The sequence below is a fragment of the Pleurodeles waltl genome, chromosome 3_1, assembly GCF_031143425.1.
Source record: "Pleurodeles waltl isolate 20211129_DDA chromosome 3_1, aPleWal1.hap1.20221129, whole genome shotgun sequence".
Taxonomy (NCBI): domain Eukaryota; kingdom Metazoa; phylum Chordata; class Amphibia; order Caudata; family Salamandridae; genus Pleurodeles; species Pleurodeles waltl.
This window is the reverse complement of record NC_090440.1, coordinates 753,696,641-753,768,729: the sequence shown is the minus strand read 5'-3', so window position 1 is coordinate 753,768,729 and position 72,089 is coordinate 753,696,641.

Here is a 72,089-nt window from a genome sequence, read left to right as displayed (position 1 = left end):
AACTATTACATACCCCACCCTACCTCATGCTATCCCATACCCCCACCCTCACCCTCACCCCATTACTCCAACACCTCACATATGTCCCACTGTCAAGGGAAGCTCATCCAGACATAAGCACCACACATCCCACAGGCACTCACACAAGCATCATACCCATGTAGACATACCAACATCCACTGCCTCCACTGTGTCCCCCTCCTCCATGGCTCCCTCCTCCCTCCCTGTCTCGTCTCCACTCACACCTGCATGCACGACATCTTCAGCCACTACCTCCATCACCAGCACGCCCATCACCACACACCGCTCATGTGCACTCACCACCCCAATACCATTCACACATCCCCTGTGTCCTCTCCAAGTGTGTCTGTGAGCCCTCCTCCCAAAGTACACAAACACAGTCACACACCCACCCAACAGCAATCCACCTCACAACAGCCTCCAGCCCATGCACCTTCACCCAAAGTCAGCAAACGTACACCTCCTACATCCACTACCTCTTCCTCCACTTCCAAACCCCATCCATCTACCCGTCCCAGTGTGTCTAAAAAGCTTTTCCTATCAAATGTTGACCTCTTCCCTACACCTCCTGTCCGTCCGTCCCCTAGGGCCCACCTTTCCAGGTCCCAACCCAGCACCTCAGCCACCACATAACCGGGCACAGTGGAGCCAGCAATAGCGGGATTTTGGAGTGTGTCAAGCAACAGGGCTGCCAGTGTCCCAAGGATCGAGGGCAAGGACATTCGGCCACCTCCAAAACTGAAAAAGTTGCCCACATCCCGGAGAGAGAAGGCAAAAACACCTGCCACCAAGGGCTCAGGCAAAACAAAAGTGGAAAGTGGAAAGACAGCTGCGCCACCATCCAAGGTGGGGAAGGGCCAGAAAATCAAAGGCAGGTCCACGTCGACGCCAACCTGCACGGCGGACAAGACCGCCACCAGCACCGCCATCTGCACCGCTGCCACATACACCGCCGCCAGCACCGCAGACACTGAGCCCGCCACCAGATCCGCAGACACTGAGCCCGCCACCAGCACTGCAGTCAGTGAGCCCGCCACCAGCACCGCCACCACAAAGACCGTCACCAGCACCGCTGCCACAAAGACCGCCACCAGCACAGCCGCCACAAAGACGGCCACCAGCACCATTTCCACAGAGCCCACCGCCAGCACCGTTTCCACAAAGCCTGCGGCCAGAACTGATGCCACAGAGCCTGCCGCAAGCACCGATGCCACAGAGTCCGCCACAAGCACCGCCGCTACTGACACCGCCTCCAGCACCGCCAGAGGCCCCGCGACATCCTGAGCCAGTGGCAGCACCACAGACATGGCTGCCATCCCCAGTGGTCAGTCGTACGAGGCTGGTGGCCAGTTACAGGAGCCTGGCCAGCTTGCAAGTTGCACCACCATCAGTGGAGTGTCACATCCACTACCTCAGTCCTTGGCAGGATTAAGTACTCTGGGCACAAAGCCCCCTCCAGAACCAGTGGAGATTCACATCCACTACCTCAGTCCTTGTCAGGATGAAGCACTCTGGGCACAAAGCCCCCTCCACAACCAGTGGAGATTCACATCCACTACCTCAGTCCTTGGCAGGATGAAGCCACTCTGGGCACAAAGCCCCCTCCACAACCAGTGGAGAAAGGCATCCACTTGAGAGACTGTGGCTCTGCACTCCCCAGGAGAAAGCAGTGGGCAACCCACCCACTGGAGAGACTTGAGAGACTGTGGCTTTGCACTCCCCAGGATAAAGCAGTGGGCAACCTACCCACTGAAAAGACTTGAGAGACTGTGGCTTTGCACTCCCCAGGATGAAGCAGTGGGCAAACCACCCACTGAAAAGACTTAAGAGACTGTAGCTTTGCACTCCCCAGGATACATCAATGGGCATGGAGCCCCCTCGTGGAGCTGGCGTTGTGCACTCATCTGGCTGAGGAACACCCCCTTCCCTTCCCCCTGAGGTGCCTGTTTCATTTCGATCTGATGCCCCAGCAGTGTTCTCTCCGTTTGGAGTCTGGTATTGAGTGTGGGTCTTGCCCATGCATTTTGGGCCCAGTGGTCCACGGACTATAAATGGTGCACTATCTGGACTTGTATAGAAGGTGTACATAATTGTTTATACTGTATTTAAAGTGTTGGCTAATGGATTTTTATTGATTACAATCGTTACAATCATTTCCTTTTGTCATTGCGTTCTTCCAGGGGGGTATGGGGGGTGTAAATCTAATGTTGCAGCATGTATTGGTGTGTGTGTTGTTGTGTGTGAGGGTGGGGGTGTTGTGTGTTGCGTGTGTGTCACTCTCTTTTCCCTCCCCCCTCTCCTGTGTTGTAGGTGCAGTACTCACCGTGGTTGTCACCGTGGTCGTTCGTGCTCCTGGTAGAGGAGCAGGAATACTATCACAGGAAGGATTTGGAGTTCTGGCTCCATGGCGTCCTGGTTCCTCGTGGGTTGTGTAGAGGTGAGTGTTTTCCCTTCCAAGTCCAGTTTCCGCTGTGTTTTTGTTTGCATTGGTTCCACCCAGGAAAAGGTGGCGGATTGGCCTCTCATAATAGTGTGGGCAGTATATTGTCTTCCGTCTGTCTGTTGGCGGTGACCGACATGCTGTTTGTTTGTCCCACTGTGGCGGTCGGAGTGTTAAAGTGGCTGTCAATGATGGCGGTTTCCGCCATGGTTGTGATTCCATTTTATTTACCGCCGGCCTCTTGTCGGTCTTACTGCCACTTTAACACCGACCACCAGGGTTGTAATGTGGGCCATTGTGTCCTCTACAATAGATATAGTACAGAGTGCTGTGCTGTGTCTGCAACATGGACAAAGTCACTACGATCCATTATGCCGTTAGGTTGGACATTACAAACACTGAAGGCAGGTCGCGTCCCCTGACAACATGTGAGCGCCAAGGAGATTTTTTCAACATTTAATTTAACGTGACAGAAACAAATGATGGCTTAAAAGGAAGCAATATATATCATGTTAAGAATAGAGAAATTAGAAATGTTGCCTTTTACTCTGGCTGAGGTACCATCTGCTGAATGGTTAATACATGGGGTTATCAATCTGCCTATTTCAACACTTAAATTTACATCTTGCTTGAAACACATTCCAGTAGGCAGATATGAAAGGCTGGGAGATAATTACATACATAAGGTGTGGGAGCTTCCCTTTTCATACAAATGTTTCAGTGGCATGAAAGAGGTCTTTCTAAGAGGCAGCGAATGCAAGACTTCTGTGAGTCATTCGATGGTTTGTAAACAGCTGTCCTTGCATAGGGCATGTAATGCCTCCGCTACAAATTTAGCTTGTCATCTAAAGGGAGTCCCGGTATCCTTAATTATCCCTGCGTTCCAGGTGCTCTCCAATGGCAGCTATGTGCTCCTTAACAGTGAGAGCTGTTGCGAAATGTGGGCCGGAATGCCTTATGTCATTTCCATCTCCAAAATTGCTAAAGTTTGCGGGAATGTCCTTTCCCCCCACCGCACAATTCAAAGGAGTAACAGACAGTAAAGGCCAGGTCAGGCCAGCATTAAATCAAATCAGATAAGCTTTATTCGACAGAAGTTTGCCTTAAAAGCATACATACAGAAAACAAAATCAATACAATAACTACAAACCAAACATATAAGTAAATCATTAAGATTCAGGTAGAATGGATGGTGTTGAGACCAAATAAAACTGTAAAATACAGGGTTTTGTAATTAAAAAACTGTGCAAAAAATATTAAAGAAGTTAGGGGACCTGTGGGCCTATATCCATGGTGGAACACCATGGAATAAGCCCACAGGTGCCCTCCACAGGCCCCAGGGACACCCCCACTCACACCAGAGGGACAGCAGAGTAAGGGGGACCCCATCCTAGATAAGTATCGGTAAGTAAAGGTAAGTATTTTATTTTATTTTTTAAAGTGCCATTTTGGGCCCTGAAATGGGAACCCCTACATGGCACTGAGTGCAATGGCCATGCCCATGGGACCCTGGTCCCCTGTGCTGGCCATTGGGGTGGTGGGCACGACTCCTGTCTTTTCTAATGGTATGGTTAGTTTTGCATCAGAAAATGACTTTAGGCAGGTTAGAGTAATTCATTTTGACTCTAACATGCCTAACGTCATTTTTTGGAGCAAAACCCCCTTCTTCCAAACCGCCAGCCCCACCTGACTAATGTCATTTTTTTTTTATGCTAGCCTACCCTTTGCACCAGCTTGCACCATTCCATATGTATGGTTCCCGGCTGATGCACAGGAATGGTGCAAGCCGGTGCTAATCTTTTGGTGCAAAACTGCATTAGTGCAGTTTTGCACCAAAAAGTATAAATCAGGGCCATAATTCATCTAGATGTGACAAGCAGTCTTTCTTTAGGTTTTTCCTAGTGACAGCTCTGGTTTATAGTAGTAGTCTGGGTGTCCTAAATCACTCATTAATTTTTTTACGTAGCCAAACCATTTTACTTTTCCTACACTAGAGGACCTGAGGCAATCCGGAATAATTTCTTGGTTCAGCTTTGTGTATTCTGAAGACCATATTTTGTGCCATAGCAAGATGAGTTGGGTGTTGACTAGGTCTAAAATTAGGGGGACCCCTAATTCTGAGTGGCATACGTGTGATGGACTACTCTTTGGGGGAGAAAGAAGATACTTCAGGAAGGCATTCTCTATCAACAGTAGGGAGACATTGTTTGCATGCCCATAAAGGCCAGCCTCGTACATGGCTGTTGACATACATTTGGCCTTATACACTGTTAGTATCTCCCTTGGGGGTTTCTTACCAACCTTGCAAATAGAAAGTGCGTAAGGCTGCAATAGTTTTCTGGAAGTGTAGTGCTCTGGTTCTGGTTCTAATTGCCACTTGCCACATCCCTTTTACGTCAAACATGATCCCCAGGTAGGAAAAGGAAGTAACATAATCTATTCTGGTGTCTTTTATCATGAGACTGGGAGTTTTCGGTAACACTTTCCCACACTTCATAGCAAATGTCTTGCTTTTGTTTATTAGTAGCCCCAGTTCCTCCATATAGGACACAAAACATCTTAGTAACTGTTACAGTGCAAGAGGGGTTTGGGCCATTAGGACCGCATCAACACAATACAAAAGGGTGGGGACGGGCCAGGAACCTATTTGGGGTAGGTTGTTACAGTTGGCAGATAATTCATTACCCAGACTATTAATGTATAGTTAGAAGAGGAAGGGTGCCAGAACACAGCCCTGCCTTACACCCCTCTCAATTCCAAATTGCATCCATGATATGTTTCCCTGAGAAATTGTATTATCGGTAGTTCCACACCCATGTTCCCCATGATAGTCCACAATTTGCCATGAATTACGCATTTAAAGGCAGCAGTTAAATCAACAAAAAGTAGGTACAATCTCCCTTGTTTGATGGTGGTGTATTTCTCGATAAACATGCTTAGGTTTAGCCTCTGTTCCACAGTGCCTACTCCCTCCCGGAACCCGTACTGTAAATCCAATAAAACATCCCTTGTCATGGGCCCATTCCTGCAGTCTGTTCAAGATAACGCGGCCTGCCACTTTTAGCATCGTGTCTAGGAGAGAGATAGGACAGTAGCAAGTTGGACTATGTCTATCTCCCTTTTTGAAGATAGGGTCTATAATTGATTCCCTCCAGGATTTCAATAGGCCAGCTTGACCACATGCATTCCGGACTTGAGTAAGCAGTGGCCCCCATAGGGTCATGTTGGCTTTAAACAGATCTATAGGGATGAAGTCCAGGCCCGGTGCCTTGCCGGCTTTGCTAGCATTCAAGGCAGCCATGATCTCATCCAAGGTGAATGCCAGCTTGATAGGGAAGGTAACAGGGAGGGAAAGATCACTACCGGACACAGCATCTACTGTCAGCCTGACCTGTTAGTAGGATTGTAATAAATATTAGAAAAGTGACTAATCCAGTCTCCCTCACTTATGGCTATTTCAAGGCAAGGACCGGTATCAGGCTGGAGGTAGGGTGAATTAATTGCCAGCCAAAAAGCTGCAGCGTCTTTTCTCATGCTTGCTTCATGCAGTTTCTCCCATAGATCTTCTTTTAAAGCTGTTTTCCTCTGTGTTAAAACACGCTTGTAGTGTTTCCTAGCCGCCCTGACTTTATTTGCACAGCGTGGTCGTTTTTGTAGTGCTAGTTTAAGCGTTCTATGGGCCTTGGTACAATGTTCATCAAACCACCCTCTTGTCCTGTTGTTGCTGCTGTCCCTACCTGTAATTACTAGTCCCTCCTTAACGTACCCACCAATCTTTTGGAAACTCTCAATGATATCCTCACGGTCAGATCCCAGGTCTAGACAGCTTTCAAAAGCCTGTGTACAACCACAGATCTACTTTTTTAGAAACTCTTGGGGATCGATCTTTGACCAGCACAAGGTGTACCCGTTGAGCCTGTTAATGTCCATAGCTCCCTCCGTAAAATAGTTAGGGAGTGGCGCTTGGGATAAAAAAAATCTCTTGGATGCCATGTCAGGTCTATGCTCAGGGGGAAATGGTCACTGCATGCAGTTGTGTGGGTAATGAAATTTCCAATTTCCAACCAATTTGTGACCAATATGTAATCTATTTCTGAGTTTTTCCCATGCTCATTGAACGTAGTTGTGAATGGGATTGGCGGGCAGCAACTATCATTACAGAAAGCAATGTCAAAATTGAATATAAGATCATTCAGTTGTTCCCCACAGGTAGAGTGTGGAAAGTGTGAGTGCCCAGCATTCCCCCTTTCACTTAAACCGCAGGCCATTTCTGAAGCCCTAGTGCAAACCTCCATATTGAAATCCCCCCCCCCCATAAAAATACCAAATCCTGGATTTTTTTTATTCCTGAGAGCTTCAATGATCCTTTTTAGTAGAGTCAAGACACTTTTTAACTCAGCTTTCAGGATGTTGTCATAGAAGTTAATTAAGGCCAGCTCCTGTTTTGCGAACATTTCAACAACAGAAATGTGATGGTAGGGTTGTGGAGCCAGCATAGTTACACTGGCTGCTCTCAGGGTGTTTGAAACGTAAGTAGAGACCCCCCCTTTGCGTCCCAGAAATGGATGGTTCCGCCGGGGTATGATAGGTTCTGAAACCATTTAGGTGGATTGGGTTTACTGCCCATGTTTCTCGTACATAGACTACGGTGAAGCTATTAACAAACTCACACCAGTCTGCTATAACAACCTTAGATAGTAAACCTGCCATGTTCCAGAATGTTATCCTTGTGTTCCCCTCAGAAGGGGTACATTCAGAATTAACCAAGTGGTCCTGAATCAGTGGATTGGGTATGTCTGGGATGAGGGGAAGGGTGTTTTTAGAGTCAGCAGTAGGAGATGCAGTCGAACCAGGAGTAGTTATGTCACATGGAAGGGGTAGTAGGTCAGCAGGGATGTCAGGTTGTGCACTGAGTCAATCAATCTTATCTAGATTAGAAGAACTGCCTGCTAAAAGGTTGGTGAACCCAGTCCTGTCAAGCAGAGGGGTACTGGGATACTTAAATTGAATGTGTGAGTACCCTGGGGTGCTTGTCCTTGCAACAAAGGCCACCAAATTATCAACCAAGCTCCTATCCCTAAGTGTCAGCTCAAGAGTGTGAAGACAGGTAACCGGATCTGGCCTTCTAACTGCATCAATCATGTCCTCACTTATTATGGTGTAACAGCTCCTCACATGATGGATCCAGTGGATAGCCTTGTTTCTCACAGAATCACCCTGTTCCCTGTGGGCTGGCAGGCGTAGTTTGGGGACATTAACCATTAGGAAAAATGTTGTTAAAATTAGCCTGATTGGGAGCTGGCTGTCCAATGTAATTTGGAACTTTATTTTTCATTAATCTAGGCAATTGATGATGAAGGCTTGGTTTGTCACCCCTATTTAGGTGTTTGTAAGTCAGGCTTGGCTAGAATTCATGATCCCATCGGCCGATGTAGGGTCACCAGAGCCAGGCATCATTTTTATATCAACGGAGCACAATTGCAAGTCTTGTTACCGGTGTTCGAGGGCCATTTGGTCAGAAATGTTAAGGACCCTGGGGGATTCATCATGGTGCTACCGTTATGATCCCTACTGGGTGTCACGTCTACAGATGTTAGCTGTTTGACCGTTATAATTAGGATTTAACCATGGATTTGAACTCAGATCCCTCACCTTGTAGGTCAATTATACATGAGATGTACTGAGCGTTAGGCAGGTCTGGGCTTGTGTCTGTTGCACCTATGTCTGCTGTCCCACCCATTGAAATACTTGTATCAGGATTGTCATGTGATATATCAATTAAAGGAGTGAAGCGGTTGGTGCAATGAAGGGCCTCACTTACGGAAGGTGTAGGCGCATTTGCTGGTGACAATGGTGTATGAATATTAGCCTTACTCGCTTTGCCCTGCCATGTAGGAGTTGAAAAAGGGGCTCTACATTTTTTTAACATCTCTGGGATTTTTCTGCGGCCCTCCCTTGGTCTTACAGAGGAACCATCAATCTGAATACATTTAAGGGCTCTGTCCTGGGAGGCGGTCAAAATATCCTCACAGTCTACTAGGAGGTTGTCTATCCTATCCATTACACAGTTACTAGGTGCATGCTTCTGCCATTTATGTTTTTCTACTGTGTGCCACCCCAACCCCCCCTCGTTCACTTTCCTTTTGCCCATCGCAGTACTTACACCAGAGAATGATCCTTTAGGATAGAATAAGACAATATGGCCATAACCAGAGTCTATAAAAATGCAAAAGCACTTACAAAGTCTGCTTGAAAAGTAATTGGCAGGTGAGTGACCCAGCCCGGCCTCTGACGGGCATGGACGGGCCTGGTCTTGGCCCGTGCATCCCATGCTGCGGTATTCCCCCGCGTGCTATATAGCGCTCCTTGGTCTAGTCAATTGGGTGCAGGTGCAGGTGTAGAGGGAAATGGCTGCCTCCTGGGGCCACAAAGCAGTCTGGGATATGTAGTCCCACTTGGAAGTCTCTAGCGCGCCCCGTACTGCGGTGTGCCCCATGCGCTATTTAGCGCTCGTTGGTCTGGTCAAGTGGGTGCAGGTGCAGAGGAAAATGGCCGCCTCCTGGGGCCACAAAGCAGTCTGAGATAAGTAGTCCCACTTGGAAGTCTCTAGTGCATCCCACGCTGCAGTGAGCCCCCATGCGCCATATAGCGCTCTAGTATGGTCAGGTGGGTGCAGGTGCAGAGGGAAATGGCCTCCTCCTGGGGACACAAAGCAGTCTGGCATATGTGGTCCCACTTGGAAATCTCCAGTGCGTCCTGCGCTGCGGTGTGCCCCCACGTGCTATATAGCGCTCGTTGGATTGGTCAAGTGGGTGCAGGTACAGAGGGAAATGGCCGCATCCTGGGGCCACAAAGCAGTCTGGGATATGTAGTCCCACTTGGAAGTCTCTAGTACGTCCAGTATTACTCAACGGACCTAACCTAACAGGTAAAATTGTATGGGATAGAGTGCCATCAAGCCAATTATTGTGGTCTTGATAAGATGAAGGTATTTCTAAATATGAATATGCATAAGCTCTGTATTGTGCTGGTGGATTTACAGATGTGTAGTTTTGAAATATATTTGTGTTCCCATCTACTGCTGGAAAGGTGACCCAAGAATAAAAAAAATCTGTCTGTAGGCTGCATGAGCTTCTACAACAAATGTAACTGGACCTCCATGGGCGGTTAGGCCATTTGCCAATATATGTGCAGTAAGGGGACCTCTCATATTTACTGATATTGCCATCCATTGAGGGTTCGCCTATTGCTAGTTTTACGTGCTCAGAGATAAGGTTATCAACTGGGGATTAATCCTTTTCTGGTTCAATCTTGAAAAACCTACAGCTCATTAGGTGCTGCTCTGCTGATGTTTTCGATGAGGGTTCATTATCAGACATGCATGTTGAGGGTGCGTTTGTTGCAGGAGGCTGTCTATGAAATACCCCTTGAGGATGCCGCAACTATATAGAATGCTGCTGCCTCAGCTGAAGCTCAGGCTCTGGAACATGAGTGCTCTGTGGTCTTCCTTGGACATGACTTGGATATTTTACCACCTGCCGAAGTGGACCGTTTCCTGGCTTCCATTGTCCTGGATATAATTGGCAATTTCCAAAATGACTCTGACTTTTGAAATTTGGTTCCATGCACCATGTGGTGGTATTTGAAATTGTCCTTTCCTACAGCTTGTGTTTCCTGAACTTGTCACGATTGACACCTTAAGTTGATGCTTTAGTTTAGGGTTTGTATGCCTCATTTTCACATTAGCTATGAACCACCTTTGACCGGCAACAGGAGGGTGTTGTATAGCTATTTTAGCCATGTTCTAAACATGTTGTTTTTAACTAACTAGGCCTGCCGCTGTGTGCTTTAACCCATTCGCTGCCAGGCCTTTTCCCCCTCCTGTGGCAGGCCTTTTTTTGGCTATTTGGGGCAGTTCGCGCTTAGGCCCTCATAACTTTTTGCCCACATAAGCTAGCAAAGCCAAATTTGCGTCCTTTTTTTCCAACATCCTAGGGATTCTAGAGGCACCCAGACTTTGCGGGTTCCCCTGAAGGAGGCCAAGAAATGAGCAAAAATACAGTGAAAATTTAGTTTTTTTCAAACAAATGGGAAAAAGTGGCTGCAGAAGTAGGCTTGTGGTTTTTTCCCTGAAAATGGCATCAACAAAAGGTTTGTGGTGCTAAAATCGTCAGCTTCCCAACTTTCAGGAACAGGCAGACTTGAATCAATTTTTCAACACAAATTTTGCATTTTACTGGGACATACCCCATTGTTACAATTGTTTGTGCTTTTAGCCTCCTTCCAGTCAGTGACAGAAATTGGTGTGAAACCAATGCTGGATCCCAGAAACCTAAACATTTCTGAAAAGTAGACAAAAATCTGAATTCAGCAAGGGGTAATTTGTGTAGATCCTAACAGGGTTTCCTACAGAAAATATCAACTGAAAAAGAAAGATATTGAAATTGAGGTAAACAAACAGCAATTTTTCTCTACGTTTTACTCTGTAACTTTTTCCTGCAATGTCAGATTTTTGAAAGCAATATACCGTTATGTCTGCTGGACTCTTCTGGTTGCGGGGATATATAGGGCTTGTAGGTTCATCAAGAATCCTAGGTACCCAGAGCCAATAAATGAGCTGCACCCTGCAGTGCATTTTCATTCTATACCGGGTATACAGCAATTCATTTGCTGAAATATAAAGGGTGAAAAATAGCTATCAGGAAATCCGTTGTATTTCCAAAATGGGCACAAGATAAGGTGTTGAGGAGCAGTGGTTATTTGCACATCTCTGAATTCCGGGGTTACCATACTAGCATGTGAATTACAGGGCATTTCTCAAATAGACGTCTTTTTTACACACTCTTTTATATTTGGAAGTAAAAAATGTAGAGAAAGACAAGAGGCAAGAACACTTGGTTTGCTATTCTATGTTCCCCCAAGTCTCCCGATAAAAATGATACCTCACTTGTGTGGGTAGGCATAGCGCCCGCGACAGGAAATGCCCCAAAACACAATGTGGACACATCACATTTTTTTAAAGAAAACAGAGGTGTTTTTTGCAAAGTGCCTACCTGTAGATTTTGGCCTCTAGCTCAGCCGGCACCTAGGGAAACCTACCAAACCTGTGCATTTTTTAAAACTAGAGACCTAGGGAAATCAAGATGGGGTGACTTGTGGGGCTCTGACCAGGTTCTGTTACCCAGAATCCTTTGCAAACCTCAAAATTTGGCGAAAAAAACACGTTTTCCTCACATTTCGGTGACAGAAAGTTCTGGAATCTGAAAGGAGCCACAAATTTCCTTCTACCCAGCACTCTCCCAAGTCTCCCGATAAAAATGATACCTCACTTGTGTGGGTAGGCCTAGCGCCCGTGACAGGAAATGGCCCAAAACACAACGTGGACACATCACATTTTTTTAAAGAAAACAGAGGTGTCTTTTGCAAAGTGCCTACCTGTAGATTTTGGCCTCTAGCTCAGCAGGCACCTAGGGAAACCTACCAAACCTGTGCATTTTTTAAAACTAGAGACCGAGGGGAATCAAAGATGGGGTGACTTGTGGGGCTCTGACCAGGTTCTGTTACCCAGAATCCTTTGCAAACCTCAAAATTTGGCTAAAAAAACACATTTTCCTCACATTTCGGTGACAGAAAGTTCTGGAATCTAAGAGGAGCCACGAATTTCCTTCCACCCTGCGTTCCCCCAAGTCTCCCGATAAAAATGATACCTCACTTGTGTGGGTAGGCCTAGCGCCCGTGACAGGAAATGCCCCAAAACACAAGGTGGACACATCACATTTTTTGACAGAAAATAGAGGTGTTTTTTGCAAAGTGCCTACCTGTAGATTTTGGCCTCTAGCTCAGCCGGCACCTAGGGAAACCTACCAAACCTGTGCATTTTTAAAAACTAGAGACCGAGGGGAATCCAAGATGGGGTGACTTGTGGGGCTCTGACCAGGTTCTGTTAACCAGAATCCTTTGCAAACCTCAAAATTTGGCTAAAAAAACAAATTTTCCTCACATTTCGGTGACGGAAAGTTCTGGAATATGAGAGGAGCCACAAATTTCCTTCCACCCAGTGTTCCCCCAAGTCTCCCGATAAAAATTATACCTCACTTGTGTGGGTAGGCCTAGTGCCCGTGACAGGAAATGCCCCAAAACACAACGTGGACACATCACATTTTTTCACAGAAAACAGAGGTGTTTTTTGCAAAGTGCCTACCAGTAGATTTTGGCCTCTTGCTCAGCCGGCACCTAGGGAAACCTACCAAACCTGTGCATTTGTGAAAACTAGAGATCTAGGGGAATCCAAGATGGGGTGACTTGTGGGGCTCTGACCAGGTTCTGTTACCCAGAATCCTTTGCAAACCTCAAAATGTGGCTAAAAAAACAAATTTTCCTCACATTTCGGTGACAGAAAGTTCTGGAATCTGAGAGGAGATACAAATTTCCTTCCACCCAGTGTTCCCCCAAGTCTCCCGATAAAAATGATACCTCACTTATGTGGGTAGGCCTAGCGCCCGCAAAAGAAAATGGCCCAAAACACAACGTGGACACATCACATTTTTTCACAGAAAACAGGTGTTTTTTGCAAAGTGCCTACCTGTGGATTTTGGCCTCTAGCTCAGCCGGCCCCAGGGGGGGCAGAAATGGCCTAGAGGTTTCTGTCCACCCTAGGGGCAGAAATGGCCTTAAAATAAATTTGCCCCCCCCCCGGGAGCGACCCTTGCATGACATTGGCGCAAAAAAAAATCCCCGGTGCCTAGTGGTTTCTGCCCCCTTGGGGGCAGATTGACCTAAAATCGGTTGATCATCCCCTAAGGGGGGCAGAAATGGTCTTAATACAATTTGCCCCCAAGGGGAGCGACCCTTGCCTAATGGGTCGCTCCCCTTCTCTAAAAAAACAAACAAAATTGTATTTTATTTTTTAAATAAATTGCCCTGGCGCCTAGAGTTTTCTGCCCCCCCCCCCCAGGGGCAGAAATGGCCTCCCCCGGGAGCAACCCATGTCTACGGGGTCGCTACCCCTACGTGACATTGGCACAAAAAAAAATCCCTGGTGCCTAGTGGTTTCTGCCCCCCTTGAGGGCAGATTGGCGTAGCAAAAATCGTCCGATCTGCCCCCAAAGGGGGCAGAAATGGCCAAAATACAATTTTCCCATTCAGGGGAACGACCCTTGTTCAAGGGGTCGCTCCCCATCTGTTAAAAAAAAAAAAAAAAAAAAAAAAATCCCCGGTGCCTAGTGGTTTCTGCCCCCCTTGGGGGCAGATCGGCCTAATCAAAATAGGCTGATCTGCCCCCCAGGGGGGCAGAAAGGGCCTAAAATTAATTTTCCCCCCAGGGGAGCGACCCTTGTCTAAGGGATCGCTCCACTTGTGTGAAATTCACGTAAAAAAAAAAAACTCCCTGGTGTCTAGTGGTTTCTGTCCACCTTGGGGGCAGATTGGCCTCATAAAAATAGGCCAATCTGCCCCCAAGGGGGGACGAAATGGCCTAAATATAATTTGCCCCCTGGGGAAGCGACCCTTGCCTAAGGGGTCGCTCCCCACCTCCAAAAAAACAGAACAAAACAAAAAGGAAAAAAAAAAAGGATCCTTGGTGCCTAGAGGTTTCTGCCCCCGGGGGGGGGCAGAAAAGGCCTTCCAAAAAAATCCCCCCCCTGAAAGCGACCCTTGCCCAAGGGGTCGCTCACTCATGCCACTTTAAAAAAAAGAAGAAAATCCCTGGTGTCTAGTGGGCGTTTCAAAAGCCGGATTGCTTTGCAATCCGGCTTTTGAAACGCTCAGAGAGACTTCAAAGGGAAGGAAATTCCTTTCCTTCCCTTTGAAGCCTCCCTGGGCCTCCCCCACATGATCGAAAGAGAAATGCTTTGCATTTCTCTTTCGATCACTCTGGAAGCTGAGCTTCCAGCGCGATGGGAGGAGGCCCTCTGTGATTCTCAGCGTGCGATGTGTGCTGACGTCACAGGGGTGGTGGGGGGGTCGGGTGGAAGGGGAAGGGCTTCCCCTTCCATCCCTGCCTTGGGGGGTGGGTGGGGAGCACATGGGGGAAGCGCTAGCGCTCCCCCCATTTCCCTGGTGCAGGACGAGGTGATCTCGTCCAAGGCACCCGGGAACCAGTGCCTTGGACGAGATCACCTCGTCCAAGGCACACTAGGGGTTAACCAAATTGCATTTTATTCAGCATTGCTTTATTTTTCTAGCAATAGCTACATTTGCGGTGCTGTTTTATTTTCTCTAACTCATTGTTCTTTCACCTAGGAAAGCATCACGTTCTTAGTAGGACATGCAGTTCACTTTGTACTTCTCCAAGGCTACAGTCAGACAGGGTTGCCGACAAACGTGGTATGCTGTGTCTCCAACATTCACAGAAAAACACACAGTCATACGTGGGGAATTTTTTTTAGACTATTAGCTGTTTTATTATTTAATCACATCTTTTGTCCCAGACACATTAGAGGGAGATTCCAGCCAAATGGCCACGACTGCATGCTGATTGCTACAAGCTTCACTACAGCTACTTGCTTACACAACTGAGCCCTGATGGGGACTGTAGGAAAGTACCATCTTGCCTGGCATGTTACCCCCATATTTCACTGTATATATGTTGTTTTAGTTGTATGTGTCACTGGGACCCTGCCAGCCAAGTCCCCAGTGCTCATAAGTGTGCCCTGTATGTGTTACCTTTGTTATGACTAACTGTCTCACTGAGGCTCTGCTAATCAGAATCTCAGTGGTTATGCTCTCTCATTTCTTTCCAAATTGTCACTAACAGGCTAGTGACCAATTTTACCAATTTACATTGGCATACTGGAACACCCTTATAATTCCCTAGTATATGGTACTGAGGTACCCAGGGTATTGGAGTTCCAGGAGATCCCTATGGGCTGCAGCATTTCTTTTGCCACCCATAGGGAGCTCTGACAATTCGTACACAGGCCTGCCACTGCAGCCTGAGTGAAATAACGTCCACGTTATTTCACAGCCATTTTACACTGCACTTAAGTAACTTATAAGTCACCTATATGTCTAACCTTTACCTGGTAAAGGCTGGGTGCTAAGTTACTTAGTGTGTGGGCACCCTGGCACTAGCCAAGGTGCCCCCACATTTTTCAGGGCCAATTCCCCGGACTTTGTGAGTGCGGGGACACCATTACACGCGTGCACTATACATAGGTCACTACCTATGTATAGCTTCACAATGGTAACTCCGAATATGGCCATGCAACATGTCTAGGATCATGGAATTGCCCCACCAATGTCATCCTGGTATTGAGAAGACAATCCCATGATTCCCCGGGTCTCTAGCACAGACCCGGGTACTGCCAAACTACCTTTCCCTGGGTTTCACTGCAGCTGCTGCCAACCCCTCAGACAGGTTTCTGCCCTCCTGGGGTCCAGCCAGGCTTGGCCCAGGAAGGCAGAACAAAGGACTTCCTCCAAGAGAGGGTGTTACACCCTCTCCCTTTGGAATAAGGTGTCAGGGCTGGGGGGGGAGTAGCCTCCCCCAGCCTCTGGAAATGCTGTGATGGGCACAGATGGTGCCCATCTCTGCATAAGCCAGTCTACACCGGTTCAGGGATCCCTCAGCCCTGCTCTGGCGCAAAACTGGACAAAGGAAAGGGGAGTGACCACTCCCCTGATCTGCACCTCCCCTGGGAGGTACCCAGAGCTCCTCCAGTGTGCTCCAGACCTCTGCCATCTTGGAAACAGAGGTGCTGCTGGCACACTGGACTGCTCTGAGTGGCCAGGGCCAGCAGGTGATGTCAGAGACTCCTTCTGATAGGCTCCTTCAGGTGTTGCTAGCCTATCCTCTCTCCTAAGTAGCCAAACCTCCTTTTCTGGCTATTTACGGTCTCTGCTTTGGGGAATTCCTTAGATAACGAATGCAAGAGCTCATCAGAGTTCCTCTGCATCTCTCTCTTTACCTTCTGCCAAGGAATCGACTGCTGACCGCGCAGGAAGCCTGCAAAACTACAACAAAGTACCAAAGACGACTACTGCGACACTGTAACGCTGATCCTGCCGCCTTCTCGACTGTTTTCCTGGTGGTGCATGCTGTGGGGGTAGTCTGCCTCCTCTTTGCACTAGAAGCTCCGAAGAAATCTCCTGTGGGTCGACGGAATCTTCCCCCTGCAACCGCAGGCACCAAAGAACTGCATCACCCTTCCTCTGGGTCTCCTTTCAGCATGACGAGCGAGGTCCCTTGAACTCAGCAACTCTGTCCAAGTGACTCCCACAGTCCAGTGACTCTGCAGTCCAAGTTTGGTGGAGGTAAGTCCTTGCCTCCCCACGCCAGACTGCATTGCTGTGAACCACGTGTTTTGCAGCTACTCCGGCTCCTGTGCACTCACCAAGGATTTCTTTCGTGCACAGCCAAGCCTGGGTCACTGGCACTCTAACCTGCATTGCACGACCTCCTGAGTTGTCCTCCGGCGGCGTGGAACTCTCTTGTGCAACTTCGGATGAGCACCGATTCACTCCACTTCATAGTGCCTGTTCTGGCACTTCTGCGGGTGCTGCTTGCTTCTGAGAGGGCTCCTTCTCTTGGTGTGTGCCCCCTCTGTGTCCTCACGCAATTGGCAACATCCTGGTCCCTCCTGGGCCACAGCAGCATCCAAAAACCCTAACCGCAACCCTTGCAGCTAGCAAGGCTTGTTTGCGGTCCTTCTGCGGGAAAACACTTCTGCACGACTCTTCACGACGTGGGACATCCATCCTCCAAAGGGGAAGTTTCTAGCCCTTGTCATTCGTGCAGAATCCTCAGCTTCTACCAACCAGTGGCAGCTTCTTTGCATCCACAGCTGGCATTTCCTGGGCATCTGCCCACTCCCGACTTAATTGTGACTTTTGGACTTGGTCCCCTTGTTCCACATGTACTCTCGTCTGGAAATCCATTGTTGTTGCATTGCTGGTGTTGGTCTTTCCTGCAGAATTCCCCCATCACGATTTCTGTGCTCTTTGGGGAACTTAGGTGCACTTTGCACCCACTTTTCAGGGTCTTGGGGTGGGTTATTTTTCTAACCCTCACTGTTTTCTTACAGTCCCAGCGACCCTCTACAAGGTCACATAGGTTTGGGGTCCATTCGTGGTTCGCATTCCACTTCTAGAGTATATGGTTTGTGTCGCCCCTATCCCTATGTGCCCCCATTGCATTCTATTGTGACTACACATTGTTTGCACTGTTTTTTATTGCTTTTACTGCATATTTTGGAATTGTGTACATATATCTTGTGTATATTTACTATCCTCATACTGAGGGTACTCACTGAGATACTTTTGGCATATTGTCATAAAAATAAAGTACCTTTATTTTTAGTATATCTATGTATTGTGTTTTCTTATGATATTGTGCATATTACACTAGTGGTACTGTAGGAGCTTCACTCGTCTCCTAGTTCAGCCTAAGCTGCTCTGCTAAGCTACCTTTTCTATCAGCCTAAGCTGCTAAACACCCCTCTACACTAATAAGGGATACCTGGGCCTGGTGCAAGGTGTAAGTACCCCTTGGTACTCACTACAAGCCAGTCCAGCCTCCTACAGGGACGGTGTCTCTTTAGGCTTCAGGCCTTTTCTTCAGGTATGAGTGATAATGTTCCACCAGGGGAAATCCCGAAGGGCAGATTAGGTTTAGTATGCTGTGCTCATACTTAGCGTAGGTGTGGGGTTACAGATCCACCTTCCTGTTTAGACAGAATGGTAAATGTGTTTTACACTTTTGGGGCCAGATGTAGGAAAAAAGCAAATTGCGACTTGCAATTTGCGAGTCCGTGCGACTCGCAAATTGCAAGTCGCAATTTGCTATGCAGAAAGGTGTCTCAGACACCTTCTGCAACTCGCAATGGGGTCGCAAAGACCCACCTCATAAATATTTATGAGGTGGGTCGCAGTTTGCGACCCCATTGCGAGGATGGGCACTCACGGGGATGGTGGCCTGCTGGAGACAGCAGACCACCATGTCCGTGACTGCTTTTTAATAAAGCAGTTTTTTTTTTTCTATCTGCAGCCCGTTTTCCTTAAAGGAAAACGAGCTGCACTTAGAAAAAAAAACGAAACCTTTTGTTTCGGTATTTTTCAGAGCAGGTAGTGGTCCATAGGACCACTACCTGCTCTGAAAAATAGTTTTTGTGATCATTCACAAAGGGGAAGGGGTCCCGTGGGGACCCCTTCCCGTTTGCGAATGGGTTACCATCCACTTCAAGTGGATGGTAACAGCGATTTCATTTGCGACCGCTTTCGCGGGCGCAAATGAAATTGCATAGCATTGCGAGTCGCAAATAGGAAGGGAACACCCCTTCCTATTTGCGAGTCGGAAATGCATTTTGCGAGTCGGATCCGACTCGCAAAATGCATTTCTGCATAGCAAAGAGGCTTTTGCGCCTCGCAAACGGCGTTTTTCGCCGTTTGCGAGGCGCAAACCCTTTGCTACATCTGGCCCTTAGTCACATGCCTGCTCCTATTGCTTTTTATTATCCTAGTTATTGCTCTGTACCTGTTTTTATCTAGGATGCAGATATTTTAATAAATGCTTATTGAAATCTATTCTGCCTCCGTTGTCTTTGCCTGAGTGAGATCTTGGCACTGGAGAGAAAGGGATGATATCTGATATACCACTATTCCCTGGGTAGTCTATCTTGCTATGAGCCTGGTTGCCACAATCATCTTGGTCAGAGATGGGGCGCTGCTAGTTAGCCAGAAACCCCGGATTAGGCTGACAGGTATTACTCGGTGTGGAATTGTACTCAGTACCCACAACCCAGGTGGTCCTACCGCCCAAATCCAGTAGCCTCATTCACTTAATGAGAACCTACGCAAGAAGGTTATGCAGAGTTCAAAACGTATTCATGACTATGAAAAGCACCTGCAATTAGGCCTCACTTCAGCCTCTCATTTTAGTAATTACAATTTAATATAATTTTCATTGGAAGCCTTATCAAGGACAATGCTTTTTTCTCATTCCCTTCACATTCAGAATGCCATTTAGAGACTTTGGACTTGAGAACGGTTGGAAAATACATGATTTCTGAGTTTTCTGCCTAAGAGATATCCTCAAACGTTTGCTGAGAAATTTCCTGGTTCAGTGAAAGTTGACTCCCTGATGGCAGGTCCGGCATCTAGAGGATATATTACATCAGAGGATGCCTCTCTACCAGACCAAGTGGGCACAAAAGTGGAGGGATCATTTAGGAGGGCATATTTTGCCATGAACTTTGCAATAACAGTGGAGGCTTATGTGACCTATGTTGTTTATTGCCTATTGCATGATTTTTAAGACCTGGCAGAGGAACTGCAAGATGTTGGTGATGGTAGTTCTTAATTATAAGTAATGGAACAAGAGGTGAAGTTCTTCTCTGATCTGAGATTTCATTCCTTGTCAGCAGCAGCAACTTCAGTTAAGGAAATTTCCACTAGACACCAAATTGTGGATATGGAATTTGAAGGCTAACAATTCTCAAAAGTCTCTTTTGTCTCATCTATCATTTCACAGCAATATGTTATTCGACGCCCAACTTGAGGACACGGTTAAGTAGTCACTGAGTATTGCAAACTTCTGGTGTTAGTAAAGCCTCCTTCTCAGAGAGAGGTTTTGGGTTCCAGAAAGCTTTTGGGAATTGATCATATGTTAAAGGAGCCAGCTAGCCCTTCCAGGGAAGGGGACACTTCCTCCCAGGATAAGTCCTGGCAGCAACCTCCAGTTACTATCCCTTAAACCATCCCAAAAGCATGACTATGCAAGAACTGTGGGTGGAAAAATCAGTTCATTTTTCTCAAACTGGAAAAAGGTTTTTTCAGACTCTTAGGTGCTATAAAAAAACATAGGGGGTCATTCTGACTCCCGCCGGCCGCGGTATCCGCGGGGCCGGCGGGAGCCGCCAGAATACCGCTGCGTGGTCACAAGACCGCCGCAGGTATTCTGGGTTTCCCGCTGGGCTGGCGGGCGACCGCCAGGAGGCCGCCTGCCAGCCCAGCGGGAAACACCCTTCCACAAGGATGCCGGCTCCGAATGGAGCCGGCGGAGTCGAAGGTGTGTTACGGGTGAAGTTGCACCCGTCGCGATTTTCAGTGTCTGCATGGCAGACACTGAAAATCTTGGTAGGGCCCTGTTACGGGGGCCCCTGCAGTGCCCATGCCATTGGCATGGGCACTGCAGGGGCCCCCAGGGGCCCCACGACACCCCATACCACCATCCTGTTCCCGGCGGCCAAAACCGCCAGGAACAGGATGGCGGTATGGGGGTCAGAATCCCCATGGCGGCACAGCAAGCTGCGCCGCCATGGAGGATTCCCCAGGGCAGCGGAAAACCGGCAGTACACCGCCGGTTTTCCGTTTCTGACCGCAGCTGTACTGCCGCGGTCAGAATGCCCTTGGGAGCACCGCCAGCCTGTTGGCGGTGCTCCCGCAGTCCCCGGCCCTGGCGGTCCATGACCGCCAGGGTCGGAATGACCGCCATAATTTCCATCCCCTGCAAATGACTTCTTCACCTGAGCCCCAACTCCTCATAGGCAGTACAAGGTGCAGGCCCTGCAGAAAGGGAAATATTTTTTTCTTGCAAAGGGAGGCATAATTCCAGTGCCAACAGCAAAATGCATCTTGGGATACTTTTCTCTTATGTTTTTTGGTACAGAAGTGTTCAGGAGACTTCTGTCCAGTCCTCGATTTGAAACAAGTGAACCTCTATATCCCACATCAGCGTATCAAAATGGTGAAGCTGCAGAATATCTTCCCACTCATTTCTCCAGTCATGTTTCTGGCCTCACTAGTTTTTTTGGATGTCCAGTTGCTTATTCCTACTTACCTCTTGTCTCAGACGTTTCTCAGGTTCTTTGCATTGGGATTCTTATTTTGATTTCTGTGACCTTCCCTTTGGCCTTGCTTCAGAACCCAGGATGATTAGCTAATCTGCTCTAAAAAAAAATTAAATGCTCTGCCAGCCAGCTATCTGGTTTGTGACTGCCTCAAAAGCCGTGGCTTCCTACTGAACACAGACAAGTCTCACCTGGTTCTTTTAATAGAGCCTGTTTTCGATACAAGACTCTGGAAGGATTTCATACCAAAGGACTGCCAACAGTAACTAGTATTCCAGCTTTCAAACCTCTGGTTCCATCAGCAGACCCCAGCAAGAGTGTGGCTAAGGGTTCAGGGGGACTTAGCAACTTCCTTCTTCCTAGTTCCTTTGGCTTGCCTACAATTGTATCATCTAGTGTCTCATCTCTCTATGTGGGATCCCAGTTCTCAGAATTAGGACCCTCTAGTCTCAGTCTCTCTGACTATTTCTCTCAAATTACAGTGGGTGTTGAAAGTTCAAATCTGAACAAGGGAATTCTCTCTGCTCCATTCCCTAAGACTATTACAATGGATGCCAGCAGTCTCAGTTGGGGAGCCAGATAGGGGAGCTACTCAGCCCAAAGTCTGGGGACCACAACAGAATACAGAAAGTCATCCAATTGGAGGGAGCTGTCAGCAATTTACAGAGCGCTGTTGTTCTTCCTCCCTCAGATCCAGAACTGTCCAGGGCAAATCAGAGTAGGCAATCAGGTGACAAGGGCTATGTGAGCCACCTGAGGTCATCAAAACTCCCTGACTGAAATCCCTGGCAGAGGGGATAGGGAAATGGGCTGAAGAGAACTTGATGTCTCTATAGGCTACATATCTCTCAGCGAGAATGTGCTTGCTGACCTCCTGAGATGGTCTTTCCCCTTCTGGGTCTCCCTGTCCCGCTCTCTCTCTCTCTCTCTCTCGTCAGGAAGTCTGGGGGGCTGGATGCAATTAGTTTTCTCTGGCCTCAGGGTCTTCTACACACCTTTTCTCCATTCTCCTTAATCAGCAGAGTTCTGGCCCAGATTCAGAGGGAATAATTTGAGATCCTGCTGGTAGTTCCATCCTGGAGGAGGCAACCACGGTTTCCTTTCCATTACATCTGGAGGCCCAGCCTCCCTGAATCTTTCTGCTAATATCATCTTCTCCTGATTTCCAATTCTGTCAGAGACCTTGCTTTGTTCATTGTCTCTGAGGGGTTAGAAATAGAAAGGAGGAGGTTAGAGTCATTAGGATGTTCTTCTGATTTTGTCAGCTCTATTCAGAACTCCTGAAAGTCCAGCACACTAAAGGTCCACAGGTGTCATTGAGATAACTTTTCAGAATGGTAGTCATCCAGAGGTTTCATTCCAGCCTCATATGAGGGAGGAAGCATTTTAGAATTTCTGAGACACAGCTTTCTCTTGGGTGTACTGGTAGCCAGTGAGCCATGATTAAAGCTTTTAGAGGCCCTTCAAAATTACAGCTTGATTCCCTGGTTTCTATGCTGCCGTGTTGTTTTCATTTAAAAAGACTGGTAGTTCACAGTCTGGTTCCCCCTCTGGACCTACCCCTGGCCTTCTCTTTCCTTCAGCCTCGTCCATTTGAGCCTCTTTCATCACTTTGTCTAATATTTCTTTCTTTGAAGGATTTTTTTTGTCAGTGCTTCATTTCCTGGCAAATGGCTCCTTCCAAGTGATGATGGTGCTGACCAGAGTGTTGTCTGCCCTGATTAAACACATGCACAGCTACATCATTTCCCGATGGAGGATTAGGTGACAGTGAAAGCTGATTTCTATCCAATGGGACATATCCCCAACATTATTGGGGCAATTGATGGTACACATATTGCTTTTGTCCCCACCCCCAGCGGAATGAACAGGTGTTCAGAAATTGAAAGAGCTTTCACTCCATGAATGTGCAGATGGGGTGCCTGGTGGACCAGTACATCTCCCGCGTCAATGCAACATTTCCTGGGTCTGTGCATGATACCTTTATCCTGAGGAATAGCAGAATCCCATATGTGATGGTTCAACTCCAGAAGCACAGGGTGTGGCTAATAGGTGAGCCCTGGTTCCCACCCAATATATGTTGGTGTATGGGAATGGTGTGGGCCCTAAGGGTTAGTGTGTGGCTAACAGCTGTCCCTCGATATTTGCATTTGACTCTGGTTACCCCAACCTCTCATGGCTACTGACCCCTGTGAGGAATCCCAGGACAAGGGCAGAGGAACGTTACAATTAGGCACATGGGCAAACAAGAGGAATTATAGAGAAGACCGTTGGCCTCCTGAAGGCCAGGTTTTGTTGCCTCCATCTAACAGGTGGATCCCTGTACTACTCACCCAAGAAGGTCTGCCAGATCATCATGGCATGCTGTATGTTGCACAAACTTGCCTTATGTCGCCAGGTGCCTTTTCTGCAGGAGGAGTAGGCTGGAGATTACCGCGTGGCAGCAGTGGACCCTGTGGACAGTGAAGAAGAGGAGGCAGAGGATGAGGATGAAGACAACAGATGTGTAATAATTTGATAATACTTCCAATGACACACATGTAAGACTGTGTAACTTCACATTTAAATGACTGTTTTGTGTTTGACATTGTCACAGGCAGGCTGATTTTCCCACTTATATGGCCACTCACTGTACCCTTTGGCATCTCTATTTGCAGATATTTGTGACCCACTATCTGGTGTGTTGAGTGCAGCTGACTACAGGTCATTCCTAAGTATACATCACTGTACAGCTGATTTTCAATGTTTAACCTCGTTAAACAAATACATAATTAAATCATTTGACATACTCCATACTTGTATTTTTTCAAAGGGTGCTTATTTAAGTGCTAAGAAGTAGAGGGGGCTGTGCAATGGGCTGGGCTGATGGTGGAAGTAAGTCCAGGTTAGAGTCCAGTCTATTTATATCACAGGTGCATTGTCCAAGGAGGCATAGGAAGGGGAGCAATGGCAGTTCAAGGTGGACAGGGTGACAGAGTGGGACACAAGGGTGACAATCAGGAGAGTCTTATTTCCTGGCATGGGTCTTGGCAATACTCTCTGGCTTCTACCTGGATCGCATGGAATGTTTGTGGGGTGGTTCTCCTTCTGCAGGGGGAGGGGTGCTTGTGGACTTTTGGTCCTGTGGCGGGGCCTCCAGTCCACTAGCAGCAGGAGAGGTGGAGGGCTGTTTATATGTTTGGGTAGTGGCAGAGGCCCAGTGGGGTGCCACTGCCTCCCTCATAGTGTGGGCCATGTCTGCCAGCACCCCTACAATGAAGACCAGGGTGGTGTTGATGGACTTCAAGTCCTCCCTGATCCCCAGGTACTGTCCCTCCTGCAGCCACATGTTTTCCTGCAACTTGTCCAGTATCTGGCCCAGCATATCCTGGGAATGTTGGTATGCTCCCAGGATCATGGTGAGTGCCTCCTGGAGAGTCTGTTCCCTGGGCCTGTCCTCCACCTGGCGCACAAAACTCCTCCCAGCTTCCCTGTTGTCCTGTGCCTCTGTCCTCTAAACTGTGTGCCAACTGCCACTGACCCCAGGTCCCTGATCCTCCTGTGTTTGTGGGGTGGCCTTGGGTTCCTGTAATGGTGGACACACTGCTGATTGACGTGTCCTAGGGACAGAGGTATGGGCCCGCTGGGTGGGTGCTGTGGTGGTGTTTCCTGAAGGGGGAGGCTCTGTGGTGGTCTGAGAGTGTGCCTGGGTAACCAACTGTCCAGAGATCCCTGGTGGGCCAGGTTGGTCATCCAGATCCAGGCGAGCAGAGCTGCTGTCATCACTGTGGGCCTCTTCTGTGGGGGGACTGGATGTTGCTGGCACCTTTTCTCTGGTGACATTGGCTGGGGGACCTGTGGGGATGTAAATGCAGTGTTATTGTTTCTGCATTTGACATCATGCGCATGGGTGTGTGTGTCCTATGGTTGTTGTTGCCCTGGCAGATTTGCCTTTGTGTCATTTGCTATTTGGTGGGCTAGGTGATTCACTCCAGTGTGCATGCAGTGGTTATAGGTGTCCATGCAGGTCTTTGAGGGGTGTCCATGCATTGGTGTTACATGCTGGGCTTGGTATTGGGATGAGTGGGTTGTGATGGTGGGGTATGTGGGAGGTGGTGAAGTGATGGGAGTGAGGGTAAGGATGGGGGTTTGTGATGGCATGCAAGTGCGGGGGGTGATAGTAATAGAGATTTGACTTACCAGAGTCCAGTCCTCCTCCTACTCCTGCCAGGCCCTCAGGATGCATGATTGTCAAGACTTGCTTCTCCCATGTTTTTAGTTGTGGAGGAGGAGGTGGGGCTCCACCGCCAGTCCTCTGTACAGCTAGTTTGTGTCTTGCTGCTGTGGAACGCACCTTCCCCCTAGGTCGTTCCACCTCTTCCTGATGTCGTCCCTTGTTCTTGAGTGCTGTCCCACGGTGTGTGTAGTTTGAATTGTCTAACGTGGTGTGGTTTTGTTTGAGTGTGTGTATTTTTAGTGCAGCGGTATGTACCGCCAATGGTTTATCGCCATTGAATGTCCACTGCGGTGATTCGTGGGTCATAATGCTGTGGGCGTAGTTCTGTTGGCATAACAGTGTGGGTTTTGCCACCGCCAATTTATCACTGACCTTTGGGCTGGCGGACTTGTGTGTGTGGCTGTACAGTGATGGATTGGTATGTGTGTGTCATAATATGCTTGGCGGTTATCTGCCGTGGAGGCATTATGTTTGCAGCAGTCGGCATTGCGATAAGCGGGATTTACCGCCAATGTCATAATGAGGCCTCTGTCTGGGTTTGAGTGCACGTGCATCAGTGTCTTAGTGGGTGCGTCAGTGTTTGTGCGTCAGTGTCTTTGGCTATATGAGGGTTTTAGTGGGTCTACGAGTGGGTGTGTGAGAGTTGGAGTGGGTCTGTGAGTAGGTGCCACTATGGGATGGAAGAGAAAGAGAGTGAAAGGACCGTAGGGCGAGACTCAATGCCCCCGTCGTCGTAGCCGGTTTCCGCATCCTGTGGCAGCCGGCATTGCTCGGGCAAGCAGGAAGCTGATTTAAATAGCAGCTCCCTGCTTATGGGAGCAATGTTTTAATCTGTTTCCCTGCACGCATGTGTGCATGCTGGGAAACAGATGAAAACTCTGCTTTCTGACAGTGGGAGCTTTTCGACGGCTCTCGCTGTCAGAAAGCAGAATTTATTGCTGTCAGCTCCACCAAACAAAAGCAAACAGCTATGTCCCGGAGGTAGGCACCCCAGGACATAGCAGCAGCTGACCCTGTGGGTGGCGGTCCCCAGGGCCATCATTGGCTCCTCAAGGTGGGCTGCGTGGCGCCTCTCCAAGAAGCATTGCCCTGCGGAGGTGGTGGTCCTGTGGACTTGGGGGTCTGCAACAGACTACCTTCACTTTTGTTATTGTAGCTCCAGGGAGATGGTGGCCCATGGTGCTGCAGGGGAGGGGTGAGTGACTCTCCTGCATTCAATTTTCAAAAGTGCCCCGGGGAGGTGGTGGCCCCGGGGCTGGGGGGGGTTGCACAACACCACTGAATGATTTTATGTTTAGCCCCAGGGAGGTGGTGGTGCCCAGGGAGCATGGGACCACGCGGCCTCCTGGATATAACATTAATAAAGCCCCGGAGAGGTGGCGGTCCCAGGGGCAAATATAAGCCCTGGAGGGGGGCCCCATGTGCCCCCTCCTTATATTTTCAATGCCCCTGGCACCTGGCCCGCCTTGGGGTTATTAAAAAACAAGCTCGGGAGACCGCACTTTTTTCTTTTTTTTATTATTTGTACCCTGAATTTGCAATAATTCCCCAAATTTGTGGTAAACGTTTTTTTAAAAAGTGTTTTTTTGCTCTGGTAGGGTCCCTTTGGGAAACCAGCAGCAGGGCTAAGGGATCAAAGTGTCTGTATCATGCCCCTTTTCCTTATTTTCATATTTTTTGTTGGGACTGTCCCAAATTGTCCAACTACCACAGACCCACCAACCTACTGCCGTCCCCACCAGGATCCAAGATCCAGACGGGGTGACGGCAGTCCTAGTCCTAATCAGCCAAGGTGGTGCTGAACTTAGTGCCGCCCTGCCGATTAAAACCTTGTTCTTCCCCAGCCTTTTCATGCCAGTTTCACCACCATAAAAAGGCTGGCAGAGAACAAGTGCAAAACAGAGGGGCCTCTGGCCAGCACCCTTGAAATGCGCACTGTCTGTGCAGACAGTACGCATATTAAGGGTGCTGGTGCATCCTGCGTGCAGCAAAATTTCTGTGGGTTCAATTATGAGCGGGGAACAATGCTGCCACACCTTTCCCACTGGGCTGACCAGCAGAAACCTTGTTTTCTGCCGGTCAGCCCAGTGGGAAAATTGTAATGGGGCCAATGGGCCCCATTACAAATGTTTGCATTGTACTGGTATGCATGGTAACAGTATGCGTAGTAAAGGTACTAATAGTGTACCCCTATGAATGTTCGCTATAATACCATGCATGGTAATGGCATTCGTGGTAGTGGGTCTTGCATGGTAATGGCTCCATTGTAAATGCATGTATAGTAAATGCATGCATTGTTCAGTAAACAACCATGTAAATTCTAGTCTAATCGCTAAGATTACAGTACTGGCCAGCCATACATGATCCCTGGTTAATGGCCCTGCATCTGGATGGTTTGGCCCAGCACCTGGCTGCCCTGCTGGTCCTTGCAAATCTTTATATCACCCCAAAAACTCTGACAGTAGACGGGGACAAGTTCGTTAGAAATATGGTGCAGCTAATAAATATATGTCAGACATCCTACCTGTTAATCACTGTAGATTTTAACACAAATCAGAATAATCAGCATGCCGATATAATTGGGGCACTCCCAGATCAATGTCATCCATGTTATAAGCACCAAGATAAGATTGGGCAACGACTGTTAAGAGAGTGTAAGCTAGCTTGACTTACAGTCCTGAATGGCCACTTTCCAGGTGATTACTACCACCATCCAAAAAAAATGTTTTAACCATGGCAAATCATCTTCTATTTAGCCGGATAGTACATTTCAGCATCACCCATCGACTGGAGAGCATCCATCATCCTCAAATAATACTGATCAGAATCAACAAGAGCAAACATGGTCCTGCAAGGATCCTGCAGGAAGATGCCCACTCTTAAAATTTAAAACGCTTGAAGTGGAGCTCAAGTACCGTCAATGGTCTTTCAGATGCTGCCCTGGAGATCCTGATTATTTGATAGCTAAATATCCAGCCAAATGCACACAAAGAGGGCGAACATCATACTCTCAAAGGGCTTAATTGTGCTAAGATCCATCCGCCTGATGAGATCCAAAATTGGTAGAACTCTCAGGCAGCTAGGACATCTCACCCAAAATCTAGAGCAGCTACAGTCATTGCTGAGGGACAGGAAAGAGTTAAAAAGAGAGGTATAGGCCTTCAAGAGAAACAGTCAAGAAACTCTATGGGCTAATCTCCTGAATGCCTTGAAGCAAAAAGACTCAAAAAAGTTTTGGAAGCTGGTCAACAACAGTGACAAATGCATAGAGGGCAGCAACTAATGCATATATGCTGATGATGGTTGGATAGAGAACCTAAAGTTAAATCTTGCAGGAAGCTTGATCGATGCAGCTTGTTCCAACGTGAGCACTGCTGCGGTCCCATTGAAGTACACAGCCACATCGGTAATTAAAATCATTGAGAAATTGAGACCTGACTGAGCTCCCGGACCAAATGGAATTCCCCAACTCTCTTCAAACAAAATGCTTCTGTATGGGCAAGCTTCTTGACTGAGATGTTCAGGACCGTGCCAGCAGAAGGGACCATCCCAGACAGCTGGAGAGGCTCAATTATCCACCCAATCATTAAAGGAGGAGCTGTCTTATCCCAAGTAATTACTGTCTAATAGCATTGTTGGATGTAGATCTCAAGTAGTTTTCATTATTGCTGCTTTAAGAGCTAGCGGTATGGGTACTTGATACAGGCAGGCTACCCTTAAATCAGATGTCGTTTACAAAGAGTAAAGGGTCACTATCAAACCTTATGGTGGTAGGATTCATTATGAGAAGAGCAAATAACACTGGCACACTGCTGTATTTGTGCTTTGTTGGCTTTAAAGCAAGGTTTGATCACGTTACGCGTGAAAAACTGTGGGAAAGCTTGAGCATTGGTGAATCCTGCACAACCTCTTGAGGGCAATTAGACTGCTCTTTGCAAAATCCTTGGTCAAGCTTAAGGTTGGAGATGAAACCCATCTGTTGAGAGAGGTGAGGACATAGATTGGCCTCTACTAGGGGAGTGTCCTTGCACCCCATCTGTTCAATGGTTACATTTCAAACCTTTCCCCTACACTTGACAAGCTGATATCCCATGCCCCAAGTCTTGGTGGCCTCTCACTGATGAACATTCTCTATGCAGATAACCTTCTTTTGCTCAGTAAAACCAGAATGGGGCTGGAGAGACTAATCAATTGTTTAGCAATATATGCAGTTGACAACCAGCTAGAGGTCAACCTCAAGAAAACTAAGGTAATTTCACTAAACTGGCATATCTCCAATCACTGCAAATGACACCCTATTTGAGCCATGATAAATGAGACAGCCGCCCATGGTTACCTAGGTGTCAAGATAGATTTAAGGGCCTTGTTTTTACCTCAAAAGCAAGCAATGAAAGGAAAAGCCTTGCCTCCTAACTTTGTGTTATAATTTTAAGCGAAAACCCTTTGGGGACATAACCTCCAACTGCTGGCCGTGGTAAGCAAGTCAAAATGGATACCCACCTTCTCATATGGATGTAAAATAATGTTGGGGTCTGATGACAGCTTACTGATTAAAATTGGAACAAAAACCTTTAAGTAAGCTTTACAACTACTGAGATCAGCATTGCCGGCTTAAGTTAGGCTTGAGTTCTCACTGGTAAGGCTGAGCCTTGCAAGGTCTGGAGCATTCATAAGATGCTGTCACAAATAGAGAACTGCTGTTAAGGGGTCGAAAGTGTCTGGTCTGAAATTAACTTCCAAAGAGGAAAGGGTGATTACAAAAAGTATTTTCGGGACAGCATAGAAAAACTTGAGTTGGATGAGTTGTGGAAGCTAGACACAACAGAGCAAGTGTCCAGGAGAATGGTAAACAAAAGAGCTGAGTAGAGGATAAAGGAATGGTGTCCAAACAAGCTCACGGGTGGCTGATGTTGAGTTCCTATGATGATCAAATGGACTGACCTCTCTTGGAAGCCATCTACTCCCTTAAGGTCAAGCAGAAATTACTGTCAATGAGACTGGGAGAGCTTCCCACCCTAGACTTCAAGCCAAACCAGACAAATGAAACGATGCTGCATGTCCATTGTATCTGCCCCTGTTTAGGCCTGCAGTGGAGGGCCTTGCTGAGAAATTAGTTTAAGGCACTAGGAATTAGGACGTGTAGATCTGCAGCAATAGAGTCACTGAACCCTAGGAATATGATGCTTATTATTTAACTGGTGCAGTTTATGGACATTTTTAAGGATATTGTTGAGTCCAAGAATTCTGTTCAAAGTGAGCCCAAGGTTGAGGCTTAAAAACTGATTGCTGTAGTCATGGACATTTTAAGGAATTGGTTGAGACCAAATACTCATTTCAACACGCTGTGGTGCAGAAGGCTGATGTCCCACGGGGTGACAAGGATTGCAGATGGCTCAAAAAAAGGGTAGTAGGAATAATAACCCCCTATTCCGCCCTAGGCAAAAGGTGTGCGGCTACAGGGCTAGTAAGACAAGGAGAACCAACCCCTCACCGTGCCAATGCTAAGGACCCGCTGCTATAGGCATTACAGCATGTGGTTCAGCCCTCATGGGCAGTGTCTAGTTAACCTTACTAAGGCCAAGATGAGCTGCTTGGGATGTAGTAAGTTTATTAGGATGCTCAAAACCCCTATCCTGCCTTGTTGAGCACCCACTTTACTTGCATGTCCTATATATGCACCACAGCACTTTATATATGCTTTAGTACTCATGGGAAGTGACTAGTTAATCCTGCTTATGTCAAGGTGGGCTGCTAAGGATGTAATAAGCCAAAACTCTATACCACGCTGTTGAGCACCTGGTCCACTTGCAGGCCTCATACATGCACCTTAGCACTTTATACGTATTAGCTACCCTGGGCTTATGATTAAGAAAGTTTTTTTAATAACATGATATCTATTCTTTTATTTTACTCCCTGGAACAATGGGAGGGGAATATGTAGTGCAATAGGCTCTCTGGTTTAAAGACCTGGGGTGGTTCTTTAATGTGAGTAATCCTCCCATATCACCTCTGTATTCCTTTTTGATAACAAATAATGTGATATGTTAGATGTATTTCTTGACAATGCTTATGGTTTGTATTGACTAAGAAACTATCACTTAACTTAACAAATATATATTTCACCTTACAATAAACTGTCTTTAGTTAATTTTTTTAATGTAATACTATAAAGAACATATATATATATATATGCTGCAGGTAAGGGTAGGTAGAGTATGACTTAGGTTTATGACAATTATATCTAGAATTATGTTTGTAAATCTGCACACACTATCCCACTGCGGACAATGGTGTCCCACCCTTCTCCACAAGGGGTGAATAGGCTACGCATGTCAGCCAATCCTTACAATAAGGCACAAAGAACTGGAGGAAGTTAGAATTATTATTATTTTTATTAAGTTGTTTATACTGTCATTTTTCTATGTTGTCACAGAGAATTACTCATTTATTCATCTCTATTTTGTGGCACTGTGATGTTTGTAATACATTGATTGAGTAACAATGGTCATGTGATCAAGGCATTGTGGGCGAAACGTGTCATTGGTGAACTTCAACAATAAACGAATACTGCACTACTATAAACCTTTGTGGAATTAACTTTTCTTTGGTGTAATAACTGACATATATTTATTTATACATATAAATATATATTCATATGAAACAAAAAAAATATTAGCAATTCAATAACAAAACACTAAATTAATTACCAGTTAAATAAAATATAGAAAATAAAAAAATACATTTATAAAAAATATTATATATTTTTTTAAACAAAAAAATATATAAGCAAATAAGGAGCAGGATCAACACCATCGAATACTGCTGGAAATTCATTGCCCTTATGAACTATTTTTGCTGTGTCTGGAGCAATGTAAGGTTTGACTTTGGACTGCATGTGTATTTCAAACTGTGATTGAGCTGTGAATTTTCCTTCTTAGGAGCTCATTACGAGTTTGGCAGTCGGACGAGCTGACTGTCAAACTTGCGGGGATGAGGTGGATGTCTTCCTGGCTGCCTCACCCCTGCCCTATTAAGATGTTCCCAATGGGCTGACTGGCAGGAACATCGTATCACAACATCCCGTCAGTCAGCCCGACGGGAACAGTGCTACGGTACTGGGAGCCGAGGCTTAGGTAAATACCTAAGAGTGCGCACTGACTGCACAGCACACAGGGTGCTGGTCAGGGAGGTCCCTGCACTGTGTTTTTGCCAATCTTTTCATGGCGGGGTCCCTGTCATAAAAAGGCTGGTGGAAACTGACTTGTAATCAGTGCAGTGTCGCTGAACTCAGCATCTCTGTGGCCCACCACAACTCTGACCGCCATCGGCCTGTCAGGAACCATGTTCCTGGTGGGGATAGTGCTCCCCTGGCAGTCTGACAGCTGGGGTCGTAATGTGGCAGTCGGAGTGTCTGAAGTGCAGCAGTCCGACCACCACAGCAAGTGTGGAGTTCCTTGGACGGCCCGACTTGTAATGAGGCCCGTAGATACGTTTGTATCATGTATGAGGCAATGGGCGCTGGCTGTCACAACATTAGCTATGACTTAGGACGACCTTCCTATTCTTTTAAATGACTGAATTTCTGAATAGCCCTCTTTGGACACTATTTGATCATTAATTAAACAGTGGTTGCCCCCTACCTCCCCATTCGTTGAGGGGTATGTCTAATTTTTTGTTTAATTGTTTCAGAAGTAATGTCAATTGTTTCATTTTTTCTTATCATATGGGTGTTTGACATTCTCATTGAACAATCTCTTGCTGTCTGTGTTATTCATAACATAGGGTGTTTTTCCTCCCCTTTCCTTGGCCACTCTTTCTGACCTTCTGCTTCAATGAGAGCTTTACAGGCCATTCAGCATCTACTTGAGCCGTTGGCCCTCAATGGTCGATCCTCTTTCGAGCCTTCTTCTTTTAATGTGTTCCAGTCATTATGTTGAAATGACTACCCGCTTCAGCAGACTGCTGGCTCCCATGGTGACGTGAATGGCTGATCAACATCCCACCCGACTGGAGAGCACCAGGGGTTCGATCTTCCATGGTTCCCATTTTCTTGATTATGGGCCTAATTATGAGTTTGGCAGTCCATGGACTGGCATCGGCTTGGCGATCAGACCACTGTATTATGATGTTGAAGTTCCCATGGAATAAATACCACTGCAGTCCAGCCGGCACTGCTAGGCACCACTGACCACCTCAGTGACGAGGCAGAGACAGAGGGGGTTATTCTAACTTTGGAGGAGTGTTAATCCGTCCCATAAAGTGACGGTAAAGTGACGGATATACCACCAGCCATATTACGAGTTCCATAGGATATAATGGCCTCGTAATACGGCTGGTGGTAAATCCGTCACTTTTCCGTCACTTTTGGGACGGATTAACACCTCCTCCAAAGTTAGAATAACCCCCAGAGTGTCATCCGGACACAATATGATGTTGCACATCACCAATGTGACCGTGGCGTTCCAACCACCACACTACAGCAGGGGAAATGGAGAGTATAAAGGGAGAAACTCAACCGCAGGTGACGTTACATGCCCTGTGCCACCATGAATCCCATCACACACATCCTGCTGCTGCTCATTGAAGGAGCCCATAAATCCATGCCACCATGGAAGCAACTGATGGTAAGAGCACACACCTACCTGTGTCAATAAGCTCAGCAGATCGTTGCACTGTCATCCACATGATATGGAGGTCATGCTAAGGGCACCAAGTACATATGACATTGCGTCCACAGTTGGAGTCATTCACAAAGAATGACACATTCACAGCCATTAAACTCCCCCTTTGGGCAAGTAACTAACACTGCACTGTCACAATCCAGAAAAACACATGTATACTCATCTCAGGTACAGGGACAGTGAAGTATACAGAACATTGGGGGTCATTACGACCCTGGCGGCCGGCGGAACACTGGTGGTAACACTGTCAACAGGCTGGTGGTGTTTCACCAGTGTATTAGGACCGTGGCGCATTAGCCACAGCCATACCGCCGGCCCCTCCACTATGCTGCCAAGCTTCCGCCGGGAGGTCATAATCCCCAACCACCAGCCTGTCCATGGTGGTAAACACTGCCATGGAAAGGCTGGCGGTAAAGGGGACTCAGGGTGGCCCTTGGGGCCCCTGCACTGCCCATGCATTCGGCATGGGCAGTGCAGGGGCCCCCAGGCACAGACCTATCGCGTATTTCACTGCCCACATTTCGGGCAGTGAAATGCGCGACGGGTGCTGATGCACCCGCTGCACATCAACATTGCCGACAGCTCTATTATGAGCCGGCTTCAATGTTGATCTGAGTTTTCCACTGGGCCAGTGGAAAGGCTGTTTCTGTCCGGTGGCCCAGTGGAAATGTCATAATGGGGGACCAGCCATACTGCCTGCACTGGCGGTATGTTGGCTCCCGCGCCTTCGGCGGTCTTTTGCAAAGACCCCTGAAATCGTAAAGAGGGCCATTGTGTCGCAAAACAGCAACACCACTGCAACATCACACATAATTCAAATGACACCCAAACATTGATCGCAGGCCATAGGCTCTCGTCAGATTGAAGACACATATGTATGGATGTGTCATTTAACCCTCCCATTAAACAGTGATGCAATTGACCCACACATAAGCCACATTGCAACACAATGGAATGTCAGTGGGTTGCACATTAATTTGAAAGACAAATATCCACAGCTCACAATGCAAACAATACCTGCACAATAGGGATGGGGGCATCAGGAGCACTCCTAGAAGAATGCTGAACTGGGACACATTACACTTTGCACATGGCCCTAAAGCTACATTTGCACAGGAACTGGCTGTTTATGTATCTCAGGGACAACCAATAGAGCCAAATTACATGCCTATTTGCATAATGTGTATGTGCAATTCAAGAAAGAACATACAACAGCAACAGCATGGGCCATACAACTTCATGAAGTAGCTGCAAGAGACACACATCAAAATGGGCACATGCTCAGTAAAATACAATGGTAGCAAGCGCAATTGAACATCCTCCATGTGTGGACTAACAAAACTCAAGCTTTCACAAATGAGACAAATGTACAATCCATATCAGGGGACAAGTCTAACAACACACATGCTGATATTGGACAACACAAGATAAAATACTTGCCATACCAAACATAACATAATGCAATGACACCCCAATTGGATTACTAACCATATATTAATTCAGTCAACATCTACCTTTGTCTTGGGTGACACCAGCACTGCCCACAAAGTCAAATATTGCAAACAACAGCAAGTAGATCAGCAATCAGGGTGAAACACACACAACTCTAGGCATACAATACAAGTTACTCATGAACAACATAAAAGTAGAAAAGTAATTGTAGGGCGAGTGTGCACCCAAAAAACTAACAACTTGGGTTTATTCTATCCAAATGATTTAGAACAAAGGCTGTTAGCCAGTACATATATGTTCATGCACATTACTGTGCCCACACATGACTTCAATCACTGCCAGGAAACCTCCACAGGAAGGGAGATCAAGTGGGCAGGCTGGCACCTCAGGGATCATCCTTGGGTGGGGTCAGATGTGGGATGGGCGGGTTTGGTTTTGGAAGGGGGGTCTTTTTCATTGGAGAGGGGGGCTTTTGCTTTGGGGGAGGGGTATGGGTGCTTGCAGAGGACAGGTGTGACAGGGGAGGACTTGGATGTGGAAGGGATGGGTTGGGAAGTAGGTGGGGGCCTCTTGGGTTTAGGGGGGGTTTGGAGAGAACCGGGGAACGGGCAAGCTTGAAAAGAAAACTCTGTTTGGGAAAACGGGTAGGGTCATCAGAGTGGATTAGGGATTTAGAGGTTAAGGGAGTGTTGGGCATGTGTGTAGGTGTAGATGCCTTCGGTGTGTGCGTGTGTGAGGTATGCTTAAGTTTGGGTGGTGCCTGTTGCATGTGTGTGTGTGGGCATTTGCGTGTCTTTTGAGGCTGGGTGGAGTAGGTGCTGGCTGATGTTGGAGTGGCAGATGTGTGTATGTCTGTTGGGGTTGTGTCTGGAGGTATGGCTGATGTAGTGGATTTGTCTGTGCATGTTGGCGTGGTGTCTGCAGGTATTAGCTGATGAGGTGGATGTGTCTGTGTGTGTTGGGTGGTGTCTGTGGGTATGGCTGATGTGGTGGGTATGTCTGTGAGTATTTTTCTGGTGCCTGTGGTGTATGGTGTCTGAGGTGTGCGGGTCCATGGCTTGTGAGCTGTTGTATGGGTATATGATAGGTGTGGTGGAAGTGTCACTGACTGTTGTGGTGGTGTCTGTGGGTATGCTAGATATGGTGTGTGGGTCAGTGAGGATAGTGGGATTGTCCGGTGAAGTGGTGGCTGATGTCATATCTGTGGGTGAATGTTGAGTGCCTGCATGGCCGTGTGTCTTTTCAATTAATCAATCAATCAATTTGTAAAGCGCGCTACATACACGTGAGGGTTTCAAGGCGCGGGGAGGTGCTGCTACTGCTCGAAGTGCCATGTCTTGAGGAGTTTTCTAAAGGAAAGAATGTCCTGGGTCTGTTGTTGATCCGGGAGGGTGTTCCAGATCTTGGCGGCGAGGTACGAGAATGATCTGCCGACGGAAGATTTGCGCCGGATGCGGGAGATGGAGGCGAGGGTGAGGTTTGCAGAGCGGAGATGCTGGGTGGGGGTGTAGAAGCTTAGTCTGTTGTTCAGGTATGTTGGTCCGGTGTTGTGGAGTGCCTTGTGTGTGTGGGTGAGGAGCTTGAAGGTGATCCTCTTGTTGACGGGGAGCCAGTGAAGGTGTCTTAGGTGGAGGGTTATGTGGCAGTGGCGAGGGATGTTGAGGATGAGTCGGGCGGAGGCGTTTTGGATGCGTTTGAGGCATTGTAGGAGTTTGGATGGGATACCGGTGCAGAGGGTGTTGCCGTAGTCGAGCCTGCTGCTGATGAGGGCCTGGGTTACTGTTTTTCTTGTTTCTGTTGGGATCCATTTGTAAACTCTGCGAAGCATGCAGAGGGTGTTGTAGCAGGAGGAGGAGATGGCACTGACCTGCTTTGACATGGAGAGTGAGGAGTCGAGGGTGAAGCTGAGGTTTCGTGCGCTGTCGGTGGGTGTCGGTGGGGGACCCAGCATGGTCGGCCACCATGAGTTGTCCCAGGTGTAGGGGGTGCGCCCAAGGATGAGGACCTCTGTTTTGTCTGAGTTCAGTTTAGACGGCTGTCTCTCATCCAGTCAGCAATGGCTTTTAGTCCCTCGTGGAGGTTGGTTTTGGTGGTGTGCGGGTCCTTGGTGAGGGAGAGGATGAGTTGGGTGTCGTCAGGGTAGGAGATGATGTTGCGGTTGTGCTAAGGGGCCACTTGTGTGAGAGGGGGCATGTAGATGTTGAACAGCGTCGGGCTGAGGAATGAGCCCTGCGGTACGCCACAGATGATGTTAAAGGCTTTGGATTGGTATGGGGGAGGCGGACTCTTTGGGTTCTGCCGGCCAGGAAGGATGTGGTCCATTCGAGGGCCTGGTCCTGGATTCCTGCTGCGTAGAGGCAGGATTTTAGGGTGTGTTGACAGACGGCATAAAAGGTGGCTGATAGGTCTAGGAGGATGAGGGCTGATGTTTCTCCATTGTCGAGGTGGCTTCTGATGTAGTCTGTGGCAGCAAGGAGGGCGGTTTCGGTGCTGTGGTTGCATCTGAAGCTGGACTGGGAGGGGTCGAGGATGTTATTGTCTTCGAGGTACCGAGTGAGCTGAGTGTTGACGATTTTCTTGATGACCTTTGTCAGGAAAGGGAGCAGAGAGATGGGCCAGAAGTTTTTCAGGTCCTTGGGGTCCGCCTTTGGTTTCTTGAGAAGGGCTTTGATTTCGCTGGGTTTCCAGCTTTCCGGGAATCTTGCAGTTTCAAAGGAGATGTTGATGGCTTTCCGTAGGTGTGGTGCGATGGCTGAGTCTGCTTTGTTAAAGTTGTTGTGTGGGCAGGGGTCTGATGGTGATCCAGAGTGGATGGAGTTCATGGTCTTGCGAGTTTAGTCGTTGCTGATGCTGGTCCAGGAGGTCAGTCGGCTGGAGCGGGTGGAGTTCGTGGTGGGTGGGGTAGGAGCGTCCGGAGTGTGAGGGGAGTTGAAGCTGTCATGGATGTCTGTGATTTTTCGGTGGAAGGCGGTTGCTAGGGCGTCACATAGTTCTTGGGAGGGGGTGATGTCGTTGACAGTGGAATTTGGGTTGGCGAGTTCTTTTACAATGCGGAAACGTTATTTGCAGTTGTGGGCGTTGTTTTCTAGGCGGGTTTTGAAGGAAGATCTTTTTGCTAGCCTGCTGAGTTGGTGGTGTTTGTGTGTGGCATCCTTGAGTGCTGTGTGGTTGTCTGGAGTGCGTTCGAGTAGCCATATTTGCTTGAGTTTTCGGCAATGGCGTTTGGAGGCTTGGAGGTCATTGGTGAACCAGGTGGCTTTATTGTTGATATGGTTGTTGGAGGGTTTTCTGAGTGGAGCAAGATGGTCGGCGCAGTCGTTGATCCATAGCTTGAGGTTGTGTGCGGCGATGTCAGGGTCGGTCGGGTTGATGGGCGGTTTCTGGGCTAGGGCGTTGGTTAGTTGAAGTTTGGTGACTTTGCCCCATTGTCGGCAGGGTGGTTGTTCGGTGAGGTGGTATTCTGTCTGTTTCTTGAAGGTGAAGTGGATGCAGCGGTGGTCGGTCCAGTAGAGTTCGGTGGTATGGTTGAAGGTGATGTGGTTGCTTGTGGAGAAGATGGGGTCGAGGGTGTGACCAGCTGTGTGGGTGGGTGTGTTGACGAGCTGTGTGAAGCCAAGGTTGGCGAGGTTTTCGGTCAGGGTGGTGGAGTTGGTGTCATTGTTGTTTTCAAGGTGAAAGTTCAGGTCCCCGAGGAGGATGTAGTCCGTGGGTGCTGGCCAGGTCGGCGATGCCGTTGCTGAATGGTGCCCTGGGTCCTGGGGGTCTATAGATGAGCGTTCCTCTGAGCATGGTGATGGGGTCTGAGCGGACTTGGAAGTGAAGGAGTTCCGCGGCGCTGAAGGAGTCGTCCAGGGTGGTTTTGACTTCGAGGGTGGCTTTGTGGACGATGGCTATACCTCCTTCGGTTCTGTTGGTGCGGTCTCTGCGATTGACTTTGTATCCGTTTGGGATGGCTATGGCGATGTTGGGTGCTGAGGAGTCGTTCCACCAAGTTTCGGTTAGAAAGGCCACGTCCGGGGAGGTGAAGTCGAGCAGGTCCCAGGCTTCGATGGCGTGCTTGTGTGCTGAGCGGGTGTTGAGGAGTATGCAACGGAGGTGGTTGGTCTTGATCCTAGGAGGTTTGTGGGCTCTGTTGCAGAAGTTGTGGCAGGAGAAGGGTCTGTGCGTGCTCTTTGGAGAGGCCTGGAAGCAGGTGGTGTCTCGGATGGTGTTGAGTGCGCGGAGGGTGTCGGCGTTATAGCGAATGCTGACGGGGTGGCTGTTGCCAGGGCCAGGGGTTCTGGCGCTGGGAGCGGTCCACGCACGGGCGGGAGCAGACGGGCTTGCCTTTGGCGCGCCTTCGCCCACGCCGCGGCTGCCATAAGAGGAGGGGAGGGTGGGAGTGGCAGCTGGGAGACGGGAGGGCCTGATGAATGAGAGGGCTGGGGGGTGGGGCCGCAGGTGACGCAGCGGCAGGGAAAAACAAGCTCAGAAAATGGTGAGAAGAAGGGGGGAGGTGGGAGGGGATGCAGGGGATGCAGCGGCAGGGAAAAACAAGCTCAGGAAACAGTGAGAAGGAGGGGGGAGACGGGAGGGGCCACAGGGGATGCAGCGGCAGGGAAAAACAAGCTCAGGAAACGGTGAGAAGGAGGGGGGAGGTGGGAGGGGCCACAGGGGACGCAGCGGCGGGGAAAAACAAGCTCAGGAAGCAGTGAGAAGGAGGGGGAAGGCGGGAGGGGCCACAGGGGACGCAGCGGCGGGGAAAAACAAGCTGAGGGAAACAAAATGCGGAGTGGATGTGGCCCGGATGGCGGAGCGGGGAGCGACCTGCCTGCAGAAGCAGGGTCAAAGGTTTTAGTGTTTGTGTATGTGCGCTGCTCGTGTGTTTTGAGGTTGGTGTGTTTCCGATGTGTCTGTGTGCTTGGAACAGGAAGGGGAATAAGGGATTTGGATTAGGAAGAGGGAGGTGGGGGGGGAGGGATATGGGGGTGTCTGGCTGCTGCCAAAGAAGATGCCAGAGCCTGAAAAGAGCTCTGTAGGCCAGACATGGCACTATGAATGCTTTCCAGGAAAGCATTGGTCTGCTGAAGGTGCCTGGCCAACCCCGGGATGGCATTCCTAATGACAGTCTGCCCCACAGAGATACTCCTCAGGAGGTCAATAGCCTCCTCACTCAGGGCAGCAGGGGGAACAGGGGCATGGGGTGTGGTACCCATGGTAAAGAAGACACTCACCCTCTTGAGGGAGCAACAGAGAGGGTGGTGATAGAAAGGGGGTGGCAGACAAAGATGGTACAGGCGCAGGTCCTGGTGGGTTAGTCACCAATAGGGAGTGGCAACTGGAGGTAGCATCCGATGATGACAATGATGATCCTGTCTCCTCCATGTCACTCCCCTCACCCTCGGGCCACTTGGTCCCTCTGTGTCCGTGGTGTCATGACTGAAGGTCCCGTTCCAGATGCTTCCCCACTTGGTTGTGCCCTGTCTCCCTCACTTGCCTGGGCTGATGGTGAAAATGCAAAGAGGAAAAGCATCACCACATGTTCCTAATCACACTTGAACAAAAGCTGTAATTAGCAAACATTACCATGATGCCAAGTAGGCCCCAACAACAAACTACATCAAAGTGCCTCCTACATGTACCATACCATATGCATGCAGTTGCCCACAGGAAAATCAGGATCTCAGACAACTACAATTGCATGGGTGAAGTTGTGCAATCACAGTAACCATTGAGCAAGTAGGAGAGCAATGGTTTGCCTCATGGATCATACCTCAGTTAGCTGTTGTCATAAAACAGTAGGCCAATGCCAAGTTAATTCCTATGGATCCCACACAAGGTCATGCATACATCTATTTGTCACACACACAATAACACAAAAATGAGAAATGATTCTTCAAAAACTTGACATGTTGCTGACAGCAGTACAGTAATCTAAGTAAAGGGGACATGGAAATACTCATGTCACACTGAAAATATTTCAACAATTCACACTTCACCATATGCAATTTGTCCTGTTGGAGTCATGGATGTAGTTCTAATGTTGCTCAGATATGCTACAGATTTGTCATGGAAATATACACTGTAGACAAAATGTGAAAATTGTTTGGGAGATATGTCTCTAAAATCCATATCACAATGAGTCAGCAAGCCCCAAAGAAATCACCACTAATGTCTGGCACCTCTTACAATGGCATACCCTGATTGCATCTATGGACAGCATTAGTCGTTTGTATGTTGGAGAGCCCAGATATTTGCAAGTACTTATAGAAGGCCCTCCATATGTTACCCAATGGGAAGGTACATCACTGTCTCTATTTTGGTCCTGCAAATCCAGATGTTCGTGGATGATTGGATGTACCCTACCACATGTGATTCCAACATAACTGCAAGTCACTCCATGATGCATGCCAACAGTCAGGTAATGACCCTTCCCCATTACACCTGTGCAATGTACTTTTCCACATGATGCCACATCAATGGCATTAAATGCACATTGTGGGTAAAAGCCCTAGTTGTACCTGTCATGTCCCTTATTGCTACTGCAGTTGTACATGCCAAATGACATGCTATGATGGATGAGGGTATTTATGAGCCAACAATCAATGGTGAGGCACTCCTGTCTGTGGCACCACGTGAAATGAAGCCCCATTACAAATGTCCTATTTCAAATACAGGTTGGCATGCACATTTATGTGATGGAATATGGAAAATATCCCATGAACACAGGTAGACCATGCATGAAACAGCAGTGTACACATTTTGTCAATAGAGAAAGGAACACTTGCTAACATGTAGGCATAAGGAATGTTGGCAACAGTGATGGCACATAAATCATGTCAATTGACATTCCCCACCACCGGAAAGTTTTGGTCCATAGTTGCACCCAAAGAACAATGTATGCTCTGTCACATGTATGATGGCCATCTTCACATGACAGACAGTAGTGAGGCACCAATAATTGTTACACACTGAAGACAAGTGGCCTCTGCTGGACAGATGCCAATTTACTCCACTGACCAGGCACCAGGCTGAGGACAGTTATCCATTACTTCTTTTTTTGGCCTCTAACGGAGGAGTAGTCGTCTGTAGTATAGAATGTACACCTTTTGCAACAATAAACATTACTTGATTGATCAATGTACACAGCCATGCGTTGTCCCTGGAGAGCAAATGGTTTGTGGATTGTACCCAGTTGTGTCCTATGTGCCTGAGCCAATAGGCAAGGCACATCAGTAAGCACCACATTACACATCTACATAAACAGCTACTTGTATACTGTATCACACATGGTCCATCCCTAATTTTCAGGGGGAGATGTTAGAACCTCAACTTGGCAATGTGACAGGCAGGAATATGTCCTGTAATCACCCCACTTGTTGCTGCTGTGCTCCCCTAAAATGCCCATCAAGGTCCCAGTACACCACTGCCAGGATGCAGGACATTAGAAGGGTCATGGTCCAATGTGTGTCCCACCCACATTGGAAGGAGAGCCTCTGATGGACCTTTGCAATATTCCGGGCCCAGGGTCTCTGGTCCTCTCGCCTCTTGCGGCAGTGGGCCCTCTGCCGGCTGTGGACCCCGAGAGTCCTCATCTTCTGGGCGATGGCTCTCCAAATCTCTTTCTTCTAATGAACATTTACCTGTATGGATGTAAGAGACAAATCAAGTGATTACAGGTTTTTGCCCAAATGGTTGTGTCACACACATGTCAGAAACACCAAGCAAAAAAGCATCAGTTTGCCAACACAACAAAAGTGTAAAGCACACATGTCAATAAGTACAGGGACATGACTATACACTTTTGTATCTATCTGCAGACTAACCCACTACCTCACCCACAACGCTGCTCATGACTTACAATCCCTAAGCAAGCCTATTGACATCAGGTAGCCCATACTCCAGCAACATGTACTGTGATGGGAGCAACAATGAAACACTACACACCATTGTGGCTTCTGGAGGGTAAACTCCTTAGGCCTGTCTGGATCAACACGTTTACATTCTGTAAGATTGAGTCACTGCATTCAGTTAATAAAGTCTACTTCCATAGTGCAGACTTCACCCTCACACTTGAGTGACAATGAAGGGGCTGACATGGTTGGTACAGAAAGTGTCTTTCCTACGCATGTGTGGACATGTGGTTTACCAAATGCAGACTCATCCCACTTCAGGGTGGGTTTCTGTGGTATGTACTTGTACCGTATAACACTCCTTTGGACATATGTGGTTAAACTACAGAAACGGCATCCAACATACAGAGGTATGTATAGTACAATTTCAGCTATGTAACTAAGCTACTGAGTCACATGCCATGGCCTCCCAGGAACCTACACACTGTCTGTGCTGTTGATCGGTCATCTGTGTAACACGCCTGCCATGAGTCAAAGGCACACATTGAAAATGATGCAAAGTGCACACATGGATTAGTTATGGGATTTACCTCTGCATCTAATCAATAGACTAAGGCATTAAGGGTATGTGGTGCAACTAGAGCCTCATATTGGACACATGCCAGGATATGCTGTTCTACAGAGAGTGAGGGACAGAGTGCCACAGTGACTGTCCTACAGTCTGAAGTATATCCCATACTGGGAGATACATTTGACAGAACCTGGTCTCTGCAGGCTGAGCATACAGAACCTACATGACACTCACATTTCCCTCACTTTAATGCATGACAGTACATCATGTGGCCATCAGCAATGTGGCTTATTTGGCAACCTAAAGGGCACAGTGAGTCATGACATCCCTTCCAGACAACAGTTTGGCAAGGCCAGATGTGGGGTGAAAGATCTGTGGTACAATATACATTACTTACAAGATACTCAAATGACTCAGACAAGATGCATAAACAGATCATGCTGTCCTGCACATACATGTTGTCTAACGCATACAACCATCATAAACAAAGAAATGTCATTAGATCTAGTTATGTGAATCCAATAGAAAGAGGCTCTAGGAGCCCAAAACATTACACAACACAATGTGAATGAACACAACATATAGTACTGGTCACCAATACCTGAACACTGTACATCCCATTGATACCACACAGACTGCAACAACAGGCACACAAGACATTTAACTTGCACACAGGGGCACATTGTGGCCTGTGAGGAGGGAAAAGGTGGTGTTGAACAGAGTCAATTGTGCCAATGAGGTACTTACCTGCTCCTCTGGTGAACCATAAAGCTGTCCATACAGGGAAGGACCTCACTCACAAGCCTCTTCAGCTCCTTTGGAGACAGGGCAGGGTCTTTTCACCTGTTGGACGTGACATGATGGCTTCCAGAGGCAACACACAGCAGGTGAAGTGGTGGAGGTGTTACTGGCATCAGTGTCAGGAGTCAGGTGACTGATTTCGCATAATGCGGCGTACACGTATGCGGTCATCACCGCCGACAGACACAGCCATTGGGGTGCGACTTCCATAGGCAACAACGTTAACCTATGGCTGTGTCTTCCATGGTTGTAACTGCCTAACATGTGGACAACTTCTGCCGGTGGGTGTGGGCAGATCCAGATTTCCAGTGGAGTAGGTCAGGCATCCGCCATTTTGGCTGTATATGGCCCTGTAAAATGTGTGAAAATAACAATATAAGTTTCATATCATTAGAAACATCCTAAATCTGTCTTGTTGTGTAGGTCTGATTACACATCCACCAATGTAGTGTGTTGCAGGAAACAGATGGCATATGATGATGGTGCAGGGTCCACCACCGCCGAAGGTATTTTTGGTGGTTAGAAAATACAGTCACATTTTGAGGGTCAATTGTGTAGCAGATAGTTAGGTGTCACCCGAATCCATGTTGTGAACACATGTGTTGATGACCATGGGGCTCACATTTGACCCTGATGTAGCTGCCAGCTGTGATGTGTACTGGGTATCATGTCTATCCAGTCAGAAATGCTTTGTCACATGATATTGTTGACATGCATTATGTATGTTGCTGTGGACACACTGACTTATGTTACAAATCATGTCTTGTCACACATAGGGACCCTGGGAGAGGCAGAATGTGACAACCTCCTGTCTACCGTCCACTGCCAGACCTTCAGACCTTGGAAGAATTCCACATCATTCAGTTAAACCATTTGAATAGGCAAACAATAGTGGACTTATGCCATCAGTTGAAACCAGATTTGATGCCAGCGAACATTAACCCAACCTGCATACCACCCATTGTACAAGTCATGTCAGTATTGCACTTTCTGCCACAAGGTCCTTCCAACATACAATGGCCCTATCTGCTGGTATGTCACAATCTATGTTCAGTCTGGTGTTGAAGGATTTCCTCTCAGCAATGTTGAAACTTATTTACAGCTATATCAGGTTCCCCCGATGTGAGGATTTTGTCAATGTTAAGGCTGACTTCTATGGTTTTGCCCACCTCCCACATGTGGTGGAGGCCATTGATGGCACACATGTTGGCTTGGTGTCACTGCAGGCCAATGAAAAAGTCTATCGCAAGAGAACTTCCATTCCATCAAAGAGCAAGTTGTCTGTTTGGTGGCTCTCTAAATCACAAATGTGTATGCCCGTTATCAAGGATCAGCACATGATTCCTTCATTATATGGAACAGCACCATACCCCAGCTGATATCAAAATTGCAACCAGAGAGGGCCTCGCTGGTTGGTAAGTCACGTCCGTCCTGATTGTGTGCGAGAAATGTCAGGTGCTGCAATCATGAAGTGAGTGACTCACTGTTTCACTTATGTTGCATTATTTAACAGGAGACTCAGCATATCCAAACCGTCCTTGGTTGTTGATGCAGCTGAGGAATCCAACTACACCAGGGGAAGTCTGTTTCAATGAGGCCCATGGAAGAACACAGCAGGCAGAAGAGCCTGCTTTTGGGCTTCTGAAGGAAAGATCCCACTGTCTGGATAGGACTGATGGAGCCCTCCTCTACTCACCAAGGAAAGTGTGTCAGATCATTGTGGCATACAGCATGCTCCACAATATTGCCCTGTGGAGGAATATCCTTTACATCCCAGAATAGTGGGAACCTGCAGTGCCACCGGGTGAGAATCCTGAAATGCCAACTGAGGATGACAGTGATGAAGATAAAGGAGATGACTTGCAAGAAGTTATGATCCACAGCTATGTCTGATCAGTGTAAGTATGTCATGTGATGTTATGACTGTGACTGTACAATCAATTGTATTTGTGAGAATGTGTGGAGTTGAGTGTTTTGGGAACAGCTAGGGAGTTGATAATCTCCACTGATCAGCCAAAGGCTGATTGAGGATATAGCTTTTAAAACATCCCCACTGTGATGAAGTTGTTTTGTTTGTGTCAGTTTCCTTGCAATGTACATTGTTTTCCATATGCCTGCTATGTGGCTTGTATCATATGTATGGTTTCAAGCCCGTGCTCCTTATTTTGTTCTTTGTACAGGTACCTTCACCACTACATCTTCATGTGGGCATTTTAGAGTTGTGACATTGATAGGTATGTGATGCTGTTATGACATACAAAGTGGGCATGGATTGGTCCGGTTAATGTAGGTCACAAAGTTTGGGTGTAGGAGACCTATGCCAAGACAGTTTGCACAGTGTTTGGGTGGAAGGTCCGAAGTGCCCACTGGACTTGTTTTGTGTGCTGTGGTGGGCCTGATGCATCATGTATGTCATCATGTGGTCAATAAATATGTAGTCCAAGCTTGCAACCAAGTCATTTTCCCTTCACATTGGCTAAACACTCTTTTTGTATGACCTGTATATAGCTGTAGATATGTTTCAGTGCCCGTGCCGCAACACTGACATATGTTTGTGTCATACCACCAGATTCATAAGCATTGGATTATGATGACCAGTGATCAGAGACTGTTGCCCTGTGATCTCTCTGTATTTTGGAATATATGATGTTGAATTACTTCGGTATGGTATTTGATAAGGCTCAAGCTGGTCAATTCAATGTTTGCCTATTCTACAGGACAATGTCTGACAAATCCCTTCTTTCCGTGGTCTTGAGGTCTATACCTGTAAATATGTTCATTTACTCAGTATGAGTCAATTGTTTATGATTTCCAATAGTTCATACACATTGACAGCCTATGTGCTGAACACTGTCATAACATTTTTAGTCTGACCAGACACTTGTATGTATGTGTTTGTGTGGGATGGTTGCAGTCCTGATCTGGACACTGTACACATGAATCAAATCGTTCACATGACCTGGCATATCTACAATGCTAAATATCAAATCAAAATCAGCAGAAAATGAGTCAATGAAGTGTGATTTTATTGCGAAGCAATGACTAACAGAAAATATATGTGACATGATGCAACAAAAATTCAAATGTGAAGGGGTCAGTCATGGCGAATTAATTCATTGGAGTAGATGCCACATCATTGGGAGTCCAAAGTCCAGAGTACTCCTCTCATTGAAAATGGCAGGTGATTCAAAATCAGTCCAGAGTGAATGTGTAACACACAAAGGAGGTCCTTAAGGTAGAGGGTTATTGCTGGCAGTGGTGGATGTGCCGTCTGCACCTCCTGGATTCTTTGCTGGCATCCCGGCTTGCAATGGGGGACATCAGCTGCTACAGAGGCAGTCGTGTCTGTGGCTTGTTGTTCCTCTGGCAGGGCCTCTCTTCCTCTGGCTGGTACTGATGTTGATGGGCCTGCTGTGGATGAGGGAAAGGAAGGGGAGACTGTTTTGAATAGCCCTGCTCAGGGTGGTATGTATGTCCCTCAACACCCCTGTTAGGGAGGCCATGTTGGAACTGCGGGCCTCCGTCTGTTCACACATGACCCCATGCATGTCCCTCTGTGGTTACTTGATTTGTCGGAGTTCGGTCAACACCTGGCCTGTCACGCCTTGGGACTCCTGATAAATCCTCAAGACATGGCTGATGGTGTCCTGGCTAAAAGCAGCCCCAATGGCCTCGCCCCGCTGGCCCACAGTATCCCTACCATGCACCTTATCCGTATGGGCCTGTGGTGGACACTGTGCGAGTGACACAGGTTGGGAGACGGTTGGTTGCCTGGGAAGTTGAAGCAACAGGGCTGAGAAGTGACATTGTGGCCACAGTGAGACTCACTGTTGCTGTCTGACCAGGTTGCCCAGAAAGGCCAGAACTGTCCTCCACGTTGAAACTTCCAGGAGTGTCCTCCTCACTGAGGGCTTCATCCAGGGGGGTAGTGTTAGTCTGTTCTGTGGCCTCTGTGTGAACAGCGGCAGAGCCACCTTTTGATGTAAAACGTAGATTGTTACTGATTGTATTGTGACATCTACCTCCAAAGGTTTTGTGTTACAATAAGCAGAGACCTTGGACAAAGTTAAGTTGTAGTTAACCCAATTGTGCCAAGTAGCCATGGTATTGGGTGATTTGACATGACGTGTGAAACATGCCAACCCACTTTGACTCAAGCAGCTGTTGAGATGTGCAGATCAGTTGCACTTTGGAGGATGGCCTGAAAATGAAATCTTACCACCAGCGCATCCAACACAAGGGAGAGGCAAGATATGGCTTTGACCATTTGGAGGCCTATTTGAGTGGGATGCAGGCAGACCCAGGACTTTGTTATATATGTTACTAGTGTCATTGTGTGCACAGTGTTGTGTCAATGTGTCTGCTGCTGCTACCAATCTAGTGCTACATTTTGAGGCCTTAGGAATACTTATTGTACACACACAGTAAGGTATCATTCTTGTGCTCAGAAGTTTAATCTTGGGTTAACAGGTCAGGATGCAGCTAGGTAGACAGACAAATCTCTGATTTGATCATGATCTCTGCTTGATCACTCCCACGTGAGTACACTTCAATTGAGAGGTCACAAACAGGGGTCTTTAGACAAGTAAACACTGGGCTGGTGGTTGGAGTTATAGAAACAGGGCCTGCTGGGAGATGCAGTCCCTTCACCCTCTCTCTACTCCCCAACACTTGACAAATGTTATCTCCAGGTGAGTAAACTTAATTTGGGAGTTGAGTAGCAGTGGTCTTTGGACGAAAGAACACTGAGCTGGTGACTGGAGTTACTAGAACAGGACCTGCTTGCAGTTGCAATCATGTCACTCTCTCTACTACACACACTTGACAAATGTTACCCTCCCCAGATGAGTAAGCTTCATTTGGAATTTGACAAACAGGGGTCTTTGGACAAGTGGACATTGGGCTGGTGGTTGGAGTTACAGAAACAGGACCTGATGGGAGTTGCAATCATGCCACTCTCTCTGCTACAAACACTTGATAAATGTTAGCCCACCAGGTGAGTAAACTTAATTTGCAGGTTTGATAAACAGGGGTCTTTGGGCAAGTGGATACTTCGCTGGTGGTTGGAGTTACAGAAACTGGGTCTGCTGGGTGTTGCAGTCAGGTCATCCCTTTACTCGCCAACACTTGACAACTGTTGTGTATTACATATCTGTATGCAGGTTGCATTTAGGTTTGAGAATGCATTTACATATTGGGACATACCAAGGATCCTGGAATGTGGTTTTGTTATTGTGAGATTTCCAGGCACCATTTGGACATATGACATGTGATGGGCCTTGATAACTGCGATGTTGGGTCCAGTGACACACAGTGGCAGTGTTATATCTCAGGTACTCTGGGTATTGAATGTTGGTGAGGTACATGAATACTAAAGTAGCAAAAAGTAAGCTGTGAGCATGCATGATGTTGCATTTTTGTGACATTTTTTGTGTTGTAACTTACCAGACTCCATTCCCCCAGGTATTCCTATCAAGCCCTCAGGATGCAGGATGCTAAGACCTTCTCCTCCCAGGGAAAGTGTTGTACTGGGGTCCTGGAAGGGCCACCACCAGTTTGCTTGGCCTGCAGCTGGTGCCTGGAGACCAGGAAATGCATCTTGCCCTTGAGGTTGTTTCACCTCTTCCTAATGTCTTCCTTTGTGGGCAGGGTGGTGCTTACAGCCTTCACTCTGTTGATGATCCAATCCCACATTTACATTTTCCTACTGAAAGAAGTATACAGGACTTGTGCTCCAAACAATTGTGGTTCTACTCTTATGATTTCATCCACCATGACTCTTAATTCATCTTCAGAGAACAGGGGATTTTTTACATATTACATGGTGGACAAAAAAAGAGGGTGACAGGGACTTACTTAACAGGGGAAGTGCAATAGGGTATGAATGGACCAAAGTGTGTGCAGGGTGTTCTATGGATGGTGAAAAAAAGGGGGGGCGTAATCTATGTTAAAATCGATAAGTGCTGGTTGCGGTTCTTTGGCTCCATGTTGAAATGCAAAGGATTGTGGTCTGTAAAGGGGTGTGTTTCACAGTGTGTTTTGCAGGTGTGACCACTTGGCCAATGTGTGTCAGCTGTGTTGTTTTTTAATTCATTCAATTTGCACTTGTCTGTTACTTTGATCACCACAAACCACGGTGGCGAACCGGCATTGGCTGACCACCATTAGGGGATTGGCACGGCAACTGTGTGATTACATTATGGTCAGTAGTTGGCTGCGGCACTGGTGGAGCTGGAGGTCCGACTGCCTATATCCAAGCCGAATCACTGCTGGCTGGCTGCCTTTTTTGTTTGGCGGTCGCGGCCCTGCCTGTATAACTCATAATATGGTGGTGTGGGGGACCGCTGGCGTGGAGGTCTTTTCAGGACCGTCAACATGGCGATCTGCCAGTCCAACTGCCAAACACGTAATCAGGCCCTAAATCTTTTTTTCTATAAAATTGTTTTTGTTTTTATTTTTTCATTATAAGTCAATTCTTTTCTCAAATTTAGGGTCTGATAGCTCCCCAGCCTTGGGTTTGGCTGCTTCTATCCTAATACTCACAAGTAAGCTGATCTGACTAAACTCTGTAATCTCGCCTTTTACTTTTTAGTGCCTAAAAGTTACACATTTTTCATCCACCATGAATATATATTATATATTTCTGCATATTGTGAAGACCGCCTTTCCCACTAACCCGTGGGTAAACAGCATCACTTATAGTATACTATGCAACTCTAGTTTTCTCAGTGGCCTTTCCAGGGTACTGATGCCACTTATATCACCACCAGGTTGCCTCCTGGAACCATTCCACGTGGCCCCCACAGATGTCTTGTGCTACACCCACACGTGGACCCGGTCTTCTACTGCAACCAATATGTCTTTCTAATCATCACGTTTACTGCGTTAGCGAATTCATAGTACTACCATTAAATTTGCACATTTCATCAGTCCCCCAGGTTACTTACAGTCCTAATGAGACCCTTGTACCCAATGTATGGCCGGAAAGCGGTCAAAACCAACTAAAGACAGACCTCCTGTTTGTAAATTGTACACTGGGGACATCACCCTGCATGGTTACTTATGTGCGGTATATCTGGCTGTAATTTCCATGCTTCTTCTGTGTTTGGTTTTGGGTTTTTCACTTGGGGTTCTTCTGCAACTATCTCACCAGCTTGTGATTATCTGGTCTTTGCATTCTATGTGTATAAAAATTAAATTCAATTTGGATGAACTGACGATTACAACGATATACTGGTTGTTTCCTATTTGTTGTTATGGAGTAATTCCTGACAGAATTCTAACTGTCTTAATGGAAATGCTTTTATGTTGATTTAATCCATACACAAATTCCCTGCTTTATTATATTGTTACTTTGAAAATGAGTTCCATGTGAATGCTTGTTCTAAGTCTACTTTATACCCATGTTTCCATGGGCATTTGGATTGCTCTTGTACTTTTTCAGATTCAGAGTACCTAGATGCATGATCCACCACAACAAATATATACTTGTTGCATGACTGTGAAGGGGTGGTTGGGGAGCAAATGGATCAAGTATGTCTATTCTCACCGGCTCAAATGTAACATTGTCTTTGTCCTCCCTCCTGTCACACTACTTATCTGGAAAATGGGAGAGATTTTACAGAACCTCTTTGTGTCTTAATGGGCCAGTTACAACAGGAAATTCCTGTGCACTAATGGCACCACTAGCCTCTTGCTAGTTCCTGGCTTAGGATTCACCAGCTCACTATAGAATAGACCATCCTCCCAGCCAACATAGTGTTTCCTGATCACTCCTTTGCTGACCTGTTCGTGGGCTTCCTTTCAAAATCCCAAGGCCCTCTTTCTGGGCCTTTCAGAAATCTTCCAAGGTAATCCTTCCAGCAACTAACAAACCCTGCAGCTCTTGAAGAGACCCAGACTCCAGCTCTGTAGCCTCATCCTCCTCTCCTTTTGGATGAGAAGCAATGACCTCCATGGCGACTGACTTCCTGGTGTCTGCCCTTTACTGCAAACCACCTTCTCCTGGTGCCTGTAAATCAGGAATGACCCCATTCCCACTCTGAGACCAATGTGCAGCCTGTGCTCTATTCAACACAGCTTATGTGGTCCAAGCTAGAAAGGTTTCCTCTCCTGGCACCAAGCCAGGGACAATCAAATCATTGCCCACGAAACGTTCAGCACATTGTTTTCCAATTACTGTGACATCAACAATGGTGGCCTTGGCATTTTGCTCAATCCCAACCTTGGCAAGCAGATATTTTATGCCCTGTCCACTGGCCACCAAACCTGTATCCTTGGTACAGGGAGCATCTCCCCAGGTTTAACATACTTTCCTTCAACCACAGTGTGGAAGGCTCTAGTATCCCTTAGGGCAGGCACTTTCCTCCCAATGATGCTAACTTCCTGCACAAAGCCCATTGTGTTAGGATGAATGTGCTTCACAGCATCTGGGTCCCTCTTGCAGATCTCCCTAGCTACTAGGTTGACAACAACCGGGCCACTTTGGGTCCCTTCACCATAGTGTACCATCCTTGTTATCACAGGTGCTGCTGGTTCAGGGTCTTTTGAATGACAATCCCTCTTGAAGTGTCCCACCTTGTGGCACATGTTGCAAGTCATCACCTTGGACTGGGAAGAACCCTGTCCTCTCTTCTCATGATGCCTCTTCCTGGACACACCATTACCATTACCTTTTTGCCTGGGACCAACTTGAATTCCCTTGGATTTAACCTGGCTCTTACCCTCCAGTTTGAAACAGTCTATGGAGAATTCCTCTTGCCCTTTGGCTTAGATCTGTGTTGTACTAGACCCCTGTGAAACCTTTTAGCTAACAACTTATCAGCCAACACTGCAAGCCTCTCTGAATCCCCTCTTCGTCAAATTAGACATATGTTGCCTAAGTGGGGTAGAGCATTCCTCCTTGAGTCCCTCTGTCACCATCAACTGGTTAAGGAACATGGGGGGGTCATTAAAACATTGGCCACTTACCGCCGTGCAGAAGACCGCGGAATTCCGCCACAGCCATTAAGACCAACAGCTCGGAATCCGCCAAAATCTAGACACCCACACAAGTCCGCCACATCAAAGGTCAGTGATAAACTGGCAATAACAAAACCTCCACCGTCACGCCAACAGGAATACGCCCACACTATCACGACCCACGAATCCACGCAGTGGTCTTTCAACTGCGGTATTCCATTGGCGGTACACACCACTGCGCTAAAAATACACACACATTTACAAAACACATCCACATTGGGAAAATCGAAATACACACACCTGATACACATACACACACCACTCCCACACACCCAATACAATATAAAACACACAACCACATCACCCACAAACCCCGACGACAACAATTGCGACAGAAGGCCAGAGAGAGAGACACCACCAGAAACAACACTAGCATCCACAGGCACTCAACACCATCACTCACACAACATCCACGCACCTCACACAACACACCTCTAAATATCACCCCACACATCACAACACACACCACCCCACACATCACCCACACCACCCCATGGCACCGCAAAGACACCCCAGGTTTTCTGAGGAGGAGCTCAGGGTCATGGTGGAGGAAATCGTCCAGGTAGAGCCACAGCTATTCGGATCACAGGTGCAGCACACCACCAAAGCTAGGAAGATGGAGCTATGGTGAAGTATCCTGGACAGGGTCAACGGAGTGGGTCAGCACCCAAGAACACAGGATGACATCAGGAAGAGGTGGAACGACCTATGGGGGAACGTGCGTTCCGTGGTCTCAAGACACCAGATTGCGGTTCAGAGGACTGGTGGTGGACCCCCACCTCCTCCCCCAGAACTTACAACATGGGAGGAGCAGATCTTGCCTATACTGCATCCTGAGGGCCTCGCAGGAGTAGCTGGAGAAATGGACTCTGGTAAGTCAAACCTTAAACTACCATATCCCCCACCCTACCTGCATGCTTTCACCTACCCCCACCCTCGCCCTCACCCCATCACTCCAACTCCTCACACATGTCCCACTATCACAAACCATACATCCCAAACCCAAGCCCTGCATGCAACACCAAAGCATGGATACATCCCCCTAAACCATTATCACAGAAGGTCCCACACAAGAATGGAAGCACTGGGGTACAGGGTCACCCACCCATTGCACACCCTGGCACATACAGATGCAATAATCATGCCTTTACACCCTTGCAGGACCCCTACCCAACGTCACCGGACAGCAGAGTCCAGACATGTCCACTCCACCCACAGAAGAGGCCCACAGTGATGACAGTAGCTCTGTCCAACTGGATCTAGAAGACCAGCCCGGCCCATCTGGGACCTCGGGACAGTCAGTTCCCCTCACACTGGCACAGGCCACTACAGAGCTTCCCCCCTCTGGAAACACCAGCACAGACCCACCCAGCGGGCCCATTCCTCTGTCCCCAGGACACGTCAAGCAGCAGTGTGTCCACCACTAAAGGGAACCCAGGCTAACCCACCACCCCAACAACACCAGGGACCTGAGGGCAGTGGTAGTGGTCACACGGTTCAGGGGACAGAGGCCCAGGAAAACAGGGGAACTGGGAGGGCTGCTGTGCGACAGGGGGAGGACAGGCCCAGGGAACCCACTCTCCACGAGGCCCTCTCCAACATCATGGGAGCCTACCACCATTCCCAGAAGACAATGACAACGGTACTGGCCAAGTTTCAGGAGACCCAGTGGCTGCAGGAGGAACAGTATTTGGGGTTCAGGGAGGAACTCAAATCCATCAATTCCACCCTGGGCACCATCGTAGGGGTGCCGAAGGAACTCGTCAACACCAGGAGGGACACTGTGGCACAACAAGGGGCCCCTGACACTAGCCTGGAGGATGAACTGCCCACCACCTCCGCCGGCGCTAGTGGACAGGAGGCACCCCACGACACGACACCAGCACCCCACCCCCTGCAGATGGAGAACCAACCCGCAAGTGGTCCCTGAGATCCAGAACAAAGACACAGAACAATGCCAAGAAATGAGACCAGCCTGATTGTCATCCTTCTGTCCCACTTTGTCACCCTGTCCATACTTAAACTGCCCTAGCTCCACTTCCTATGCCCCTTTGGACAATGCACCTGTGAGACTAATAGACTGGACTCTGCCATGGACATTCCTCCACCATCACCCCTGACCATTTTATAACCCCCTCCACTATTTGGCACTTAAATAAATACCCTTAAATCACAAAACAATCTGGAGTCAGTCTCTGCTTTCGAAAATGTGTATTTGCAATAACTGTGAAAACATGCAATATCCCATGTAATGTCAACATACCTATGTCACACAGCTCTAGTCCATGCGGAAACAAAGCAGAGGTCACACAGTGGGACCCACATCTGTGTAATCGAAAGGGAAAGTGACAACTCAGTGTCCATACACTGGGTGAAAATTGACAAGCAGATGATAGGTAGAAGAATTAAATCAGATGTAGCAGGCAGTGTTGTCTTCTTACCTCTGTCTCACTGGACGTATTGTTGGATCACTGTGTTCCTGTTGTCCATGTCCTCTTCTTCTGCTTCCTCGTCTTCACTGTCCACGGGCTCCACAGCTGCCACATGACCTCCATCTGGACCATCCTCCTGCAGAAAAGGCACCTGTCGTCGCAAAGCCAAGTTGTGAAGCATACAGCAGGCCACGATGATCTGGCACACCTTCTTTGGTGAGTAGAATAGGGAACCACCTGTCATATGGAGGCACCGGAACCTGGCCTTCAGGAGGCCGAAGGTCCTCGCTATAATCCTCCTAGTTCGCCCATGGGCCTCATTGTAGTGTTCCTCTGCCCTTGTCCTGGGATTCCTCACTAGGGTCAGTAGCCATGACAGGTTGGGGTAACCAGAGTCACCTGCAAATGTCGAGGGACAACTGTTAGACACACACTAACTCTTAGGGACATCCCCAGACACCTAGTCACACTGTATTGGGTCCATGTCCTCACCTAATAGCCACACACGGTGCCTCTGGAGTTGCCCCATCACATAAGGGATGCTGCTATTCCGCAGAATGTAAGCGTCATGCACTGAGCCAGGAAACTTGGCATTTACATGGGAGATGTACTGGTCAGCCAAACACACCATCTGCACATTCATAAAATGGTAACTCTTCCGGTTTCTGTACACCTGTTCACTCCTGTGTGGGGGGACCAAGGCTACATGTGTCCCATCAGTGGCACCTATGATCTTGGGGATATGACCCAGGGCATAGAAGTCACCTTTCACTGTAGGCAAATCCTCCACCTGAGTGAAACGATGCAGCTGTGTATGTGTTTCAGCAGGGAAGACAACACTCTGGACAACATGTAGGAGAACATAGGCTGGGACATCCCTGATGCAATGGCCACTGTTGTTTGAAAAGACCCACTTACTAGGAAATGGAGTACTGCACTAGAGGGGGGATTCCTGTGGGATGGCAGATAGCTGACATCAGGTCTGGCTCCAACTGGGCACCCAGTTCCAGGATTGTGGTACCATCAAGTCTGTAGGTGACAATTACATGTCGCTCCTCCATTGTAGAAAGGTCCACCAGCAGTCTGTACACCGGAGGATGCCGCCATCTCCTCACCTGCCCCAGCGGACGTGCTCTATCGATGAGAACAGCAATCAGAGGGTCAGACAACATTGAAGTAAGTAAACACAACTTCATAGGAAAATGTTTGAAAATCGACATATGGCTGTATTAGTGTTTAAGCAAGGCCTAGATATGTGTAACGCAGTCAAAATTAATGCCACGTGGCCCACTAAAATGGCGGCTGCCTGACCTGTAATGTGGGACAAGGGGATATGAGGTAACTGTGCTGGCATTGTACACCGTTGCGGTAGGCGGTCGAAGACCGCGGCGCAATCCCACATTGGTTAACATTGGACCCTATGGGTCCCAGGAGCCAATGACGATGTGTGCCGGCGGTGACGGTATGCACCACCGCGGACGTGACCCCCATTTTCTGTCTGTTCAATCACTTGATACCTGATCTTCGACAGGAGGGGACCTACACTGCAAGTGCTGCCGTGACCTCAGTCTGGAAGAGACAATGGCTCGTGTGTCTGGGGAAAGGGCCCCTGCCTTCATCACGAAGGAGTTGGAGAAACTAGTGGATGGGGTCCTCCCCCAGTACACGCTACTCTACGGTGTTCCAGACAAACAGGTGAGTACACTGTGAGCATGCTGTATGGGCAATGCCTGTTTGGAGTGGTGTTGATGAAAGATAGGGGGGGGAATGATGCATGCATGATACGACGGTGCGTACATGTGCGTCATTGCAAGGGTAGGGATGCGGGCCAATGACTGTGACGGTGCGGACGGTTATATCTTCTCCTTTTCGCCTGTACTATTCCTGTAGGTCAGCGCCCACCAGAAGAAGGATGTTTGGTGTGCCATCGCCAAGGAGTCCGGACCCTGGGGGTCCACCACAGACGGAGCACCCACTGCCGGAAAAGATGGGAGGACATTCGCCGCTTGAGCAAGAAGACGGCGGAGACCCAGCTGGGAATGGCCTCCCAACGTGGAATGGGTGCCTGTCGCACCATGACCCCCCTGATGTTTCGGATCCTGGCAGTGGCGTAGCTGGAGTTGGATGGGCGCTTGAGGGCATCACAGCAGCAACAAGGGGGTGAGTACACTCTCATTCTGCTGATTCAGCTAGCAGTGGAGGTGTCTGGGTGGGGGAGGTGGGCTGTGGGTTCCCCTAGGACAGGGCGAGTGATCAGTAGAGGGAAAGGTGCAGACGACATTGTGACGCAAAGGGTTAATTAGCTTGAACAGTGTAGATGAGCATGATGCCTGCTGAAGCCAGAGCAACGTGGAAAAATTCACGATGTTCGCTTTCAAGCTTGTTTTTTTTTTTATGACATTCCGTAGATAAACTTATTCACAGCTGCATGTGTAAGAAACAAGTTGTGAAGGAGATTCAGTCTCAACCATGAGAACAGGACCACAGTAAAAGATGGAATGAAAACAATGGCCAGGGAATGGCAAAGCAGCCAAGAGACATGTGCTGATAACATAGCTAGAAAATACTGTAAGGGGATAGAATCCAATCTTCAGGTTACTTAAGCACTGACTGGCGAGTGAGGGAATTGAAGCTCGCAGATGGAGTTGTGAAAACTGTCATCTTCAGACCCAGAGCTGCTTCCCTGTTGTGCTGTTCAGAGACTGTGACGCTTGAAGGGGAGAGAAGTCCAAGCGGGCGGTAGAGGGCTTCCCAGCATTTAGTGGACTAAGTTAAGTTCCACCCAGGGACGAAAGGCCTTTGTTTCTCTGCTCTATTATTATGGTTGATTATTATGCTTGTACTGTGTTTATAATCTGAAGTATTCAGCTCGTTTATATTTTGTTTTCTAAACATCGTAGTGTGAGCCTGCTACAATAATTGAGACATACATTTTGGTATGCAGTTAAGCAAAGCTTATCTGAAGTATTCAACTCGTTTATATTTTACTTCCTGAACATCGTAGTGTAACACATTTTGGTATACAATTATTCCAAGCTTATATTTGTCAATGAACTCTTTGCTCATATGTATACATAGATGCTCTTTCTCTTTGTAGTGTACATATATATATATATATATATATATATATATATATATATATATATATATATATATATATATATATATGCTCTTTATTGCTATTTTTATTCTGCCATTGTTGAAGTGCTAAATCCATACATTTCCCTGAAATTCCAGTAAAGCTAAATTGTATTCATAATTGGTGTGTGGTCCTTCATTGATCGTCCTTATTGACTTATACCGAACAGGTGTCAACCAATCACCTGGATAAGACAGCGAGTTTAGTAGGCAAGGTCCCTTCTTAAGGCAGGCCCTGTGGCACCCCACCCCACCCGTGTTCAGAGCCAACTACACCTAGTCATGCTCCTGTGACTTCCATGTGTGCAGCAATCGGGCATAGGCCTTGTAACCCATGTCCCTGTGATTAATTAGGGAACTCTAAGTGCACGGCGTAGTGCAGGGGGCTTCTGTGTCTGTAGTGTCCGCCAACTGTAGCGGTATTGGATGCTCTCAACATGTCTTTCTTCTGTCTCCCCCCCTTTTTGTGGTCTCCCTGTTCTTGTGTGCTTTAGCATCATCAGGCAGAGGATCAGTGCCACCGGAGCAGGAGGGAGCTGCATCCCACATGGCCATGGAGGGCGACACAACGGAATCAGAAGCCACCAGTGGAACGGAGGGCGAGGGGAGCTCCACGGCAGGGACAGGAGCTGAGACCAGCGAGACAGACTCCTCCTCTGATGGGAGTTCCCTAGCGGTGGGGGGCCCTTCTGGGCCCCCTGCATCAACAGGTACAGCTGCCACCCCCCCTACCAGCACCGCCCTCCCAGCAGCCCCTCAGCATGTGCCCCATGGCCGCTCACCCAGGAGGGTGGGCATCTCAATTGCCCCAGGCAATTGAGCCCCTGCCCCAGTCAGCCCTGCTGCCCTCAGTGAGGAGGCCATTGACCTCCTGAGGTCCCTCACTGTTGGGCAGTCTACCATTTTGAATGCGATCCAGGGTGTAGAGAGGCAGTTGCAACAGACAAATGCATACCTGGTGGGCATTCATTCTGGTCAGGCAGCCCAACAGCAAGCTTTTCAGACTCTTGCCTCAGCACTGATGGCAGCCATTGTCCTTGTCTCTAGCCTCCCCCCTCCAACTAACTCCACCCAGACCCAAACCCCAGTACCTCAGCCTATCCCAAGCACACCATCAGACCAGTATTCACACACGTCAACACACAAGAGAAACCCAGGCAAACATAAGCACCACACGTCCCACAGGCACTCACGCAAGCATCATATATATGCAGATATACCAACAGCGACTGCCTCCACTGTGTACCCCTCCTCCTCGTCTCCCTCCTCCCTCCCAGTCTCGTCTCCACTCACACCTGCATGTACTACATCTTCAGCCACTACCCCATCACCAGCACACCCACCACCACACCCCGCTCACGTGCAGTCACCACCCCCACTACCATTCACACATCCCCGGTGTCCTCTCCCAGTGTGTCTGTGAGGCCACCTCCCAAGGTACACAAACGCAGCCACACACCCACCCAACAGCCATCCACCTCACGACAGCTTCCAGCCCATGCACTTTCACCCAAAGTCAGCAAACGTACACCTCCTACAACCACTACCTCTTCCTCCACTCCCAAACCCCCTCCATCTACCCGTCCCAGTGTGTCCAAAAAACTTTTCCTGTCCAACCTTGACCTCTTCCCCTCACCTCCCCCACCCCTTCAGTCTCCTAGGGCCCGGCTTTCCAGGTCCCAAACCAGCACCTCAGCCACAACATCTGCGGGAACAGTGGTGCCAGTAGTAACCGGCTTCTGGAGTGCGCCAGGCAGCACGGCAGCCAGTGTGCCAAGGAGCCAGACCACGGACAGTCCCCAACCTCAAAAGCACAAAAAGTTGACCAGTGCCCGGCGAGAGAGAGGCAAAACATCTACCACCAAAGCCTCTCCCAGGGGAACAGTTGGGAGTGTGAAGACAGCTGCGTCACCATCCAAGGTGGGGAAGGGGCACAGAAAACAGGCAAGTCTGCGAAAACCTGCACGGCGGAAAAGACCGCCACCAGCACCGCTGAACAGGACACCGCCGCCACAAGCACCGCTGCCAAGGACACCGCTGCCACAAGCACTGATGCCAAGGACACCGCCGCCACCAGCACCCCTGAACAGGACACTGCCGTCACAAGCACCGCTGCCAAGGACACCGCCGCCACAAGCACCTCTGAACAGGACACCTCCTCCACAAGCACCGCTGCCAAGGACACCACTGCCACCAGCACCGCTGAACAGGACACCGCCGCCACAAGCACCGCTGAACAGGATACCGCCGCCACAAGCACCGCTGAACAGGACGCCGCAGCCACAAGCACCGCTGCCAAGGACACCACCACCACGAGCACCGCTGAACAGGACACTGCCGCCACAAGCACAGCTGCCAAGGACACCACCGCCACTAGCACCGCAGGCCAATGAGCGCAAAAGCTTCCGACGCTACTGAGGCCGCCACGAGCAGGATGAATCACTCTGGGCACAAGGCCCCCTCCAGAACCAGTGGAGATTTACATCCACTACCTCTGTCCTTGGCAGGATGAAGCACTCTGGGCACAAAGCCCCCTCCAGAACCAGTGGAGATTTACATCCACTACCTCAGTCTTTGGCAGGATGAAGCAGTCTGGGCACAAAGCCCCCTCAAGAACCAATGGAGATTTACATCCACTACCTCTGTCCTTGGCAGGATGAAGCACTCTGGGCACTCCCCAGGATGCAGCAGTGGGCAAACCACCCACTGGAGAGACTTGTGAGACTGTGGCTTTGCACTCCCCAGGATAAAGCAGTGGGCAACCCACCCACTGTAAAGACGTGTGAGACTGTGGCTTTGCACTCCCCAGGATACAGCAGAGGGCATGGAGCCCCCTCATGGATCTGGTGTCGTGCACTCATCCGGCTGAGGTGCCCCCCCTTTCCTTCCCCCTGAGATGCCTGTTGTATTTCTATCTGATGCCCCAGCAGTGTTCTCTCCGTTTTGATCAGGTATTGAGTGTGGTCCTCGCCCATGCATTTTGGGCCCAGTGGTCCACAGACTATGATGGTGGAATACCTTGGACTTGTATTCTTGGTGTATATATTTGTTTATAGTTTAAATATATATATATATATATATATATATATATATATATATATATATATAAATATATATATATATATATATATATATTTTTTTTTTGTTTTTGTTTTATTTACTGTATTCGAATAGATTACAAACGTTCGACTCATTTCCTTTTGTCCTTGCATTCTTCCAGAGGGAGTTGGGGGTTGTTAATGTAATGTATCAACATGTACTTGTGTGTGTGTTGTAGTGGGTGAGGGTGGGGGTGGGAGTGTTGCGTGTGTGTGTGTGTCACTCTTTTTTCCCTCCCATGTGTCGTAGGTGCAGTACTCACCATGGTCTTCGCCGCTGTCTTTGTTGTTCCTGGTAGAGGATCAGGCAGATAAAATCTGGGAGTATCTGGAGCTCGGGTTCCAAGGCGTCCTGGTTCCTCGTGGGGTGTGTAGAGGTGAGCGTTTTCACTTCCAAGTTCTGTTTCCGCCGTGTCTTTGTTCGCGGTGAATTCGCCCCGGAAAAAGTGGCGGATTGGACTGTTGTAATATAGTGGGCGGAACCTTATCTTCTGCCTGTCAGTTGCCGGTTAAAGCAGCGGTGTTTGTTTGTACTGCCGTGGCGGTCTGAGTGTTAAAGAAGCTGTCTATGTTGGCGGTTTCCGCCACGGTCGTGATTCCATTTTTTTTACCGCCGGCCTGTTGGCGGTTTTACCGCCGCTTTAACACTGACCGCAAGGATTGTAATGACCCCCAGAATGTTCTTGGCCTCTATCCCTCTAATCCCTCATTCCAGTCACACAATGCTCCATGAATCCAGGTCTCAAATGGAAAATCCTCTTCTCTCTAACAGTCCTGGAATCTTTGAAGGTGCTGAGTGGGTTCAGCCCACATGTCTAATCAGAGCTTCCTTCATTTGCTTGTAGACCATCGGGCATGTCACAGGAATCCTTCCAGTAATGGTTTTTCTTTCCAATGGCAGGTACTTACTAAGGCAGCTGTCTTAGACACCTCGTTCAATGCCTGTGCCTCACAAGTAAACTTAAAGCTCACAAACCCTTTCAAGAGATCCTATTCCCAGATTGAGTTGTCATTGCTGCCATATTAAGTTCCTCTCTCTCTCTCTCTCTCTCTCTGTATATATATATATATATACATATATATATATATAAATATATTTCTCTCTCTCTCCCCCCCTTAAGGGCTATCCTTTACCTCCCTAGCAGGCTTTCCTGTTCCTTGTTTCTCTTCCCACTCTCTCTGTTTCTCCTATCTTTTTCTCAGTTTGTCTTCTCTCCCTCGCAATTTCTCTTCACAGGTCCATTCCTCTTGTCCATTCTTGCTCCTCTCTTCTTGTTCCCGGTTAGGTAGTCTTAGGTTGTCCCTCTCAAACTGTCTGGCCTTTACCGTTTCCTCAGCCTTACCCTTCTCAGAGCCAACTGGAAGCTCAGGGTATCTGCTAGAGTCAGCCCATTTAAGGGATTAACTCCTGGAATTGGTGACAGTGGAACCTTAGAAATTTGAGTTGGTGGACAGAACTGGGGCATTCTGGAAACTGAAGGTGGTGTGTGTCTTCGGAAAAATCCATAAAATACACTAGGAGACACATTAGGTGTGCATCCTAAATAGATCTGATCTAAAGGATATTGTCTGAATGCACAGCATTCTCCACTTGTGTTCCTAACATGGTTTCCTCCCCAGAGTCAACTCCAACATCTTCTCCTTCATCCAGTGTCTCAAACAGATCCTTAATAAAATTCAAAATAACCCATCTGTTTCTATTCCTGGGAATCCTCCTCCCTCTGTCCTTACATAAATCTTTCATCTGATCAATGTACCTGGCGCTGAGGTCTAATCTTAACCGTTTGTCTTATATTGACTATGGGGGTCATTCTGACCCTGGCGGTCCATGACCACCATGGCGGAGGGCGGCGGAAGCACCGCCAACAGGCTGGCGGTGCTTCCTGGCCGATTCTGACCGCGGCGGTAAAGCCGCGGTCAGAAAAGGGGAGCCGGCGGTTTGCCGCCGGTTTCCCGCTGGCCCAGGGTATCCGCTATGGCGGCGCTGCTTGCAGCACCGCCATGGGGATTCCGACCGCCTTCCCGCCAGCCTGTTTCTGGCGGTGTCCACCGCCAGAACCAGGATGGCGGGAACGGGTGCCGTGGGGCCCCTGGGGGCCCCTGCACTGCCCATGCCACTGGCATGGGCAGTGCAGGGGCCCCCTAACAGGGCCCCACAAAGATTTTCACTGTCTGCTTTGCAGACAGTGAAAATCGCGACGGGTGCCACTGCACCCGTCGCACCCCTGCAACTCCGCCGGCTCCATTCCGAGCCGGCTTCATTGTTGTAGGGGCTTTCCCGCTGGGCCAGCCGGCGGTCTTCTGGCGGTCGCCCGCCGGCCCCGCGGGAAAGCCAGAATGGCCGCCGCGGTCTTTCGGCGGGAACCGCTTGGCGGGCGGCGACCGCCGCGGTCAGAATGACCGCCTATGTGTGCTGACTAAAAACTGTGAGTAAAAACTGGACTTATTGTACCACTGGCATAAACTAGAAATGACCAATATTACACCTGTATCCAACGCTTCTTAACTATAGGCATCCCATTCCTTCCACCAACTGTCAGGACTCCTTTCAGTGGACCATGGGGCAAGCAGGAGCTACAGCCCAACACTGCTCTCACAGGGTAGACTTACTTTGGATCCTGAGCAACTGGGTCATGTACTCCTTCAGCACTTGACCCTCAGTGGTAGTGTGGTTTGAGTAGTCCAGGGATTCTCAGGGGGAGGTAGATACAGGGGGGTGAAGACAGGCTCACATCTCAAATACATTCAATAGTAGCAATAAATGATTGTCCAAATACTTTCTTTAATGACAAAAGGAGTATGTGTCCACAAAGTGAAAAATGGCATACACAATCAATACACACATCTCTGTGAGGTCAGAGCTCTAGTGTTTAATAGGCGGCCCCTCAGTCTCATTCCCTCTCAATAGTAGTAGTGGATATTTGCCATTCACTATGGGCAACATTTAAGTTTGGCTCTACTAGCAGTCCGAGTCTCAGGAGTCCCACTCAGACTCTGTTGGGAAAGTCAAAAGTGTTCCCACGCCGAAACACTGTCTGGCAGCCAAGTTTCCCCACGGCCTTCTGGCCCTTCACTCAGTCTTATCTGCAGCAGCAGGGCTTGTCTGAGAGGAGCCTCCTAGAGCATCTGCCTTGGGTGAATATCACACATGGGGCTCTGCAGGTGCCACAGCTGGGTGTCATGTCTATGGTGCTCCTGAAGTGCAACAGTACTTTGGCCTTCCCCAGTGGTGGGTTGGCGAGGGGTTTCAACAGCTTCAGTCGGGGCTCAGTCGGGGCAGTTGGGGGCACCAGACCTGTCTCGCCTAGCAATGATGGCATCAAACAGGCTACGATCCTTGTTGTGTTCCAGTGACCCCTTTGGCACTCAGGGTCATCACACCCACTCGAGCGATGGCCCGATAGGCTCAACATAAGGTTCCTCTTCATGCTGGCCTCCTCTAACATATGCAGTCACTGACTTACACACCACAAATGGGCGCTAACCCATAAGCAAGGCAAACCTTGAGACGGACCCCTCTGGTGCAGCAGCCTTCTACTTACACCTCGCTAGTGGGATTTGCTTGCCACGATCCTCCACTAGACCTCGCTCCTACCAGCAATCTCTCCTTCCTCACAGGTCACACTGGTCTTGGCAAGCAGGCAGGTACTTGAGCTCCAGACTCCAGGGCATGTTGTCTTGAATTTTTCTGGGTGATGTCCCCTCATTAATTTGTGAGACTGGCAGGCCTTGGCCACAGTCAGAAGTGTTACAGAACTCCTCCTCTTTGCACCGCCCATCTGGCTGCCTAACAGTTGAAAATGTTGGGGGCCTCGAGCTCCCCTTCTTATAGTCCATTTCAAAACACCAAATGTGAATTAGGGTCTTAGGGCCTCATTATGAGTCAGGTGGTCCAGGGGCTGCCAGACTCATGGTGGCAGTCGGAACGCCACAGTCCTGGTGGTCTGACTGCCACATTACAACCCTGGAAGTTGGACCACCGGGGCACCACCGCCACCACCAGGAACATGGTTCCCGGCAGGCTGGCAGAGGTCGGAGTCATGGTCAGCCACAGCGGTGCTGAGTTCAGCACTGCTGTGCTGATCAGGAGTCCACTTTCTGCCAGCCTTTCCTTGGTGGTTCAACCTCCATGGAACGGTTGGTGGAAAGGCTGTGCAAGGGGCCACACGGGGACCACAGGGGTGCCCCTGCACTGCCCACGACCATGTTGTGTGCATTGCAGGGGCCCCACTGCAAAGAACCTTCGTAATGCACACTGTCTGCTGTGCAGACAGTGCACATTCTGAGGGAGCCAGAGGCCCCCTCTGTGCGATGCCATTGGCTTCAGCATCATGTGGAGCCAAGGCCAATTCTGCTAACTGTGGAAAACTCTAAATAAGGAGGTTTCCGCAAGTGAGCCCACAGGAAACATAATAATGGCGCTGGGGGTGGAGACCGCCAACTCTGTGGCAGTCTCCTCTCTATGGGGCTGGCAGTCAGCCTGCCAGCCTCTGAATAAGGCCCTAAGGCCCTCATTATAACATTGGCGGTATATACCTCCTACCTTCACGGCGACAGCCGCCAAAAGACCATCGCCTCAGCTACCAGCCATCAGCCGCATTATGACCGCAGCTGGATTTCTGCCAGAAGGATGGCAGAAATCCAGCTGCGGCCATGCTAGCGGATGTTGGTAAAGTGGCGCTGCTGCCAGCAGCAACGCCTGGCCAGTAGACATCCGCAGACTGTATCATGACCCATGAAACAGCCAAGCGGTGTTCTGCTGGTGGACCCTGCTGCTGGCAGCAGTGCCCCATCCCGTCTCTTGCCAGAGGACCCCCTGGATCCAGGTAAGTCAGGTGATCTGACAGGGGAGGGGGTGTTGTGTGTGTGTGTGTGTGGGGGGAGTGTGTGTATGTCAGTGCATGCATGAATGTGGGTGTGTGATGCATGTTGTCTGTGTGTGTGTGTGTATGGATGTGTGAGTGTGTGTACATTGTGTTGTGTGCATGCTTGTGTGCATGTATGTATGTCAGTGTGTGTGGATGTGTGTGTGAATGTATGCATTCAGGCGTGGATGAATGTGGGTATGAGTGTATGTATGCATGTGTTCGTTGGTGAGTGAAGGTGCGTGTATGTCATGGGGGAGTCTGGAGAGGGAGGCAGGGGTGGGGGAAACCTGGGGAAGTGGAGGGGACGGGGAGGACCTATCAATGACAGGGAAGGAATTCCCTGTCACTGATAGTACCTAACACCATGGTTTTCGAGGCGGTAAGGAAGCCTTGAAAACCATGGCAGTAGGCTGGGTCCCAATCATGCAGGCGGGCTAGTGAAGGCCGTCTGAAGTCTCCAACCCCGGCGGTCATTACCGCCGTGGTGGACGGTGTGGTACATTGGCAGTTTGGCTTGAGCCAAACCACCAATGTCATAATAAGGAGAAAAGTACCGCCAGCCTGTTGGCAGTACTTTTCTCCATTTTACCGCTGTCCGCCGGGGTCATAATGAGGGCCTAAGTCTTTGAAGTTTGTTTCAGGTATCTGCATCTCTTTAAAGTGCTCAATCCTATCCGGCCCTTCTTCCTATCCTGCCATGCCCTTCCTCCAGAAAGCAGTCTGTCACAGCAGGAGTGCCTACAAATCTGAAATCCCTACAACACAGGCCACGATAGTCACTAGAGGTTCACACCTGGATGTCAGCAATGGTGATATGTGTAGCAAAAGGTATCCCAGGGCCTCTGCCCTCCCCTTTGTGATTCTCTTATCAGCCCAATCTCCTTTAGATGTGTGCAGGTCACCTTACAGTGACCTCTCTCTGAATCACAGAACACCCTTTGACATGAAGCGGTCTCCCCTTCCTCTAGTGTGTCTCCCACCCAGCTCACAGGAATGCAGCAATCCACAAATCTGTCTGGAGTATGCCTCGACCTCCTCATGCTCCTTCAGTCTGCCCTGGTTCTTTCAAAATGTAACTCAGAATCTTCCATTGTATTGTACCATCCGCAGGCATGCACTCAGCACATGTATACAACACACATGCACTGCACGCCACTAAACACTAATTTGATGTAGGCCAAGGGATGAAGCACACAACAGCTGACCTACACATGAATGAGCCTATAGGCCGCACACTAGTCACATAGGCAAAAAGGGCCTGCTCACTTCTGATGTTCACTACACAGTATGCTGCCACCACCGCGTTGGTGCTGGATAACTCATGGCAAAGGCAATATTCTTTCAGCATTATGAGGGGAGCTCTTTGGGCCTCCCTCCCAGTCCAATAAGACTGCAATCCTTGAGACAGGCCTTGGTAATAGAGCACACTCATGATTCATGTTCATCCATGACAACAAAAATCATAACCGGAGATCCAGACATTGATACAGTTGGAGCACTCAGGGCAAGGGTACACATCTGTCACCATGCATGGAACTTTTCCATCCCAACATTGCCCATAGGATAAATGCAACATTACATCACTGTCCCCTGATTTCAAACCACTCCCTCCTCCAAACCTGAATAAGGATGTCCAGTGCTTACTTTAAGGTGATGGTTGCAGGTGGGGCCCACTGGAACTCATTTCTTTGGACTAACACATATTTTTCTTCATCAGGCTTTCACCCAGAGCAAGTGAGAGAAAAACACAAAAGGTGGAAAGAAGTAACATGCAAAAGAGAGAAAATCAATAACAAAGAAAGAATGTGGGTATATAAAAACATGAAAAAGTGAGATAATGGGGCAGGGAACGACTGGTGGTGGTTGAAAGATGCATAATGTAGAGTTAAGACTACACAGTGTTGGTATTCAACACTCCCAACATTCTTTAGCACCAATGGCATGCTTATGAGCAACAACTTTGGGCGTGGCACTTATTTCTCTCCAAATTAGGCACTGGATGTTGTTGATAGTGTGTGCAGATTATATTCTCTCTAGATAAGAAGCAGACCTGTTGAACAAGAAAAGGAAGAGAAATTGAGACTTAGGTCCCAATATATGACGTGATTTTGCAGTCGCAAAAGGTGAATTTCACCTTTTGAAACCACAAAATAACCTTTTCTAATGAACCATCCCTATTTTCTGAGCTGGCATGCAAATACAGACTCACAAAATAGGGATTGTGACTCGTAATTGGGAAGGGCCATTCCGAGGGTGTTCCTTCCTAATTGTGAGTCACAGCGGCATGTAGGATTGTTTTGTGACTGCTATTGTGGTCGCAAAACAATTGCAGTTGCCATCAATTTGAAATTGGTGCTAACCCATTTGCAAACGGGAAGGGGTCCTCACGGAACCCATTTCCCTTTGTGAATGGAACCAAAAATATTTTTTCATAGCAGCAAGTGGTCCAACGGACCACTACCTACTCTGAAAAAAATGAAAAGCACAGTTTTCATTTTTTGATTGAAACGCATCTCATTTTCCTTTAAGGAAAATGGAAGCATTTCAAACAAGAAACTGCTTTATTTAAAAAGCAGTCACAGACATGGTGGTCTGTTGTCCCCAGCAGTCCACCATCCCTGTGAGTGCAGCCATTCCCAATAAGGTCACAAATAATGACTTACCTCATGAATATTGATGGGGTAGGTCAGTTGCGACCCTATTGGAAATCACAAACAGTGTTTTTGACATTGTTGTATATTTGGTTTTGCAACTCGCATTTTGTGACTTGAAAATGAATCGTAAATTGCGAGTTGCAAAACATACAGTCGTACATCTGGCCCTTGTAGTCAAGGTAGACTAGTATATCACAGAAGTACCAAGAGATTCTACTGTGCAGTTAACAAAATGCAGTTCCAGCAGCAGTCAAAGGGTGATGTAAAAGTGTGTACCCAAAATGTTTACCCAAACATTTATAACATGAAGGGTGAAACCATACCTCCCCTGTGTCACATTAATCATTTTGGGGTTCATTATGAACCCGGCAGTTCAGACTGCCATGTCGTCGGCGGCGGCAGAAAAGACCGCCACCGGCATGGTGGTCTGAACCGCCATATAATAAACACAGGGACCGCCGACAGGCAGCCTGACAATGGCGGATTACATTATCCAACAGGATAATAAACCCTGTTTCGCCTAGCCTTTCCCTGATGGGTTTCCCCGCCAGGGAAAGGCTGGCTGAAGGGATGGTCTGGGGGCCCCTGCACTGCCCATGCACTTGGCATCGGCAGTGCAGGGGCCCCGTGCAGTGTCCCGTCACGCAGGTCACTGAGCGACGGGTGCTGCTGCCCCTGCCACACTGAGGTATTGACGACGGCTCCACAGATCCCGGTCCAGCAGAATGTTCGTAATGCAGCCGGCAGGGTCTCAAGGGGGCTGATGGTCAATGGAAAGACCGCCAGCATGAACAGGGTGGGGTTTCCTGCTGTGTTCATAATGAGCCCCTTAGTATTCAGTAATTAAACCAAGTCACCTTTTTCTTATCTGCAGATACTAGTGGTATCTATTGACCCATTTCTTTTTCCATGGACGATACATGCATTAAGCAGTGCAGTGCAGACCTTTCAATTTTCACAGTCAGCCAAACATGAGAATGAATTGTTAGTCATTAGAGACATAGGCCCTTATTACAACCCTGGTGGTTGGTGTTAAAGTGGCGGAAATACCGCCAACAGGCCAGCGGTAATTACCGCCAAATTATGACCATGGCGAAAAGATCTCGGATAGACAGTCAATGAACCACACCAACCACCAGGGCGGAAACAACAGCCACAACTGCAGTAGCCGCCAACAGCCAGACGGAAGTCGATGTTCCGCCCACCATATTAAGACACATCAATCGGATACCTTTTCCGGGGCGGTACCAATGACATCAAAAGCCTGGTGGAAACTGAGCTCAGAAGGGAAAGGACTCACCATTGGAGACACAGGGAACAACCACGCCACCAAGGAGCCCGAGCTGCATGACTTCCCCTTGATCTTCTACGTGCTGCTCCACCACGAACATCAACGCTGGCGAAGAAGACAACGGTGAGTACTGCCACCTAGCACACAAGGGAGGGGGGAGGAAAATGACAGTGACACACACACACACGCAACACCCCCCCAACACCATACACACAATCAGCTGCATTACTAAAACATTTCACCCAGCTAACTCCAATGAATAATGCAAGGACAAAACGATTTAGAAAAAGTGAATGTAATGAGACCAACACATCTAGAAAAATAATTTAGGCAGAAGAATAGATATATACATATGTACAGAAAAAGGGACACAGCCCAGTCCACAATGTTCGTAGGCCAATTAGCCACAGGCCAAAGTCCAAGGCCACACATGTCACCTGCATCAACACGGAGAGAACACTGCAGGGGCATCAGTTGGTAAATAGGCAGGCACTTGAGAGGGACAGGGCACGTGGGCACCCCAGCCGGGAGATGGAATAACACCACTGGTTCTGGAGGGGGCAACATGACCTGTGCTTGGTCCTGGGGAGTCAAGGCCACAGTCTCTTGAGTGGGTGACTTGCCCACTTGCTCTGGAGGGGGAAACATGCCCTGTGCCTGGTCCTGGGGACTGCAATGCCACAGTCTCTTGAGTGGGTGACTTTCCCACTTGCTCTGGAGGGGGCAACATGCCCTGTGCTTGGTCCTGGGGAGTGCAAGACCACAGTCTCTTGAGTGGGTGACTTGCC